The 61,015-nt window shown below is 43.3% G+C and overlaps 2 protein-coding genes and 1 pseudogene across 17 annotated transcripts; 2 read left to right on the forward strand and 1 right to left on the reverse strand.

The window, feature by feature from the left end:
- The first annotated feature begins 9,761 nt into the window (after window positions 1-9,761).
- Window positions 9,762-18,584, forward strand: LOC102917434 (triggering receptor expressed on myeloid cells 1-like). Its single transcript, XM_076557601.1, has 4 exons — window positions 9,762-10,082; window positions 10,333-10,659; window positions 17,343-17,523; window positions 18,177-18,584. The coding sequence occupies exons 1-4, from the start codon at window positions 10,025-10,027 to the stop codon at window positions 18,277-18,279; spliced, it is 669 nt and encodes a 222-aa protein (XP_076413716.1). The 5' UTR covers window positions 9,762-10,024; the 3' UTR covers window positions 18,280-18,584.
- A 10,731-nt stretch (window positions 18,585-29,315) lies between these two features.
- On the reverse strand, window positions 29,316-58,373 carry LOC107400474 (sperm motility kinase Z-like). Of its 16 annotated transcripts, XM_076557622.1 has the most exons (13): window positions 56,918-57,005; window positions 44,504-45,045; window positions 39,107-40,690; window positions 38,295-38,696; window positions 37,488-37,555; window positions 36,446-36,574; window positions 35,255-35,369; window positions 34,994-35,125; window positions 33,503-33,645; window positions 33,007-33,078; window positions 31,899-31,968; window positions 31,267-31,560; window positions 29,316-31,176 (listed from the first exon to the last, which is right to left on the reverse strand). In XM_076557622.1, the coding sequence occupies exons 3-4, from the start codon at window positions 40,060-40,062 to the stop codon at window positions 38,672-38,674; spliced, it is 981 nt and encodes a 326-aa protein (XP_076413737.1). In that variant the 5' UTR covers window positions 40,063-40,690; window positions 44,504-45,045; window positions 56,918-57,005; the 3' UTR covers window positions 29,316-31,176; window positions 31,267-31,560; window positions 31,899-31,968; window positions 33,007-33,078; window positions 33,503-33,645; window positions 34,994-35,125; window positions 35,255-35,369; window positions 36,446-36,574; window positions 37,488-37,555; window positions 38,295-38,671. The 16 variants fall into 16 exon arrangements, 12 of the variants coding, with proteins under 12 accessions (XP_076413737.1, XP_076413735.1, XP_076413745.1 ...); XM_076557620.1 differs by lacking the exons at window positions 44,504-45,045; window positions 56,918-57,005 and adding an exon at window positions 58,241-58,349; XM_076557630.1 differs by lacking the exons at window positions 44,504-45,045; window positions 56,918-57,005 and adding an exon at window positions 58,241-58,349 and having other exon boundaries at window positions 31,263-31,560.
- On the forward strand, window positions 44,233-44,743 carry LOC143269940 (peptidyl-prolyl cis-trans isomerase-like 1 pseudogene; annotated as a pseudogene).
- Window positions 58,374-61,015: the final 2,642 nt, after the last annotated feature.

Below are 61,015 nucleotides of genomic sequence, written 5' to 3' on the forward strand. Positions count from 1 at the left end.
AAGCTTTAGCCAGCTACACTTTCTCTCTCTCTCTCTCTCTCTCTCTCTCTCTCTCTCTCTCTCTCTCTCTCTCTGGATTCACACCTAGGACACTAGGTGGCTGTTTTGAAATTTCCTCAGATTTCTACTGTTCTACACAGATTTGGTAAGTCACAACATATTAGATATTTTAAAGGAAACTATTTAAAAGAGAAATTTTTTTCCACATTAAAAAAATGGGTTTTATGTGTACATTGGAAGAAAATTGGGTTTTGTTTGAAATTTTAGGCAGTCTGACAATGGAACAACTATATGAGAAGATTAGTATTATTAGAATTATGCAGTTTATCACTATGCTTATCCTCATTTTACTACTTAAAAAGATAGTTGATTTAAGTGCCAGGATGACAGCTTTAGAAAAACTTGTTAAACCTGTAAAAATTCAGACAGAAGAACTTAACAGTGAAGTTGTTTCAAGTTTGGATCATAAGGTTACAGAAAGAAAGTTTGTTTTCATACAGTCACCCTTAATTTATCCTACAACCGTATAACAGTTGCCTGATCAAATGACTACACAAAATATTTGGGCTCCAGTTGAAATGTTGGATTTAAAAAGATTTAAGGAGGCAATAGTATCTTATAGCATGCCTTCCCCATATGTAAAGCAAATGTTAAACTCTTGGTCAACATATAATAGGATTGTACCACAGGACTGGTGGGAGCTGGCACAAGCTGTTCTTGAACCCAGCCAGAGGCTTCAATTTTTAACTCGGTTTAAGGATGAAGCTAAAAACATAGAAAAACAATGGAGGGATAAAGGAATACAAGTTTGCCAGGATTGGTTTATTGGAGAAGGCCAATATGCTTCAGTACAAACACAATGTTTATATGATGTCCAAACCCTAATTTTATGTCGAATGGAAGCCTTGAATGCATGGGACAGAGTTGAGGAACCAGAAAAAAAAAACCTGAGTCATTTACAAAGGTTATGCAAGGGCCAAAAGAATCTTTCACAGAATTTTTACAAAGACTGGCTTCAGCAGTAAAGAGAATGGTCTCAGATTCAGAAGCTGGTAAGATAATAATTGAATCTTTGGCCTTTGAGAATGTGAATGCAGCATGCAAAAGAATAATCAGGCCATTAAAGGCAAGATCTGCACCTTTGGAAGATTGGATTAGAGACACAGTTAATGTTGAGGCTCATGAGCATGATGATATGTGGGTAGGAGAAGCAATTTCAAAAGGTTTAAGGAATTTTAAATGTTTTGGATGTGGAAAGCAAGGACATTTGAAAAGGGACTGTAAACAGGTCATTCCTGGAAACAATGTTTCTTCAAGGAACAATGGCAACAGAATGCCCCTTCCTTCTGAAGTATGCAGAAGGTGTGGTAAGGGAAAACACTGAACCAACAAATGTAGATGAACAAAGGACAGACAGGGTAATCCTTTGCCTCAATTTTCGGGAAACTCCCAGAGGGTCCTCATGCAGGCCCCCATAGCAAATCCAGTTCAAACCTTTCCTGCAGCTGTAGAGGAAACCCCTGCTCAGAGTGATTAAATAACCAAATGCCTATTGGAATAAATCATGCTGGTCAGGATGATGAAACAGAGAAAATAGAAAATTCAGGAGAAAACAAAGACAATTTTTTGGCAAAATTCTATTTATGAACAAAGACCAAAATTATCGATAAAAATAAATGGTGTTTTGTTGTCTGGTCTGGTAGACACAGGTGCGGACATTACCATAATTGCACCAGAATTTTGGCATCCAACTTGGCCTCCTAAGGAGGTAAACATTCAACTGTTAGGAATTGGGACATTATCTCAGGTGAAACAGAGTGCAAGATGGCTGGAATGTATAGGTCCAGAGGGACAGAGAGGAAAATTAAAACCGTATGTGGCTAACATAGCTATGAACCTGTGGGGTCGAGACTTGTTGCAACAATGGAATACTCAGATTAACATCCCTCCAATCTCAGAAACAAATCATAAACTAGCACATGTTTCTGAGAGAAATATTAGAAGGCATTATTTTGAGTGGTCACCAGCCACCCATATTATACAAGAACAGGGCACAACAACTGATGATCTTCCAAAGACACCAACAGCTCTACCTTTAAAATGGTTAACAGACAAGCCTGTATGGGTCCAGCAATGGCCTTTAACAACTGAGAAACTCCAGGCTTTAGAAGAGCTGGTAGAAGAACAGTTAAATGCTCAGCATATTGAAGAATCAACCAGCCCTTGGAATTCTCCTGTATTTGTTATTAAAAAGAAATCTGGTAAATGGAGAATGGTAACAGACCTTAGAGCAATTAACAAAGTAATTCAGCCAATGGGCTCTCTACAATCTGGGATGCCTTTGCCTACTCTGTTACCAAAAGGATGGCCTCGCATAGTTATTGATTTAAAAGACTGTTTCTTTTCAATACCCTTACAAGAAAAAGACAGAGAAAGATTTGCTTTCACAGTGCCTACTTACAATAATTCTCAACCGATTAAAAGATTTCAATGGAGGGTCCTCCCACAGGGAATGTTGAATAGCCCAACTCTGTGCCAATATTTTATACAACAGCCATTGGAGGTGATATGTAAAAAATTTCCTAAATCTATAATTTATCATTATATGGATGATATTTTACTAGCTGACTCAAATGCAGATACTTTAGAAAGAATGTTTGAAGAAGTAAGGAAAATTTTGCCTTGCTGGGGATTACGAATTGCTCCTGAAAAGATAAAAAGAGGAGATTCTATTAATTATTTAGGATATAAAACCGAGCTACAAAAAATTAGACCCCAAAAGGTGCAAATTAGGAGAGATAGACTACAGACTCTTAATGACTTTCAAAGATTATTTGGAGATATTTCTCATCTACAAACTATTGTTGGGGTAAAAAATGATGAACTGACTAATTTGTTCAAAACCTTAGAAGGTGACAAGGACTTAAATAGTCCAAGAGAATTATCACCTGAAGCTGAGAAAGAATTGGCCTTGGTAGAAAAGAAAGTACATGAAGTTCACGTGGATCATATTAATCCAAAGCTGGATTGCATTTTGGTTATTTTACCTTCTAGGCATTCTCCTACTGGAATATTAATGTAGAGGGAAGATATTATATTGGAATGGATATTTTTACCAAATAAAAAATTAACTTACGGGGAAAAAAATCTCTGACTTGATTTGGAAAGGAAGATTGAGACTTCGTCAATTAGCAGGAATAGAGCCAGCAGAAATTGTCGTACCTTTAACTAAGGAGGACATTGAAAAATTATGGATAGAAAGTGAACCTTGGAGCTTGCAGTAATTTTTTTGGAGAAATTAACAGCAAATATCCCAAAAGTGATAGAATTGATCATATAAAAAGAGCTGATTAGATCTTGCCTCGAATTGTATGGGAAAAACCCATATCTGGAGTTCATACATTATATACAGATGCCAACAAGCAAGGGAAGGCAGGTTACAAATCAGAAAATTTAAGTAAAGTGGTTCAACGTCCTTATAATTCAGTTCAAAAATCAGAATTGTATGCTATTCTGTTGGTATTAATGGATTTTTCAGAACCTCTCAACATAGTAACTGACTCTCAGTATGCTGAAAAAGTGGTATTACATATTGAGACTGCAGAATTTATCCCTGATGCTTCAGAATTAACTTCACTATTTATTCAATTACAAGATACAATCAGGAAAAGGAGTCATCCTTTATATATAACTCACATTCGATCCCATACTGGTCTGCCAGGCCCTCTAGCACAAGGCAATGATGAGACTGATAAATTATTGATAGGAAATGTGCTGGAGGCCTCAAAATTTCATAAAAAACATCATGTCAATAGTAAAGGTTTAAAAAGGATTTTTCCATAACCTGGCAACAAGCCAAAGAAATAGTAAAGAAATGTCCTACTTGTTCCTTCTACAATCAAACGCCATTACCAGCAGGATGTAACCCAAAGGGTACTCAGAGGAATGAAATCTGGCAGATGGACGTGTTTCACTTTGCAGAATTTGGAAAATTGAAATATGTACACTACACCATCGATACTTATTCAGGATTTCAATGGGCAACTGCTTTGAGTTCTGAAAAAGCTGATTCTGTAATCATTCATTTGCTAGAAGTTATGGCCATCATGGGTATACCTGCACAAATCAAAACTGACAATGCTCCACCATATGTCTCTGTTAAAATGAAACAGTTTTTTGCTTATTACAATATAAAGCATAATACAGGTATACCATATAATCCTATAGGTCAAGCAGTTATAGAAAGATCAAACAGGGCCAGGCGGTGGTGGCACACACCTTTAATCCCAGCACTCAGGAGGCAGAGCCAGGCAGATCTCTGTGAGTTCGAGACCAGCCTGGGCTACCAAGTGAGCTCCAGGAAAGGCGCAAAGCTATGCAGAGAAACCCTGTCTCGAAAAACCAAAAAAAAAAAAAAAAAAAAAAGAAAGATCAAACAGAACTCTAAAGGATATGCTAAATATACAGAAAGGGGTAACAAAAAACCCCAGAAATAGACTGCATAATGCTCTATTAACTTTGAATTTTCTCAATGCCAATGAGAAAGGAACCACAGCTGCAGAGAGACATTTGATAATAGAAAAAACTACAGAAATAAATCAGCCTATATACTTTAAGGATGTGCTGACCTCAGAATGGAAACCAGGTTATGTATTACGTTGGGGACGAGGTTTTGCTTTTGTTTCTACAGGAGAAGATAAGCTGTGGGTACCATCAAAATTGATAAAGGTTCGATTTGAACAAGAGAAACCTCTTAATTAGAGGAGGTGATAGTTCATCAACCAGCATGAACATCCAATTTAAACTAACTTGTACCAGTAACACATACCTTTTCATTTATTCAGATAATAACTTGCCAAAAAGGAACATCCCCATAATTAGTCTTGGGGAAAGGTTTTTGTTTTTGTCTTTTAGAAGAATGAAAGTTAAGGAATCTGAAGAACACAAGACAAATGAGACAACTGAAGAAAAGGGACAAATCATCTATCTCAGGAAACAGAGTGAAACGGCGTATTGGTATATATTATTTAAAAAATTTTATGTATTCCTAAATGTTTTTTTCTACTTTTCTCTAAAGATTTAACACGATTGGTCTTCTAATAGTCCCAGTTCAATTAAAATTTAAAGCTGACTTTGGAGTTGGAGAATGGCTCTCTCCTTCTTTAAACTCAAGCATGTTGTTAAAAGGAAAATGCAAACTCCCTGTATCATGCCAGAATAAAAGAGCCATCTTCTGCTATGGGACAGGACAAAAGCCAAATTAATTAAGGGACTATTCTATTACTAATCTCAACTCTTTGATTCTATTCTGATTCTTTAAACTTTTCTTAAAGTATAAATTTTATATCAAAATTTACATGATTAATATATATATATATATACATTTTAAACTTTGTTAAGATATGAATGGTCATATAGAGTACTAAATAATTCTAGAAAAAAGGCTTCAATTAGCTGCATATATATGTCTGTGTTTTTGAGTCTCTTATCAGTTTTCTGCAGGAAATCACAGCCAGGCCTAACATCAACTGAAGTCTCCAGGAAGAAGATGGGGCCCCACAACAACAACAATTCCATGTGGACAATAATAATATCACTAAGCTGACAAACATCATCTACAGATCAACTTTGAACTACAAGATTCTCAGAGCAATTTTGAGATGACTAGCTGAGATGATCCAGTCTCAAAGACTACTTGAATAACGACTTGAGATAAACCATGAACTTGGACATTATACACAGACTGGATAATGAAGGATATAGTTACCTTTCCTAGAATTTGACAATTAACCTAAAATTTTTCTTTCAGGATAAAGATAACTTTGCCTATACCCAGCAGGAAGCAAGTTTAAGAATACGACGCCCACATTCCCAAAGAGGTGGTGTGGGGCGGGTGGTTTTTTGGTCTTTTTAATGGGTTTTGGGTCTGGGATAATTTTCATTGTTTAGGGGGGTTGGTTACAAGTTGTTGTCAAGGGTTAGGAAAAAGGCTAAGCAAAGGAGATTAGATTTAAGGTTCTTGTTTTAAAAAAAAGGAAAGAAAAGAAAAAGACAATTACTAGTTTTAAATACTTTACATTGGATTGGATTGTTTTATATTGAATACAAATTTGAAATTGATATTGTTAGAAAATGCTATATGTATATTTCTAATTGTATTTATACCATTCATTTAACAATGTAATGCAATTTTCTGATCCTTGAATGTTATTATTACCAACTATTAAGATATAAAGAAATGAAAGTTAGTAGTTAGACATTACAATAGAACTTGTAGTCATATTAGATATGTTTTAAAAATTGAGCAGATATATTTTAGACAGGTCATCTTCAAACCCTTCAGAGATCTACAGAATATGGCATTTAAAATGTTTTAATAACTTAGAAATTTTCCTTTTTTGAAACATGTCGGCTCCTGGCAGTACCAATCTACTTCAGAGAAAATATGGGCATTGAAGAAACTGCATATGGAGTTAACTTTCATTATGGCAAAAGTTAGCCACTGGATAACAAAGTATCCCTGAATCAACAGGACAAAATGGACAGACAGAACACGAAACAAAGGACTACTGATTCTTGCCAAAACAAGTGTGGTTATGGCTTTATCAAGAGGCATCTTCTGAGGCCAGGACAATATGGCCCCATCCCTGAAGTGGCCTTTGCAATCCGGAAAAGGTACAGTGCCCTTTTCTTCGAAGGCAGCTTAACAGGCAGTGGGCCGATGGCTTCTATTGTGCAATGGAACAGCAGCTGAAAGCTCACACCTCTCGATAGTAGACTGGCATTTAATAGAGGTATGTGGAGAAGAAGGGGATGCTGAGATGAAGCCATATATACACAGCCAAGAAGAATGGACAGCTGAATTAAAAAACCGTCAACAATTTCCAGAATTTAAAATCCCGAGTCATGACATGACACTAGTGGAATTCAGGTGTTTCTGGTACATGGACTGCTCTCACCCAATATGAGGTTGAACTGTTGACCTTGTGTACGTCCTACTTCACAAATGAGTGTCAGATACACTAAACCTATAGGCTGAATGAAGATGATGCCCCAACACTGCGGAGAAACCTCAGGTGACTGTCCAGGCAGCTGGCTGTTTCTGTCAACTCACAAATTTTTTGGAAGTTGCTTGCATGCACTTCCTGTTTTTATTTTTGTTAGCTAATATTATTTCCTTCTTTGGTCTCTGAGGGAGTTGAAGATTAGTTAGTTATAGTTGAAGGTTAGTTAGTTATAATTGAAGATTAATTAGGATAGAAAGTGAATTAGATATATTTTGGACTTACCAAAAGAGGATAGATAAGGGAATTATTTTCTCTGATTTGTCAAACACAAATGGACTAGACATCGTTTAGGTATTTGTTACTTGTATATATTGTATATAGTTATTGTACTTTTGTATATGGTTTTTCTTTTGTTAGTTATAACCTTTTGCCTTTTTTCTTTTTATTAAAATAGAAAAGGGGAAATATGGTGGTATTTTGTTTGTACTGAAATGTGATTTTCATTGTATGTTAATAAATAAAGTTGCCCGGGGGTCAGAGCTATTAGAACTACAGCAAGAGTGTGGTGGTGGTGGTGGCACACGCCTTTAATCCCAGCACTTGGTAGACAGAGCTAGGTAGATCTCTTTGTGTTCAGGGATGCAGCCAGCATTGGAGACATACGCCTTTAAGACCTGGAGGGCAGTACTTACAGGCATTGATGAGGCAGTCATGTATTTGGGTTTACAACCAATGAGAAGGCAGAACAGAAAGACTATTTAAAGACAGACACACAGGAAGTAGCTCTCTTTCAGGGAGGTAGCAGCACTGAAGGAGGTAAGATTTTAGCTCTGAGCTCTGACCTCTCGGCTTTCTCTTTTACATTGGTTCTGTGTTTTTTATTTTAATAAGACGGTTGGTTACATCTACACTGTTAACTCCCCTTTTATGTCACCTAAGGTCTATCCTATGGAGCTATGCAGACTGTTCATTACCTCAGCCGTGTGACAATAATTGTCCAACTCCAATCCACATCGAGGATCAGGTTCTTCTCTTTCCTCCAGCCAGCACCCTTCACCCCTTTCCCCTAAGTGGCAGGGACCCTTCAAGGTAATTCTTGTGACTCCTACAGCTGCTAAACTTGAGGGCTTTCCTCACTGGGTCCACCTGTCTCATCTAAAACCTTTTATCTCACCTCTATCCCAGAAAAATCTCTCTTCATATACAGTAAAACAAACAGGGCCTTGTACTCTCAAGCTCCAGAGGACATCAGGATCCACTGCCTTGTCAACAATTCCAGAGGAATAAGGTATCACCCCTTCCTTTCCAAACTAGGGCCACACAGAGCCAGAGGCAAAAAGGACCATCAGAAATATCTAGGCGGTAAGGAAAAATGTAATACAATAGTCTATCATTGTTCAATACTTAGCAGTTGATCACCTGTGTTTCCTAAATGCTAAACTAATGAAGGAAACAGGTGCCTTAAGTAAACTACCTCTAATAAGGCTTGTCTCAGATAAAAATTAAGCAGAGTACTAAGGCCAGATCTACCTCAGATAAATGTCACATGTCTCCATCTGGGCAGGCCAGATCTACCTCAGATAAATGCCAACTCCAAAAATAAAATAATAGTGATTCTTTTTTCTCTAAGCTTTTTCTATCTCACCAGTATCTTGTCAGACAAAAGGTTCCCAGCCACACCATGAAGGATGGACAGCTGCAGAACAAGGGGACGGCAGAACTTCATTCAAGGACCCCCACCATCATCCCAGGACTTCACAAGCTACCCTCCCCATTTCCCCCCAAGAGCCAACCGACGCCCACTATTCAGCCAGAAGCAGTCTTTGAGAGAAATGTCACCCTATACCCACTCAACCACAATTTTTTCTTTTTTAAAAAACAAGAGTCAGGGATGATAGATTCACAACACACTCCCAATGTTTGGGCATGGTTGCACATGTCCGGCAGACCTAGACACTTCTGCCTAGCCATTACCGGGTCAAAATAGCCATTTCCGGGTCAAAATGTCTCATGTGACCAGGACCTCATGGCTTTGCATGGTTGCGTAAAGTGCGCAATGCAACCATGTAATCTACGCACACGCGTGGAGTAGCCACATGAACCTGTGTATGCGTGTGCGACCCAGCCTTCATAAGCCAGCGCCGTGTTCCCGGCTTCCTTTTTTATTCATGTGGCCTTTCAACAGGCCTGAGCACACCTGTCTGTCTCTCTTATCTTAATAAAACTCTTGTTAGTGGATTCTGTCACGTTTCTTGACATTTCCAAGCAGGGTAAGAGTGCTGCCAGATGACTAACAGTGATTATGTCATGTTGGGAAGCTGGGCATATGAGGATAACATGGGGGGTCTAGGGCTCCCCTTTCTCTTCCCTCCATCTGAGCTCTCTTCCTCCATACCCAACTTTATTGTCTCCCAAACTTATCAGAACCCCCCTTGCTCTTCCATTCCTCAGACTGAATGTCCATCCCCTTCTTCTGATTCCCTTTAGTCCACATGGAAGTTTTCGGTTCCCAGGTAGGCCAGTCAGCAAGGTTCTGACCCCTGAGGGCAAGCTGGCCTTAGAGTTCTAGCCAGATCTCCAAAGGGCCTCTGGTTCTGACACCTGCATTTAGTGAAGCCAGACTTGGGTGGAGAACAGAAACCTGGGGCTAAAGAGGAAGTGGGGAATTGTGGGTGTTGCTGGGGAGAAACAGGCACACTCTTACTTCACTGTGGTTTCCTCCTGGGCTTTCTCAGCTTTCCTTACCCTGTCTTATGAGGCAGGAGACTACAGTTTCTCTGTAAGCCTTTATCTAGTGCAGTTCAGGAGCCTAACTACAAAGCCTGTGGCTGGAGGGTCCACAGGGCCACACGAGCCTTGCTCAGCTTCCCTCTTGTCCACGGAGGCCTCTGCTTCCTCGGCAATTCATCCCACACTGGCTGTGGTGGCTGCCTGGATCCTGCCCTGCCCTGATCTCTTCTCCTCAGAGCATCCTTAGTCCTTCCCTTCCTGCCCCATCCCAGCTGAGAAGAGGACCTATGGCCTGGGAGGCCACATGCCTGCTGTCCCCCATCCTGCTGGTGCTCCTGGCCTCAGGTAAGGACAGAGGGACAAGGACAGAGGGAAGGAACCGGGGAGAGGAAAGGGCAGGGGTTGGGAGGTGAGCACAGATGGGCTCTGTGCTTGGGAATGCAGAATACATGGAGTGCTGTGGCCAGCGGCTGGCTCTAAGCTACGTCCCGAGTGTCCTGAGCATAAACACACAGGGTTACTCCCTGAGAAATGAACCCATCTCCTAGCCCTGCTGTAGAGGCTGGGGGGCTCTGACTGAAGGGTGTTTTCTCAGGCTCCTGGGCACATGACACAGTGTTACATCATACAGTGGAAGGCAAGACCGTTTTTGTGAGATGCCACTATGATCCCAGCCAACGCTTCAAGGAGAAGGTGTGGTGTCAGGAAACACCAGGAAAAACTTGTAAAATCTTAGTGTCCACAAACACCACAGATGCTCAGCAGTCAAAATTCTTCCTCCAGGACTATCCTGATTATCAATTCTTCACTGTCACCATTACTGCACTCACGGTGAGAGACTCGGGTCCTTATTTCTGTGGGATCGCTGAAAATCTCACAACGATCTCTGTTCTCAGAAACATCTACCTGAAGTTGTCAAAAGGTGAGCTCCCCCACTCTATATGGCTCTCGCAGCCTTCCTGAATCACAAGGCTCCAGAGCTGGAGAGGGCTCTAGAAACTGCTTCCCCAATCACCTGGAAACTGGAGCACAGGGGAGAAAGGCCCCCTCCCCCAAGGCCACCTTCTGGTTCAGGGCAGAGCCAGCCCTAGAACCAGGCTTGCTGGCCTCTGGGCAGTTCTCACCAGTTACTCTTAACACTTCTGCTGCTGCTGCTGCTTCTGCCGCTGCCGCTGCTGCCACTGCTAATAGAACTCAGTTTGTTGAGGATCTTATGGCTCCCCTGAGCTGTCACAGTTGTTTTTTCCTGAACATCCCTTGACTGTAATCCCATCATAAACCTTCTCTCTAGGGGTGGTGGGCTCCATCACATGAGAGAGACCTCAGAGCAAATGGACAGGGCACTGAGAGATGTGGACAGAGAGGAGACAGCTAGACCGAGGGGCACACAGGAGGCTTAGTGGGTAAGCCTGGCAGATGGAGGTCCTCATTCAGGATCTGCCCTTGACAGCTGAGAACCTCAGAGCTCTGAGATGTGGACAGAGAGGAGACAGCTAGACCGAGGGGCACACAGGAGGCTTAGTGGGTAAGCCTGGCAGATGGAGGTCCTCATTCAGGATCTGCCCTTGACAGCTGAGAACCTCAGAGCTCTGAGAAGGTGGCCCAGTAACAGGATTTTCCTAAGGGCCTGCCCCGAGAAAGTTCCTCCCAGAGTCTTGGAGAAGATGCTGCATCCAGCGTGGTGTTATCTCGGAGTAAAGGATCTACGTAAACTATGGCCTATGTCTGTTTGCTTTATTTCTCTAGGACAAAATTCTATCTATACAAGTTCTGTCCTGACTCTCAGTTCCTCTCTGTACCTACTTTTCCTGTCCCCTCATAGCCCTAGTAATAACTGAGCCCTTATGCTTTTGACCTCTCTTTATCCTCTGTTCCTTCATCCTCCACCTTTCTTTCCTTGCTCCTTACTCCTGGCTCTGAGAAAACTCTACAAGAGATCTGCCTTACCATCTACAGAACCTCCGCCTTTCTCTCTTCTCTCGGGTATGCAGCTCTGTCCACCATCTACAGAAAAACTGCCTTGTTCTTCCTCTCCTCACCACGTGACTCTCTGCCACCAGGAATTCTGCCTCACTCTTCACTCCACCTGAATATGCAAAAGCCTCCTTTGTTCTGAGTCAGTTGCTCTGGAATGCCATTTTCCTGTCTGGGGAAGGGAGGTCTGAGCTTCATTTGCACAAGAAGCAAAGCTATGCATCTACAGCCCACCAGTCTCCTAGGCCCAGTAGGGATGTTAGTTACCTAGTGGATCAGCAGTAGGTCTGAGAAACTTAGCTGTTTGCCAAAATGGCCTAATAGTATATGGACACACAAGAATTTCATAGCAGAAGACAGCTGAAATATTAAAAACTGAATAAACCAAATATTCCTTGATAAATGTCTTCCTCTAAAAAATGCCTTGAAATTTCTAGGTATAGCTTTAATATACAGCTGAATCTCTGTAACATATTCTTGCAGCTCACAAGAGCCCAGCAGCTGCTCCTGATGACTTGGGTCTCCTGTGTGTCTCATGCTGAAGACTGCAGTGGCGGGGAGCTTTCTGAGTTAGTCTCTCGTGTCCATAAGTTCACAGGGTGAACAGCTCCTCCCAGAGCTTTCCCTGCTGCATAGTGTGTCCAGCCCTTCGGTTCCATGGGTGCCTGGAGGTTATGTTTATGAAAGCTTTGCCCTGGCACACTCCATGTTGGGGAGGCATTAGTTGTGACCTTCCTATGTTCAAGCATAGTGGACCCAGGATGGGGAGACACTCAGCCAATAAAGTGCTTACTAAGTGTGGTGGTTTTAGTTGCCAATGTGGCAGAACCCAGAATCACCCGGGAGACAAGCCTCTGGCCACACCTGTGAGGGATTATCTTGGCTTGAGGTGGGAAGACCCATTCTAAAAGTGGTGGCTCCATTCCCTAAGCTTGGGGTATAAAAGTATAAAAGGGAAAGTGGCCTGAGGACATTCATTGCTCTCTACTCCCTGACTGGATGCACTGCAACCAGCTGCTTCCGGTTCCTGTTGTCCTGACTTCCTGCTGTGATGGACTATCCTGTGAACTGTTCCTGTTGTCCTGAGTTCCTGCTGTGATGGACTGCACTCTGAACTGTTCCTATTGTCCTGACTTCCTGCTGTGATGGACTGTCCTGTTAACTGTTCCTGTTGTCCTGACTTCCTGTTGTGATGGACTGTCCTGTTAACTGTTCCTGTTGTCCTGTCCTGTGAACTGTTCCTGTTGTCTTGACCTCCTGCTGTGATGGACCGTACTCTAAACTGTTCCTGTTGTCCTGACTTCCTGCTGTGATGGACTATCCTGTGAACTGTTCCTGTTGTCCTGACCTCCTGCTGTGATGGACTGCACTCTAAACTGTTCCTGTTGTCCTGACTTCCTCCTGTGATGGGCTGCACTCTGAACTGTTCCTGTTGTCCTGACTTCCTGCTGTGATGGACTGTCCTGTGAACTGTTCCTGTTGTCCCGACTTCCTGTTGTGATGGACTGCACTCTGAACTGTTCCTGTTGTCTTGAGTTCCTGCTGTGATGGACTGCACTCTGAACTATATGCTACAACAGACTCTTTTGGATTAGGAAAGCAGCTGAACACTTTAAAGCAGACTTAATGAGCCATACTATTAGGAATGTTGAAGACAGTGGTGCTGTGTGTAGGCCTGGCTGTTAGCTAATATTATTTCCTTCTTGGGTCTCTGAGGGAGTTGAAGATTAGTTAGTTATGGTTGAAGATTAGTTACTTATAGTTGAAAATTAATTACGATAGAAAGTGCATTAGATACATCTTGGATTTACCAAAATAGGATAGATAATGGAATTATTTTCTCTAATTTGTCCAATACCTGTTTAGGTATTTATTATTTGTATATATTGTATATAGTTATTGTACTTTTGTATATAGTTTTTCTTTTGTTAGTCATAACCTTTTGCTTTTTTTTTCTTTTTATTAAAATAGAAAAGGGGAAATGTGGTGGTAATCTAATTATACTGAAATGTGATTTTGATTGTATGTTAATAAATAAAGTTGCCCGGGGGTCAGAGCTATTAGAGCCATTGCAAGAGTGTGGCAGTGGTGGCACACGCCTTTAATCCCAGAAAGCCAGCCTTTAATCCCAGGGAGTGGTGGTAGAAAGCAAAAAGATATATAAGGCGTGAGGACCAGAAACTAGAAGCATTTGGCTGGTTAAGCTTTCAGGCTTTGGAGCAACACAGTTCAGCTGAGAGCTATTGGGATGAGGACACAGAAGCTTCCAGTCTGAGGAAACAGGACCAGCTGAGGAACTGGTGAGGTGAGATAGCTGTGGCTTTTTCTGTCTCTTTCAATAGACGAACAGACAGGAAATAGAGCGCTCATTCGGGAAGCTGGGACACCGCAGGCGGAAGGGTGAGATTTTGGCTCTGAGCTCTGACCTCTCGGCTTTCTCTTTTGCATTATTTCTGTGTTTCTTATTTAATAAAACGGTTGGTTACATCAATACCTGGCTCAGGAGGTTAAAGAGGAGAATTTAATATGTGACCTAGAGGTCATTTTTTGTAATATTTTGGTGAAGAATGTGGCTATTTTCTTTCCTTGTCTAAAAATCTGCCTGAGGTTAAAATGAAGAGTTATGGATTAATGACTTTGACAGAGGGGATTTCCAGACAGCCTAGTATTGACTGTGTTGCTTGGTTATCAGTGGCCAATGCTTATGCAGATCAATAATGAAAAAGAGCAAGGAAAAATACAAAATATACAGTTTGAGGAGAAAAGGAGCCTCTAGGAAATGTAAACAGATTAAAGAAAAGCCTGCTACTAAGTGGAATAAAGGGAGTGGTGACCTCATAGAAAGACCCCACCTAGCTAAGTGAAAAGGAATTAAAGAAAAATGAACACGCCTTTAATCCCTGCACTCAGGAGGCAGAGGCAGGCAAGCCTCTGAGTTCAAGGCCAGCCTGGTCTAAGAGTAAGTTTCTGGACAGCTAGACTTAAGCAATGAAGAAAATCATAAAGCTAGTAATATATATGTGTGTGTGTGTGTATGTATGTGTGTATATATATACACACACACACATTTGAACAAGTGGGCAATGTTCCAGCCCCAGAAAACAGCAGAACTTGGCAGCTTTAGCCATGTGGTTCTGGCTTTAGAGTCAAGCATACAAGAAAATGGTTCTGGAATCTCCCTCTGCAACTAAGGAAAGCCACTGCGGCCAATGTGTCAGGGATGTCCCTGCATGGAGGCCTGGGGAGGCCATTACATAAAGCTGTGAAAGTAAAGCCTAGATTTTGTTGAATACTCCAAGATGTTTGAGATACCAGAGTCATGGGATACCTGCCAAGGAAAGCTGCTAACAGGGAGTGGAACCAGCCCAAGGGAAAGAAGTGTGCTGCAGTCAACAAAGCTGGAAGGAGTTGGAGATCTGAAGGGAGCTTGGACATAGTGATGCAGATTTTGGAGTTTGCCCAGATAGTTTTTGGTGTATCTTTGGTCCAGTATTTTCTCACTATGCTCCCTTTTCTCTCTTTTGGACCAGTAATGTATGTTCTATATCATTGTATGTTAGAAATATATGATATGCTTTTTTATTTTTATTTTACAAGGGTTACAGTTAAGAGATTGTCATAAGTCTCTGAAGAAATTTTGGGCTTTGGACTTTTAAACAGATAAAAGATAAGTTGAGACTGATAGGCTATGGGACTTTTGAAATTGGACTGAATGCATTTCTGCATCATGATATGGTTACGAGCCACTGGGGGCCAGGAAGTGGAACGTGGTGGTTTGAAAGAAAATGGCCACCATAGGATCATAGAAAGTGGCACTATTAGGGAGTGTGGCCTTGCTGGAGGAAGTGTGTCACTGAATTGAGGTTTTAAATGCTTAAGCAAGGCTTGTATGGCTCCCTCCCGACCCCATCTCTTTCTTTCTTCCTACTGCCTGTGGATCCAGATGTAGAAGTCTCAGCTACCTCTCCAGCACCATGTCTGCCTGCATAAACCCATGCTTCCCCAATAACAATAATATACTAAACCTCTGAACTGTAAGCCAGCCCCAGTTAAATGTTTTCCTTTATAAGAGTTGTCGGGGTCATGGTGTCTCTTCACAGCAATGAAAATCCTAAGACAGATGTCAAAAGTGTGTGACACATTCAAATGCAGGACATGTAGGGCTGGGGAGATGGCTGAGCGGTACAGTGCTTGACATGCATGCATGAGTTCTATCCTGAGTTCTGTTCTCAGTACCCACATTTTAAAAAAAAGCCTATCATGGTGGGCTACACTAATAATGGAAGTGGAGACTGGTGGATGCCTGGGGCTCACTGGTCAGTCAGCCTAGGCAAAGCAGTGCATTTCAAATAACAAGTGAGAAACTCTGCCTCAAAAAAGTAAGTTATCCTGAAAGATGACACGTGAGGCTGTCCTCTAGTCTCCACATGCATGTAAACCCTTACACACGTGTGTATCCATATTCACATGGCGATGTCTACACACAAACACAGGATCATTTTCAAAGTTTGTCTTCCATGGACCACATGTCATGTGGCTCTTGCAGTTAAAAAAACACAAACCAAGACACAACTCATCTAAGTTTTAGGGGAACCATTTCTTACAGAGTTCAGCCATCCTTTCAGGCTTCCAGAGCTCAAGCTCTAAGAGGGTAGAGAGAGCTAGGTCAGGTGAGGATGCATTGGAGCCCAGGGTTTCTAGTAGCCTGACTTCTCTCAGAATCTTCATCTGAGGTCCATTGCAGGCCAATGGCAAGTAGGCACTCCTATACATGAATTCCCCTTGGGTAGCAGGGTTCAGTGAAAGATGAGCAGTAGGCTTGGAATATAAGTGGGTTCCATTTCCCAAATCTCTACGTAGAAGTCATGTCCTTAGGAAGCTCTTGTAATCTACTCTCCTTCTCCCAAGATGCCATTGGTAGCCACAATGGCCTTCTAAACTGTATCTCAGACTTGCTGTGGGCATGACCCACCTGAAGTCTTTATTTCAAATCAGACCCTGTGTCTCAGGAGACCTGAAGTGACACTTGCCTAGGAGGAACAAGTGTCTAGGCTCACTTCAGTGGCAACCAGTGTACTTACAAGCCCTCCTATGAATCTCTGAACTCACTGAGGAAGAGCTGGTGCCGTGCTGGGCTCTACATCCCTAGCGAGTGACAGTGGATGATCAAGGATGGCAGAGGAAAGAGAAACAGGCCTCCCTTCCTAGAACTAGGGAAGTCCATGCCAAGTCCAAGAGGAAGCTCAGATGTAATACACCAGTGAAGACAAGTTTTAGAGGACATGACTTACGGAGGCAGAGAGAACGGTGTGAGGGGGAGAACGGGGCAGCTGGAGAAGTGAACAACAGCAGACAAGAAAATTTCCGTAACTCAGACAGCCCAAGAAGATTTCTTCACGCCTCGTTCCAGCCTCCCTCCTTTCTCTGTTCATTTCTCTCTCTGATTCAGGCTGACTTTACACTATTTCTTTCAATTTTAGTAAAAGAAAACCTTGCTTTTTGAATGGCCATGTTCATTCTCCTCAGCTCCATTTCTATTCACCTCCTCATCCATCCATACATACATATATACATCCACCTGTCCATTCTATGCCCATTCATTCATGTATCTAACGCTTGTGTCTTTTGCAGATTCCTCAGGTCTGCCCACCCTAAGCATCACTCCTACTACAAGCCCAGCTAAAGCTCCCATCCTTATTACCACAAAACAGCTGCCGAGAGACAGGACTGTGATCCAACCCTTCCCCAAGTCCACAGCTGGCGTCTCTCCTGACCCTGGAGTCACCTTCCCAAATGTGACAACTGTTACCAGGTATGTTTTGGATCCTGGTTTGGACAGCCTTTATTTCCTAGTCCTCTATGTGGTCTCTGTGGGATTCCTTTCATCTAGTCCTTTTGTCCCTGTGTCCGATCATATAGAGCACTGTGTCCTCACCCACTTCCCCAGTGTTCTCTCTCTCTCTCTCTCTCTCTCTCTCTCTCTCTCTCTCTCTCTCTCTCTCTCTCTCTCTCTCTCTCTCTCTCTCTCTGTCTACCTGGAACTTGGAGAATCAAGACAAGTCTGCAGTGGGGTTTTCAGTCAGGTTGCATTCTTCTTGGTTTCTGGGCAGGGAAAATGGGGTTAAAGGTGTGGCAACTGTCCCCAGAAGCAGGTCAGAATGCTGACAACGGGGACCAGGTTCCCTAGATGTGGGCCTCACTCCATTCCACAGAGGAGGCCAAGATGCCTGGGTTAACACTTCCTCCTTTAGGCATTTCCTGGACCTGAACTCTAGACTCTCCGCCAAACATATTTCTGACTGCTTATTTTAGGAAGTGATCATCTAAACTGTATCTAAACTGTCCCCAAAGGCTGTGGGAAAGCTGCAGGGAGGACCTGAGTTGAAAAGATTGGATGGGAAGAATTTCCCAAACTCTGCAATGTGGGCAGTCATTGAATCAACCCTCCATCTCCTCTCTCAGCAGGGTCTCCATATCCAGCATCGTTGTTCCCATGGTCTGTGGACTCTTCATTAAGACCCTGGTCTTCACTGTCTTGTTTGCTGTCACACAGAGGTCATTTGGGTGACAGACCATGAAACCACACGACAGTGACCTCTGACTTTCAGCCATGTCTGTCTCACAGGACGAGCTGAGGGTGGGTACTAAGGAGGAACTGTGACATGAATTGAGCCTGTAATCATGGCTGACATCTAAGGCTCAGAATGTCCCCTGCTGGCCATGCCCTCCCTCCTCATTCCCTCCATCATCTTGGGCAACTGCTCTGCTCCCTCAGAAGAGGGGAAACAGTGTCCAGCACCCTCCGGCCATTCTGCCTGAGTAGATGAGTTGTCCTGAAATAAAGCCAGAGCCCAGTGCTTCTCTGTCACCTTCGTGGGAGTCGTGAGGTTTAGTGTCACCTCTACTATTCCTGCCCCCACATCCTTCCCTTGGTTGGTGCAATTCTAACCGCCTAGGCAGGGCCCTTGCTGGTAAAACAGCCTGCTCTCCCGGCCTCTAGGGCCTTCCTCTCTGGGAATCAGGCACTCAGATTGTCTTCATCTGTGGTCCTCTGAACACTCCCAACCATGGACCAAGAAGACAAGATCCCACCTTGAGAATTATGCAGCTGGGAGAGAGAAATCAAGCTCACCTGGATGCTGTTGTCTGGGAGACTCTTGGAGGAGGAGATGGCATCCATAAGACTGGACCAGTACCATGCATCATCACGCTGTGTGCGTTTATCATTGACTCCTCAGTGCAACCCATGAAGGCCAAGGCGTGTGTGACCAGCGTGAGGCTGCAGGAGCAGTGGCCCCACCTCCTGGCAGGAGTGAAGTCTAGGGAGTTCCCTTGCTGAAGGGCTCCAGAGGCTGAGAGATGGAGAGCAGGGCTCTGCTGCCAGCTGAAGGGCCTCTTCCTGGACTGAGGGGGTGGGGGTGGGGGAGGAGCCCATCCTGGACTGGGGAGGCTGTCCCCAGTGGGCCTTACCTCCCCCTCACCTTCTTCCACCTCTCGGGCTCCTCCCAGGTGCCCTGTGTCCCCAGTGCTATTTCTGAGACACAGGCATTTTCTTGTTTTCTATCTCTTTGGGCTCTAAAGACAAAGGGTCCCTGTGTGTGAGGAAACGATGGTACATTAGCCCATTCCACATCAGCAATGGCGAGGGCCAACATCATCCTAAGGTTCCCAAGAGCAAACACATCTCACCACATAGCATCCAGCTCACTTGATCTCAGGCAGAAGGCTGAGAAGTGGCTCTTCCACTCATCTTAGGTCAGCAAAGCACATTCCTGGCAGGGAGACTTTCCCCTACTCCCCTGAAGAGATCCCAAGTTAAGGCATGCTTCCCCCACAGAAGGACATTTCCTGTGAACAGGGCTCTCTGTATAATCCTGCCCTGGGGTGGCTTTGATGAAGCATAGGGTATTTCCAACCCCACAGTCTCTTCTGTTGGAAGAGGCCTCAGTGGAATGTAGCTAGAGTTTTTCTGGTCCTGCCTGGCCCACAGTCAGGACAACTCTCTCTAAGCTGCCAGTCCCAATGCAGCTCAGACCCAACCAAGTAAACACACAGAGACTTATATTGCTTATAGACTGTATGGCCATGGCAGGCTTCTTGCTAACTGTTCTTATATCTTATATTAATCCAGTTCTATAAAGCTATACCTTGCCACGTGGCTCATGGCATACCGGCATCTTCACATGCTGCTTGTCATGGTGGCAGCTGGCAGTGTCCCCCCCTCCCCCTGCCTTCCTGTTCTTTCTTTTCTCCCCTCTGTTAGTCCCGCCTATACTTCCTGCCTGGCCACTGGCCAATCAGTGTTTTATTTATTGACCAGTCAGAGCAATTTGACATACGGACCATCCCACAGCAGTGGAACTCACTTTATCTTGGTGCTCTGGCATGAGTCTCTGGAGGCCTGATGCAGAAGCTAATCTTCTCAGTGTGTTTGTTTTCTACCTAAAGAACCAAGCGGGAGGCCATGGTCCAGTCAAGGCCCCGTTGGTGTAGCGCTTGCCATGGAAGCTTGAGGACCTGAGTGCTATCCAGAGAAACCATGGAGACTAGCTGGTTAGGGTGCAGCAGGCTTCAATCCCTCCTCTGGAGAGGCAGAGTTGGAATCTTCCTTGGTTTTACTAGCCAGAAATCTAGAGTACTTGGCCAGGTTCAGGCTTAGGAGAGACTCTGTGACAGGACACCAAGTGGGTGGCCTGAGGAGCAATACCCAAAGTTGACCTCTGAACTCCCCATGCACTTTCACAAAAATCCCTCACATGCATTCTTTAAAACACTGAGAGAAATTGAAGAAGACACCAGAGACACCTCCTGTGCACATGGGTTGGTAAAATTTATGTGGTGAGCGTAGCCATTTACCAAAAGCATTCCACATATTGAATGAAGTCTCTGTCAAAAGTCCAATGCAATTCTTCACATAAATTTGATAAATAATCTGAAAATTCATATGGAAGCACAAATGACCCTGTGTAGCCAAAACAATCCTGATAAACAATAAAAATGCCACCAGAGGCATCGCCATTGCTGATAGCAAGTTATACTACAGAGCCATCATAGTAAAAACAGCCTGGTGCTGGCCCAAAAACAGATTCGCCACTATAGTAAAAACAGTGTGGTGCTGGCACAAAAATAGATTCACCGATCAATAGAATGGACACAAGGACATAGATGTAAGTCCATATACCTATCACAAAGATGCCAAAAACATACATTCAAGAAAAGAGAGCATCTCTAACAAATGATGCTGGGAAAACTACATGTCTAGGTATAGAAGAATAAACCTTGATTCTTCTCACTCTGCATATATGCAAATCAGCTCCAAACAGACCAAAGATCTTGATAATAAACCTAAAACTCCAAAACTTCTGTAGGAAAGCATAGGGTGAACACTACAGCACATGGGCTTGGGTAAGAAGCTTCTGGATAGGACCCTAGTCATGCAGGAAACTGTTGGAATTGTTGGACCCCAAAATTTAGGGTCTCAAGTGGGCGCCCCAAAAACCCAGACTCCAATACAGTTCATGCAACAGCACGAGGTTTTTATTTAAGCATCTGTACAGATGGGCAAACCCTTGTTCTGAGAGCAAGAGTCGCATCTTACTGCAGCCCCATGGGGGCTTTTAAAGGAAAAACCCACAAAAGCCACACAATTACAATTTTCATACAATTTCGTTTCACAAGATCATGGTCTGGGCACAGAGTGATCACAGAGGGGGTACAGTTACGTCAACAGGTATATTCTTCCTGAAACCTCAAGGGGGGGGTATCAGGACTGGAGTGGAGTTTACAAAAAGGTCACAGTGGTCCTTCCTGGAACACCTGCAACTATCCCAGTCACATTTAAGCACATCTCTTAACAGAAATCTTTTTACATTGTTACATTGTGGCAGGGGTGATTGAGTAGTGGCTGAGTCAGGTTGCCCTTGGAACTAGATTTTTAGTTTCTCATTTCCTGGTGCTTCAAGGTTCTCTTTTCCTGAGGCTTGGGGCTGTAAGCCTGAAGGGCTAGGGTCTTTCAGGGATAATCTTTTTTGTACACTGTGAAGATGACTCTCTTTTGCCTCACCTGCCTAAGGTACCTTCTGATTGGTTCAACAGAGAGCTGAACATCCCAGAGCTAGGCAAGAGAGGATAGGCAGGACTTCCAGGCAGAGATAGGAACTTGGAAGAATCTGAGGTGTGTGGGGTTTGCCAGTCAGACACAGAGGAAGCCAGACATAAGGTACTGAGGAGAGGTTAAGAGCTACTCGACAGAACGTAGATTAATATCAATGGGTTAATTTAAGTTTTAAGAGCTAGTGGGACAGGCCTAAGCTAAGGACAAGGTTTCATAACTAATGAAAGTTCTCGGGCAGACAGGCGCAGCGGCAGCCCGGCAGAGGCAGGTAGGCCCGGTGGTGGTTGGTAGAGGCAGACAGGAGCAGCGGCCCAGCAGAGGCAGCAGGTTCAGCAAGCATCTCTTTAGTGGGATGTGGCAATTTTTGGTTATATTCCCTAATTTGATTCCCATCTTCCTGAGAACCTTTCACACTGGTGTCCATAGTGGTTGAACAAATTAGCACTCCTACCAGCAATGGGTGAGTGTTCCCCTTACTCCACATTCTTTCCAGCAGGAACTGTCACTCATTTTATTGACCTAAGCCATTGTGATGATGTAAGATGAAATATCTAAACTGTTTGGATTGGCATGTCTTTGGTGGCTAAGGATGTTGAACATATCTTTTAAGTGTTTCTCAGATACTTGAGTTTCTCTATGGAAACTTCTGTTTAGACCTCTAAGCAGTTTTTCCGGTTATTTGTTTATCTGCTATCTAGTTTTTAGTTTTCATTATATGTTTTGGGTATTATCCCCCTAAAAGGTGTGTCATTGACAAAAAGAAACTTGTCCCATTCTCTAGGCTGCCACTTTGTCTTAATTATGGTGTCCTTTCCTGTGCAGAAAGAAGCCTTACAGTCTTATGAGGTCTACTATGTATGTATGTATGTATGTATGTATGTATGTATGTTTGGTTTTTGTGCTAATGGTGTTCTGTTCAGAGAGTTTTTCTGTGTCAAGGAGCTCAAGGTTATATTTTCTCATCTATCAATTTATTTGTATCTGTTTTTGTATTGGTCTCTTTGATGTATTTGGAGTTGATTTTGTGTAATGTGATAAGTGTAGATCAATATGGATTCTTCTACATGAAGGAAACAAGTTTGACCAGTACTGTATTTTGAGATAGTGTCATTTTTACACTGTGTTTTGGGCTGCTTTTTTTCCGAGGTGTGTGGATGTATGTCTGAATTTTCAATTCTATGACATTCATCACAGTGTCTCTTTTTCTGCCAATACCATGCTGTTTTAATTACTATAGCTCTGTAATACAACTTCAATTAGGGATTAATGTTTCCTCCCACAGTTCTTATATAATGAAGAAATCATATTTTTAAAGACACATGCATTATAGTGGCAGTTGCCTGGATCCTTGGAACTGGAGATGCTGGGACAATAGGATTGGAAGTTCTCACCCAGGCAGGAGTCCATATCGAGTCCCTGCTTCAAACAACAGCAAACAAAAGGACACACCAAAGTCCAGATACATATAGATTAATTTGCTATTCTGCTGCTGTGGGAAAACACTGACCAAAAGCAAGAAAGGGATCAAAGAGTTTGTTTCATCACAATTTAAAGCCTATCATGAAAAGGAAGCCCAGGCCAGAACTCTAGACACTATCCTCAGTCTTTATTCTTACTTCTCCGTGAATGGATACATGGAACCTTGTCTTAAAAAACCAAACACAAACATCTTAAAATCTCCAACAAAGAAGTGTGCTAAAAGGCAGGAAATGGTGTGTTTGTGTATGTGTGTGTGTGTGTGTGTGTGTGTGTGTTTATAGTGTGTATGTACTCAGGGAAAGTGCTGACTGTATCATTTGATGGCAGCCGCAGCTGAAAGGAAGCCCAGTTTGGCCCAAGGAAGTGAACATCAGATGGGAACACTATGGGTCACAGGATCTCATGATCTCCATTGTGGGTGGAGCAAGCTGCCTTGTGTCCATCTGCAGAACTCTTGTTGATTGTATCTGCTTGCATGGGTGACAGGTGTCCTGGTATGCTTGGACAAAGAGGTGTTCTAAGTTTGAAGAGAGAATATTTAAGACCAACATTCAAATTTGAAAATTATTTTACATTGTTATGAAATCAGAATGAGATATGTTCACTTATTGTGAATGGATGTTTCACCTCCATGTCTGTCTGTCTATCTGTGCACTACACACTTGCAGTGTCTTCAGAGGCCAGGAAGAATCCATATATTCTCATGACCTGTAGTTACAGACGTGGGTGCTAGGATTCATACTCGGGCTATTTGGAAAAGTATCTAATGCCTTTTTTTTTTTAATTTAGTTTTTTGAGACAGAGATTCTTTGTGTAGCCATGGCTATAATGGGACTCACTATATAGACCAGGCTGGCTTCACATCTGGAGGTTCCACTTGCCTCTGCCTCCTGGGACCTGGGATTACACGTGTGCACTACCACTGCCGAGTTAACACCGTGCTTCCTTATATATGTTCTTGCTGCTGGTGCAGCTAATTGTGATAGACTGAGTTGGAAGTAAGGATGCTAACAGTAACAAACTAAATGAAGTTGGATTCTAAGGAAGCCCCACCTGTTTCAGGAAAGACAGCCCAGGACAGCCCACAGACGAAGAGAGCAATAACCAAGACCACAGCTCTTAGAGAAGAAGGCAAGCTTATTTAATTTCCATGTTTGGACATCTACAAGGTCAAAGGCAGCAAAGCCTGTAGCTAAAGAATTCTGTGTTGATTAGGTTTTTGTCAACTTGACCCCAAGCTGGGTTATCTGGGAAGAGAGATTCTCCATTGAGAAAACACTTCCATGAGATTGCCTGTGGACAAGTTTGTAGGGGCATTTTCCTTCTTTTTTTTTTTAGGTTAATTTAACCTTTCATTCTTCCTTTTTCTTTTTCCTTCCTTCCTTCTCCCATCCTTTCTTTCTTCTTTCTTTCTTTCTTTCTTTCTTTCTTTCTTTCTTTCTTTCTTTCTTTCTTTGTTTCTTTCTTTCTTTCATTTTTTTCTCCTCTTTCTCTCTCCCTCTCCCTTCATTCCTTCCTGCCTTCCTTCATCTTGCTTGTTTTTTCTTTCTTTCTTTCTTTCTTTCTTTCTTTCTTTCTTTCTTTCTTTCTTTCTTTCTTTCTTTCTTTTTCTTTCTTTCTTTCTTTCTTTTTCTTTCTTTCTTTTTTCTTTCTTTTTTCTTTCTTCTTTCTTTCTTTCTTTCTTTCTTTCTTTCTTTCTTTCTTTCTTCCTTCCTTCCTTCCTTCCTTCCTTCCTTCCTTCCTTCCTTCCTTCCTTTCTTTCTTTCTTTCTTTCTTTCTTTCTTTCTTTCTTTCTTTCTTTCTCTCACTCTTTCCTCTTCCTTTTCTGAGACAAGGTCTCTCTATGTAGCCCTGGCTGTCCCATAGACAAGGCTATTGAACAAAGGTAACATTGTCATCCCACCCTTACAGCTAAAGCTACAAACACACACATGACAACTTGTCAGGTCCCACAGAGAATCCCCCACTTTTACAACATGCCACACACTCAGAGGTAGGTGACAAGTCCCAGCCCTCCCCTAAATCCATAGCTCTATTCATGGGGCTAGGGAAAAGCTCCTTGGACTCACAGCCTGAAGAGGGTTCCAACAGTCCTGCATGCATGATTGTTTGCATATGTGCATATGTGCATGCTTGTGTTTGTATGTTTGTGTGTGTGAACCTGGTGTGTTGCTGTGGGGGAGAAGGTACCTAGCAGATCCTAAAATCTAACCATGTTTGTGTATGTGTGTCTTTGGTTGTTAGGGTAGAGATAAACACCTGATCTGACACTTGTCTTATATGAATATGAGAGCTGTATCAGGGGTGTTTTTTGAAGGTGGGGGGTTCCTAGCAGGATATGACACCTAGTCCTGTGCATGGGACTTTATTGTGTAGCTTGGATCTCAGGAGCTCATGATACCTAGCTGTGTAAGAGGAATATTGGCTGTAGGAAGAATGGACCTAGCAGAAGCTGACACAGCCATGTGAGGACTTTTGCTCTAATGCAGTTGGAAATCTAACAGATCCTTCCACATAACAGCATTAGTGTGTGTGTGTGTGTGTGTGTGTGTGTGTGTGTGTGTCTATGTGTATACTTGTGGATGACGGGGTGGCTTTGCCTGTAATGGAGGCAATACTTTGAAAGACCAGTCAAATGGCATGTATTTGGGAGTCTTTGGATCTAGGCAAGTGTATAACTAAAAGGACATTAGCTTAGATGTATTTGTATAAACGTATTTGTGTGTGTGTGTCTGTGTGTCTGTGTGTCTGTGTGTGTCTGTGTTTATGAGACAACAGGGAAAGCAAGAGGGGGAGAGAGAGACAGAGAGAGAGAAGAGAGAGAGAGAGAGAGAGAGAGAGAGAGAGAGAGAGAGAGAGAGAGAGAGAGAGAGAGAGAATGGCTGTAGGTAATGGACACATAGCAGGAGAAACGCCTAGTAGGCTTTGGGCTTTGGCTCTCTGTGGGACACCTCACAGGACCTAACACCTAGAGATGTATGTGTGCTTGTTTGTTGTATATGGGATCCCTCTACCTCACAGGACTTAACACCTAGAAGTGTATGTGGATCTTCGTTGTATGGTGTCTGTCTTCGAGGATCTGACAGCTAGGTGAGAGTGCACTGAGATTGTGACGGCATTTGTAGGAGCGTGCATGCCTGAGTGTGTTTCTGAGTGTGTGACTGTGTACCTGGCATTTGATTATAGGGGAGGGGGTGCATACTGGTAACCTAGCTGTATAAGAGTATTTGAATACAGGAAAAGGGATATGTATCAGGACCTGACACCTAGAACTGAGTAGACAGCTTTGTCTGTTATGGAGTGGGAACAGCAGGACCTGACCTCGGACTATGTATGTCTGTCTGTCTCTGTCTCTCTCTGTCTGTCTCTCTGTCTGTCTCTGTGTATGTGTTTGGCTGTAGGGAATGGACAACTAGAAGGGCAGCACATAGATGGTTGTGTGTAATTAGGAATTTGGCTGAATGGGGGAGATATTGAAGGACATGACACTGGATGAGTGTTCATGAGAACAGCATGTGTACCTGAGTGTGTTAGTGAGTGTGTAACTGTGCACCAGGCATTTGACAATAGGATAGGGGTACCAGTACTAGAAAACTAGCAGTGTAACTGTATGGAACTTTGGGTGTAGGGGAAGAGGTACATAGCAGGATCTGACACCTAGCTCTGGGTGTGTGGCACTGCTGTAGCTGAGGAGATTGCTATCAGGAATGTGACCTAACCATGTATGTATATGTGGTGTATGTAAGGGAAGAGATAAACACTAGACCCTGACACTTGTGTTATAGGTATATGGGGGCTGTGTATGGCCTCTGTGGCTGTAGGTGAGGGGATACTAAGAAAGACCAGATACCCAGTCCTGTACATGGGGCTTTAGCCATTGCTTTGTTGATCTCTTGAGGACATGCTACCCAACTGTAGAGGAGCATTTTCTTGAATGGAGAGTTGACCTAGCAGGACCTGACACCTAGGCATGTGTGTTTGGCTCTGGCTGTAGAGGACAGGAATCCTAGTAGCACCTGACACCTAGCAATTTGGGTGTGGGTTCAATTTAAGTGTATGGACACCTTACAGATGATGATACCTAGTCTTCCTGACAAAGAAAAAGCTTGGCTTCTCGATACATTAAAAATTAAGTCAAATTATTCCCCCAGACCTATATTTGTCAAGTTCCATATATCTTGTTTTATACCCTTATTCTACAAAATCCTTCAAGTCCATATCTTGAAAATACATTCTGATCAACTTCATTAACACCATACTGACCCTGGAGTTCTATCTACCTAGTCACTGACTGCTCTCTCCAGACAATGCAGCACACTTTCTGAACAATCACCACAAGTAGAAGTACACACACACACACACACACACACACACACACACACACACACACACACACAAATTTTCCTCATAACATCATCAACTTTATCACAGCTCCATGCACACTACTATTGAACATGACTGGCTGGAAACCAACAGGTATCCTACATAGCCGGCTAGATGTCATATCCTAAGGAATCTAGACACCTCCCAACAGATGTCAGCTAGCATACACTGTTGTGCTCATAAGACACACTGCAGGGCATCCCCCTGCTTCTCCCACAAAGACTCATTCCCCTATCAGGAACTACCCCGTGACAGGCCTTACTATCTACTGCCCCCCAGACCTGCTTCCAACCCACCCATGTACCACTAGTTACCAGGCCCTGCTGGACACTCCTACCCCTGCCACACAGCCTGAAACACACTGCTTGGTTTCAGACCTTGCTGGACACCTGCCTGAGGCCTGGGTGCCCTACTCTGTATCTCATCCTCAGGAATCCCCAGGACCGACCAAGTATTGTGCATGATAACAGGCCTCATCTAGTGAGTTTCTCTTCCTGCACCCAACCTGCTGCCGCAAAAGCCCTGCTAGTTTTCAGCCCTTTTACACCCAGCCACTGTCTAGTAGTGTGTGGTGTCAACAGAATAGTGCTATCTTGGGTAAGGCTTGGAGCCAGTTATTGTATATGCATACAATATACTTCAATACACATGACTGAAATATGCAGAGTGTTGTGTCTTTCATATGTCATTGATGGAGGTGCCTAGCAGAGCCTTTAAAATTGCAGTGTTCATTGGGTCAGTAGTATATATGGAGGGTTAGGATGGGTGTCAACCTTCTCTGATACCTAGCATGTCATATGTGATGGAACCTGGTGTTAAAGTGAACATGACACACAGCACTCTATTTGCACTGTGGTGTGGACAGGGGTTAATGTCCAGTATGGCCCAGTAACTAGCAGTACAGCCTGAGACACAGCACATTGTACAGCATAAGAAGGAGTCCAGTAGAAGCTGATGCCTAGCAGTGTGGGTGTGTCTTCCACAGAAGGATGTCCAGCAATGGAATTTCTAGGTATCATGCAAGACCTACAGGGGGAGAAGTTCCCAGCCTGGTCTGGTGGCTGTCGATTAATGTGGCGTATGAGGTCAAACTGCAACTGATGTTTGGATGTGTAGTCAGAGGGGTGGTGGTTTGATAACACTGTATGTCAGAGAGAGCAGTGGAATTACAGGGTGTAAGCTCTGCACAATCCCTACGTTGTATGTGTTAGCTTGTAACTGAGCTGGTGTCTGACAAGGTCTGGTCATTCGTTTTGAAGTAGATTGGCAGTGTGCTATGTGATGTCCAAGTGTGCCTGACACTTAAGAGTGTGTGTGAGGGTGTTAGGGTCTCAGAAGAGCCTGACACCTAGCAGAGCATGTGGGGTAGTTGCAGGGTGACGTGTGCATTCCATGACTTTTGGCTAGCCTCTTAAGAGTTGCCATGGAGTGTTGCAAGGCCCAGCAGGTCTGATATCCAACAGAAATATATGAGTTGATGGACTGTAGTGTCCAGGGGACCTGATACTAATATTGTAGATTATTGTGGTGGGCGTGATATTCAAGAGGGCCTGAACTCTAGCAGCATATGTAGAATTTCATTGGTATTAGGGTGTCATGTAGAGTCCAATACTATATTGTATTTGGGTGCAGTGCCAAGAGAGTGTTCTTTATGGCCTGATAAATAGCTGTCAATAAAAGATTATGTGGATGACATTTGGAATCCAGACCTAGGAATACATGTGAGGTGTGTGTGGGTGTTTGTTCAGGAAGGCCTGATACCTAGCAGTCAATGTGTGATTTGGTTGGAAGTCATGCATGGCCCACACTTAGAAATAAGTGTCTTAGAGGCTGTGTGTGTGTATATGTGTGTGTGTGTGTGTGTGTGTGTGTGTGTGTGTGTGTGTGTGTAATGTAGGTGTTGTTTATCTGGTCTGACAGCTGGTAGTAAAAGTGAGGTGGCATGGCTGTAGTGTCCCACGTTGCATTATACCTAGTGTTGTGTGTCTGTCCAGAAAGATTCCATGAGTATTTGAACCAAGCAGTAACTGTGTATCCTTGTCAGGAGGTCAAGTGTCCAACATTTCCCCATGTCTTAGTACAGTGTGGTTGGAGGCATGTCTAGCATGGTCTAGAATCTAGCATTGTGTGGGGGACAGCAGAAGGGAGTTGAATATCTAGTCCTAATACCTAGAGAACTATGTGGTGAGAGTGGGTAAGGGGTGTCATTCATGTCCTTACACTGACACTGTATGTACGTTGTTAACAAGGGGAGGGACATGGGTAGCACATGTGAGTATCTAGGTGTCAGCACTGCTGGTTTCCCAGCTGACTGGGGCATCCATACAGTGCTGTTATCAGATCCGCTGGACAGCTCATCTCCATCCCACACAATGGCACAGGTTTCAGCACTAGTCCACCACACAGCACACACAACGCCTCCACCTCCTCACAGACACAGAGCTTTCACTGGCAGAGATTTGTTGTCCTCTGGCGTGTGTCAGGGCCAAGCTCTCTCTAGAGGTCCTGGGGAGTGTCCTTCTCCAGCCATGCTCCTGCCTCTGTATATTCATGGCTGTCGGCAGCAGGGCTCCTGAGTCCGCAGTTCATCTGTGTTATTCTCCTTCCTCCTTCCTATAAGGCAGGCACTTACGTTGTCCTCTTCTATAAGTTTATGTGAACATTATAGTGTTTGTATTTGGGGTTAATTGAAATGGTGACTGTGTTCATGTTTCTTGTTTTTCTTTTTGGTTGTGAGCCTGGCCTTTAACGGATGAGCCATCTCTCCAGCCCATGTTTCTTGTTTTTAAAAGGGTTCCTTATTCTTGTTTTTAAATCTTTTTCTACAATCAATTGTGGACAAGCCACTCTCTCTGCCTTGATTTCCTTGGTTGACTATCAGAACATCAGCTGGCAGGATTTCACTGGGTGTTACCTAACTTTCTGTTCTGTTCCATGTGTCTGGTTTCCATTACTTCCCTGTAGCATTTGTGGGTCTTTGAGACTCGGTGGGAAGTCCTGGAAGAGGAAGATGATGGTCTGCAAGAATCTCTCTTGTCCTCTGCCCTCTCTTCTAGGTTCAGGTCCAGTTGGTTTTTACATCTTGTGTTTGAGCATCAGACTGGATTTTGCTGAGAGTATAGATGAAGTGCAAACCTCTGTTACCTTTAGAATAACAGCTGGTAGAACCTGAGAGCTCATATAGCTTCAGATTTCTCTCCTCCAGGGGTCAAACATTCTGAATGCCAATTTATACAAATTATGTTTTGATTCTAATTAAGTGAATCAGTATTTGTTTGAAAATTGTCTCTGTCTAATACCAGTGAAAGATGGGCCGAGGGTATGACCTCAAGTTCTCCTTCTTCATGTGAGTGGAGACCTGGGACAGGTGTTCCATGGATACTGCCCTTCTCATGTATCCATTCAAGAGTTCAGGAAGGGAAACACATTTAATTCCCAAGGTTCCTCTGAGATATTTGTTTACATGGTCAGGCAGGTTTTCTGGATTATCTGCAAAGACACAGAGGCATATGTGAATTTCCAAACTGTCAAAATGCATAGGGGTCCAAGTTGGGCAAGGCTTCAACAGAAAGTACCCACTGGGAGGCTGTCACAAGGGACCACTCCTGTAGATTCCACAGTTCTTGTTGTTAACTTGGAGTCCTTGTCTGTAGTTGGATGGTGGAAGAGAAACCATGTCATTGTCCTCCACAGCACATCCTCCTGTTGCTGTGTGGAATCTCTGAGTTCCTCTGGAGCTCCGACAATGCCATGCTAGTCTGCAAAGCAGGGGAGGTGAGAGGTGCTCTTCTCCCTCCATGTCACTCATGGTAAGTGTGCACATACTCAGGTCAGGAATTCTTGGGTTCCAAGACTAGGGATATGTCCAGGCACCTATGAGAAAATGCTTCTGTTAGATCAAAGATGAGGCTGGCAGAAAACTCCTTTCCCACACTAGATCTGTGGCCTTTCAGAAAATAGCTGGTTTATTTCTGGTGGAGTTCAGGACATAATGAGGCAACAGTAATGTCCCTTTTCTTCCTATGTGACCTTCCTGAGGGAGAACTCAGTGGGGTCTCCTTGGAAAGCCCTGATTTCAGAGACTGGTTTGTTCTAGCTGCTCTGCTACTGTCCCATAAACAGGCCCTAGGACCAAGAAGGAAAAGCAGTTTCCACCAACATGTCTGTTTCTAGGTGCTGTGCTTCCTGCACCCAGATCACTGAACACTTGCCTAGATGACACAGGATGCACATATGGTGAAGATGAGGTTTGTCTGAACATATCCACCAGAACCTGCAGAACTGAGGAGAAAAGGTTGGTCAATGAGAGTTCTGGAGTTGACCTCTGAGACAACAGAGACCCAGGCTGTCACCACCCTAGCCATCCTATCTGTGTCAGTGTTCTGAGAGGAATCTAAACAGTTCCAACCAGTCAGGCTCTGTGCAAAACAGCAACCTACCCAGCATCACTAGGACTCACTTTTCTCAACTGGGAGGTGAGCATCAATGAGGGACTTTGGGGCAGTGAGTGGAAAGATATTGGAACAAAATCTGTACCTATTCCTGCTGCCTCCATGAGGAAGTAAGTGGGGCAAGGAGAGTATTAAGTGTTTGAACCTCATCATAAGATGACTTCTCTCACATAACCATCTAGAAGCCACCATTTCCTCCCTGCAGTGGCCACTGATATAAAAAGTTCACATTAAACTCATCTTGAAAAGCTACAATGGTAAACCCTGTCTCATTCAAAGATGTTCACCATCTTTGATTCAAACTGTTTCTCCTCATTTTGTTAGGAACAGAGAGGGAAGATTGCCACCACACCAAGTTTTCTCAATATCCCTCTGTAGCCATGCCTCACCTATGACTTTCTCTCTCTCTCTATGGTCCTCTGTAACACAAGCTCAATGACTACCTACCCTTGGGATTGAGGCAGACCTGCCTGGGCATCCTGATTCTTCCTAACCTCTAAGCCAGAACAAGTTTAGACCAGAAACCAAAAAATTAGCATCTACTACAGACTGTTATGTAGTGATCTCAGTGATGCTTTCGGCCATGTGTTCCACATAGATGAGCCTTGACATTCATCCCCATCAGAGTGGCATCCTTCACTGCATGGAGACATAGACGTTGTCTGCCTGTCATGTGCACCTGACAACCCTTTAGACAATTATCCCACCAGGACAAGCAAGCAGAAACCCTATCGCCAAGACATAGCTGTAAGGTCAATAAGGCTGGCAAGGTTTGACCACTGTACCCAGTGGTACGTGGGTACAAAGTTTTAAAAGTGCTGACCCAAACTCTGACCACTGTGTCCTAGGCTAGGTAAGGCCCACTTACTTCAAAAGTGGAGCAAATTCTCTGCATTCCATCGATGTGGTACACATTTTCCTCCAGCTTGCTGTCACTTTCCTGTTAGGAGACAAATATAGTTCTGATAAAAACTCCCTGCAGTGAAGCCCCTTCACAAACACATAAACTAGACCAGCATGTAGTGGAACTGTGTCTTTTCTGATGGGCTGGACACAGGGATACTTGAAGGCTGCAAATACAACAGCAGGGAAGAGGGGAGAGGAAGGAGAGGAAGGAGCTCCCTTTCCTTCATGTGGGGAAACATTTCACTAGGACCACACACCCTAAGGGTAGACAGATTAATGAGGACTGCTAGTTATTCCCCCTGCAGACTGGTCCACAGGGTGTGCACAGTCATGGGTAGCTTGTACCTGGTTCTGGCTCATGACCCCCTCAGACAAGGATGCTGTGAAACACCAGCCCTGAACCATATTTCCCTGATAATGAAGGTTTCCTGGAGAGAATCCTGTGGTAGTTGGCTTACCTCCTCCTGTGCTGGACAGAGACCCTCTATGCTGGGGAAGTGGGCACACTGCCATCTGGACTTCCTGCAGAGCTCCTACTTCTGCTGTCTCAGGCCACACCTCAGATCGCCACCCAGTGTCTCCTGATGTATAGAGCTCATCACTTTAAAGAGAAAGGACATGTGAAAGGGACTCTATGGGAACTGGAAATATGCAGCACTTAAGCTAGACCTACTGTGCATCCCTCTCCTCATGGCTCCCCTGCTCTCTCTTATCCTATCCAAATTCCTCCCTTAATCAATTCTTCCTGCTGACTCTGCCATCTCTGGGTTTCATCTTCTGCTCTCCATCTCCAGATCAACACTGTCTCTTTGTTTAGAAGCAGGTTTGTACTGTGGCTCTGGTGATTTTGAAGTCAGGGTTTTAAATTTGTATAAACACACAGTGAAACAAGTTAATGTGCCAATTGCAAAGGACAGACGACAGTATCAAATACAAAATTAGTGTAGTAGAAACACGAGGTCTATCAAATACAAAACTAGTGGAGTAGAAACACGAGGTCTATCAAATACAAAACTAGTGTAGCAGAAACCCAGGGCCTGGAAGCAGACCAGTGACTGTGCAATGAGCACTAACAGGTGAAGATCTGTGGACAGAGGTCACAGTGTGACTCTCTCTGTCACACTTGGTCACTGCAACTTCCATCAGGTGATCTTTATGTCTCCTCCTTTTAATATAATCTTACTTTTTTCTTTTTTGTCTTAAATTTTGTTTTATTGGTGCAGGTTTATTAATGGAGGGAGGATGTGAAGTACTGGGGACATGAATGTGATCAAGATATGGGATATAAAAGACATAGAATGAATCCATAAATGAATAATGAGTAAATAAATAGAGAAATAATAAGTAATAGAGGAAGAGCATACAGGGCAAGAGCACATACACACCCTCAACAATGAAATTTAGATATTTTTCAGAAAACAGATACAACTGAGGATGACTGTGTTATGTATGACAGGTGTGTCCCAAAGGACAAATATCACTGTCTTCTTTCATATACAACATCTGGAGGATCGTAGGGGCCGTAAGATAAACAACAAAACACTGGGACAGTGGTCTTCTTGGCATGGTCCACAGTGTTCTTGGGAGGGCTGATCACTTCTCCCATCACAGAATGTCCAGAGTGGGTGCACAGAATCCTAGTTAGATCTGAATTAAGAAACCTGCAGCCCTGGGCTCTCAATTACCTGGGAGTATGAACAAGGTTGATTGGCATAAAACACAGTTCAAAGTGGTTTTGACAAGTAACGAAAGCTCTCTGGGACCCATGGAGAAGACTAACCATGGAAGTCAGCAGCCAAGCAGACAGAATCTGGGGGCCAGATGAGTAGAACTGGAAGCTCCTATGCAGACTATGTGTCTTCGTGCCCTGCTTCTGCCATTGGTGTCCTTAAAGTGAAAGCCCTGCATTCAACATCCCAAGACAGGTACCAGCTGTCTCAGTGACCCACCTTGAGTCCTCAGCTGTGATCTCATGGCTCAAATGGAAAGAACTCAATCCATCAGACCAGGTACCCAATCTGGACTCTCCTGATTGGACAGGTTGAAGTCACGGGATTTGTGCCTGGACGGCAGTGGGAATCCTGAGATAAAGGATTAGAAAGTAGCCGCCGCATGTTCTGTGCCTTGTTTCCAAGGATGTATCACTAGTGCATACCTCCCCCAGCGCACTGACCAGGGTCCCCAGAAGAATTCATGATAGCAATTCTCACCTGCAGGTACCTGTTCACTGGTGGACATGGACTTCTATTCTGAGGGTTAGAATTGGAATTTGCTGTTGTTTGTAGTCCATCCAGGATAACAGAACCTTCAGTTCAATCCCTGACCCTGTCAGGATGAAAGAAGCACAGAATTGTCTTCTTCTGCCTCAAATGTTTGCAGGAGTTTACCACTGATGCTATCCAGCACTTGAAGACAGGCATGGGATTCCACATCTGTAAAAGATGATCTCAGGAAGTAGAGAAGGGGTCCATCACTGTGAGTTTGAGAACTGCATGTTCTACACAGAGTCTCTCAGGATAGCCAGGGCTATAGAGTGAGACACAATCTCAAAAAAAAAAAAAACCAAATAACTATAAAATGAGGATTCAAGAAATTTCCTTATCTCATTTCCAGAATTCAACAAACTCCTCAACCATGTCTAAAACTCTGCCTTCACTGATGTGCCACAGAGACACAGCCTGACACCAGGTGATCCCCACAAACTGAAAATTTCTCTCTCTGATCAAACTGACTGGGTCTTGTTGTGTGCACATGGGACTCACCAGACGATCAGGGATCTAGAAGTAAGTGACAGTACAAGATGGCTCTCATCCTGCTGGGAAGATCTGGTCAAAGCCTGTAATATACATCAGTGTTTGTTAACAGGCCAGGATCAGATGGTCAGAATGGAGCTGGAGGCCAACTACAGCAGAGAAGCTGGTTCCTCCCTTGTCACACCTCTGCAGTCTCTCAGTCTCCCATTGCTCTTCAGTTGAGCAAATCAATGATAACTTTCCTGTGTGTCATGGATCCTGGCACAGGGCACTTCATGGGATCGTTTTCAGCACATCAAGACCAGGCTTCAGAGACTCATCTTCTACCACAAACAGATACTTACTGTACTCAATCTTACCTTCAGGTGCAGGATTCACACAGATTAGTACCGTGGAGTCCCGGTTTAGTTCATTTTCTCTTGCCAAATCAGTGATTTGCTCCCTATTGAAAGGTATCCTGGAAACCAGTCTAGACACTACACTGACCATTGCTTCACACTGCATCAGTGACTGTCATCAAGAGATCCATGATGATCAAGGTTTCCTTGTAAGTCTGACCCCAGAGGTGGGACTTGGTCATAGAGATGTCCCGTGGCTCTGGCTTTGTAAAGGCAGTACTCAGTATCAGGCCTGACAATGTCAACTTACCATGCCACGCTGGAGCAGAACAATGTTAATGTAAGGTCAAATATCAGGTATAAATCCTTCCATGACATGGGAAAATGATGCAAGATTCTTAGGAGGAGGGAGGTAACATGGGAAGCCCGGGAAAAAAGGCTGTGGAGACAATGACAATGATGTCACCTGATATGCCAAAGGCCATGTCAGACAAGACCAGAAGAGGACCCCACTGAATGATGAAGCCACCCTAACCACACCCTTCATCAGAAAACCAGAATGGGAATCCCTTTCCAAAGCAGCCTCATAGTTCTCTACCTTGACATATGCTAAGAAGGATCAGAACAGAGCCTTCACTCCTCATGCCTGAATAGAAGCCAAGGATGAAAGCACAGTCTCACTCTGCTCTGCTTGAGACGTTTGTTCCTGGTCTCACTGCCTCAGGACCCCTACCCAGGACAACATCCTTTTCTAATGACTGATTTCAGGTAATCTCCTCTAGACACATTCTGCCGCTCTCCACAGGTCCTCTCATTTCCTCTTCATGCTCCCCACCTCCTTTCCCCTGTTCCTCCCCTTATCTCCATTCTCCCATCTCCCAGTGGATTTACAGTTGCTGTAGTTCTTCTAAAAGACAGTCAGAAAGCAGTTTGGAGGTGATGAATAGATCAAGGATGAGGGAAGCCTGAGACCTGTGTGCAAGTCTGTCCTGTTGACAGAAGCAGCCCTTTTAGATGCCTTGGAACCCTGGCCCACAGGAACCATGAGGGATGTAGACATTCACTTTGTCGATGCTACACCTGACTCTCAGGGATGTTCAAAAACAGTGCAGGGGCAACAGTGAGGTGAAGGATGGGGAGATGGCAGCAGAGATCCTAACCTGGAGGATGGATACTGGAACCTGGAGCCCTAACTTATCATCACACAGGACACAGATTTCCAGCCTGGATCCCTCCTGTTGCATGTAACCACACCAAGACTGTTGTTCAAATAGGCCATTTCACTTTCTCAAATAAAACCCGAAAGAATAAGGAAAGTTCCTCTCTTAGTGACTTTAACCGACAGGACTTACTCAGCACTGAGGAGGACGGGACTCCACTGACCAATAGTCATGCTTCATTCTCCTGCTGCACCCCGGATCTGTAGGAAAGAACAGGATGTTATTTCCAAGACAGCATCCTACTTGTGTGCCTTGTTACATGCCAGGAACCATGGGAGCAGGCCCTCTCCTCCTCATTGCGGGCTATTCCCAGCTCCCTCCCACTCTGCACTTCAGAGGAGGTTTCTTCCTGCTCTAGTTTGTCCATGGCCCCTGTCACAGGGAAACACACACATCTTCACGTTCCTTTCTTGACAGGAAGTTCCTCAAGGCAGACTCTATTCCTTAATCTACACCACCTCTCATTTTCCCTGTAGCTGTCTCCATCCTGTTTCCCAATTAGTCCCCTGCTGTGGGATTGTCTGTATGCCAAATTACTCTGATTGGTCAATACATAAAACACTGATTGGCCAATGGCCAGGCAGGAAGTATAGGCAGGACTACCAGAGGGGAGAATTAAGGGGACAGGAAGGAAAGGGGGTCTCTCCCAGCCACCGACATGACAAACAGCATGTGAAAATGCCGGTAAGCCACGAGCCATGTGGCAAGGTATAGATTTATAAAAATTGATTAATTGAAGATGTAAGAACAGTTAGCAGGAAGCCTGCCATGGGCCATACAGTTTGTAAGCAATATAAGTCTCTGTGTTTACTTGGTTGGGTCTGAGCGGCTGTGGGACTGGTGGGTAACAAAGAATTATCCTGAGTGTGGGCAAAGCAGAAAAACTCTAGCTACAGTTCCCTTTATCTCCTTCACCCATGTCCACTCTCCAGGACTTACACAGGTCTTTCTGTTCTTTCCAAAAGGCAGCCAGAGAAGTAGTTGGAGGGGTTAAAGTGACCAAGAGGATGAGCAGCCGAGATTGATGTGAAGTCATTTCCTGGTTGTAAAGGCTGCTGTTGTCCATGCAGTGTGAGTGGTCCTACAAGCACAACCAAAGCTAGGAAGGTAGAGTCACTGGGTACATTGCCTTCCGACCACCTCTTCATCCAACAATAGTGCTGGAGCTAAAGTGAGCTGGAGGAGTTATAAAGTGGCAGCTGAGACCCAATAGCTGGGGGATCGATGCAGGAGCCTGTTGCCGTGTGTTGAAGGGAGCTGGCGCTCTGGCGCTCTGTCTTGGATCCTTTCTGTGGCTCCTCACCAGGGCTGGAATTCTACTGGGCCATTTCAGTTTCCACACTTCAAAGCAGAGAGAAATATGAAAGCACCTCTGTTAGTGACTTTGCTAGATAAAAGTTCTGTGCCATATTTCTCATCCTGATTCCTTCATTCTGAACCTTTAACCCCTTAGACAAACTCTCCTGCCTTCCTTCCCACCCTGTGGTCCCCATGCTATGCTATCTGCTTTTGCCTCAACCTTCCAGAACTTTACATGAACAGGATGCTGTGCAAATTGCCATCTAATGTACCACATATCTGAATTGCTGTGCCCTCTGAGTGGGTACAGCTTTTCATTTAAAAAAGATATTGAAATAGCATATTTAAAAAATGTAGGAATTGATCTGTGAGGCCCAACCTACTGTTCTCCATGTAGGTCTCCCCTGTCCCTCTTTTCATTGCAGCTCCTGATGCAAGGGTTCAGGGCTCACCTTGAGGTGGGCAGGCAGCAACAGCAGCAACAGCAGCAGCACAGTGCTCTCAGTGTATGGGAAATTTGCTTCCTCACCAGTTTCCAGACCCTGAATGGCCTGGATCCAGATTTCGTTTGTGCCACCTGGGGCTGGTCACTGGGAATGTCTGGCTCCTGGGATGCATCTTCTTCAGAGAAGCCCAGGTTCAGACTTCCTGTGGGTGTTGTATCCAAGACTGATTCAGGGGAGGAGACATTCCCCGGCAGGGCGTCAGCAGAATTCCTGTTGACTGCAGTGTCCTCTGCAGCAGTGTTGATGACGTCATCCACAAGATCATCTCTTTCTGGGACTGTGTTGTCTGAAGAGGGCAGCGCCTCCAGGAAGGAGAGTCTCTGAGGCATGGTGTAGCTTCTGCATGTTTTGTCTTTTTCTTCCACACCCTCCAACTTAGAGTGACTCTTCCCAGCTTGTGGACTGGTAGTAAACGCTGGTTCACTGGCTCTCTTCAAGGGGAGAGGGAGGCGAACAGGACCAGCAGGGCTGCGAGTTAGCCAGGGCATCTGGTCTGGAAGATGGCTGTCCCCACAACTCAGGTGGTGTTTGAGAATGTTGCATGTGGCCATTACATGATTATCTTCTCGCCTGTGAGTTAGGGATGACACAATCTCCTCACAGGTATAGCCAATGGTGCACATAGCCTCCACGACCTTGGGCAGGATTTCTTTGGTGGCAGGGGGAACATATTGTTGAATGGGGCCCAGCCATGGTCGTTCCACAAGCTGAGAGATTGTGAATCGGTACCAGGTGGTGACCATGAGTAGTCGGGCAATGATGAAGTGACAGGGTTTGGACAGATGGTGTGGAATGGGACACATTGTGGTGATGATGACCCTGTGCATACTTTCAAGGGTTTCTTCCATGTATGGAAAGTGCCCTGTGACCAGGACATATAGGAGGATACCCAAGCTCCACATATCACCTGCCAGTCCATCATAGGGCTTTCTTGCCAAGATCTCTGGAGCCCAATAGAGCAAGGAGCCACAAGGCTCCTCCAACTTCTGCCCCTCTGTGATTTCAATTGCCAAACCAAAGTCACAAAGCTTTGCATTTCCTGCTGCATCGACTAGGATGTTTTCTAATTTGATATCACGGTGTGCGATGTGTCTCTGGTGGAGGAAGTAAACAGCTGACACCACCTGCCGGAATATCCCTCTAGCCTCCTTCTCCTGTAGACAGCCCAGTGCCCTGAGGCAGCTCTCCAGATCTTCTCATGCCACATACTCCATAATCACGTAAGTGGTTGACAGTGTGTCGATCATGTGAAAAAATCGAACGATGTTCCTATGTTCCAGAGACTGAAGGATGTTCACTTCAGTACTGATGTCAGCCACACTGTTGGTATTTTTCTCAAGGACCTTGACAGCCACTCGTGTATGTGTGGGAAGGTGGCAGGCCAGCTTCACCTCCCCGAAGGAACCACAGCCTAGAGATATCAGCATCCTGAAATCCTTTTCAAGAATGTCCTCTTCCATGTGGCTGCCCATGGTGTTCTGCTCAGTTTCAACCACTTTATCCTGTGGGAAATTTCAGACCCACAAAATGCTAAAAGAAAAACATGAATGCAGTTTAAGGAGGGAAGGCTGGAGATTGGAATTCTCTGTTATGAAATCTGAGACATCCCAAACAATGTAATGATGTTCTTCTAGGATATAAAAATTCTAGAAGAACCCAAACTCAAAGCAGTGGATGAGGAATCCAAGGAAAGGTTTGAGTTGGTATAAGTAAAGTTGGCATGTGAGGAAATTCTAGAGATCCCTGAGAGAATGAGCTGCTTCTCTTCTAGGACGTGCCACAATGCAAACCCATCAACCAAGCTGATAGAGAGAGATGAGATACAAATTCCACTATAGAAAAACTGATGTTGTAACTGATACATCTACAGACCAGAGGGTCTTCCATGGATGTTACAGTTTTTATACCCCATGAAACTAGAGACCATGAAAGGAATTCTGAGATATGGGTGAATATTGAATTAAGATAAAACAAAAACCCTTGAACACGTAAGTCACTAGGACTTGCAGCAGAAAAGCTCCAAACAAGGCGGAGCCCAGATCTCATGGACCCCTGAATCATTCAAAGCTTTCCAGAAGAATGAAGAGCAGGGTTATACAAAATACTTCCCAAAAGAGAAGGCAAAGGCAGGCATTCAAACTCATCCCTGTGCCAGTGTTAGCCTGATCCCACCACCAAGTAAGCTCAAGGAATGGAGCATGTGTGAGCTCCTCTCCTTGATGAACACAGATGTGAAGATCATGAACCAGAGTCTTGATCCTTCATCTCCATCTCAGCAGCACACTAAAGAGCCCTTAGTTCATGGTCAGAATGGCAGAAGTAACATTTGTAACAAATGGGACAACAGCATAGCACATAAGGAGACTGGGGGAAGAATCCATGCTCAGTGCAGAGACCAGAGAACTGTTGTGGTCTAAGGAAAGTAGCTTAACTAGATAGAGTTCTACAGGAGACAAAGCAGCTCCACAAACAGAACCAGGATCTACCCTGTCTCTCCTGGTCATGTGGAAGTGGACTAGGCTTGTGTGAAAGTCACAGTATCAGTCACAAAGTCATGGTCGGGAACTGATGTAGTGCAGGGGAATATGATCAAGTACAGTATAAGCATGTATGGAAATGTATTGTGCAAACCCTTATGGGAATGTGTGTATAGTGTAATGTATTATACTTACTGTAGAGTTGTGATTATTAAATTATGATTATGCTATATAGTATAATATATTCTAAGCCTTAACTAGTGGGATTATACATTATAATAGGCATATATTATAATATACACAATTATAAATATTGTAATGTGTTATATATGTATATATAATATGTATAAATACATATTACTACACATAATATATATAATATGTATATATATACATATTACTACACATAATATATATTATATGTTTTAAACCTGTATTTAGGACAGAGCCAGCCAGCACCCCATTGGACTAATAAAGTGCAGGAGGGCCAATTGAACCAAGATCTGCTCCCTGAGACAAAGAGTCCATCAGCACCGACTAGACCAAGAGCTCCCACTGGACCAAGAGTATCGATCAAACCAAGAGAGGCTCCCTCAGACACAGACACCACTTGCACCAAGTGGAGAAAGAGATGGGAAGACGCCAGTGCAAAAATACAGTCAACAACATAAAAACCAATATGGCTCCATCAGAACCTACACCAGCAAGACCTGAACATCCCAGCACAGAAGAAACACAAGATATCTACCATAAAAGTGACTTTAAGAAGATATTCGAGATCTTAAAAGAGGAAATGAAAATTTCCCTTAAAGAAGTCGAGGAAAAGTCAAACTAAACAATGGGAGACATCAGTAAATCCCTTAAAGAAAGCCAAGAGAGAGCAATTAAGCAAGTGAGGGAAACAGTTCAAGATTTGAAAACTGAAGACAACAAAGAAGACACAAACCTAAGGACTGCTGGAAGTGGAAAATCTGAGTAAATGAATAGGAACTACAGATGCAAGCATAACCAACAGATTGCAAGATACAGAAGAGCGGATCTCTGGCGTTGAAGATACGATAGAGAAAAGCCAGAAGGTCCTGGACAGACGTTATGCAGACACTAAGAGACCATGGATGCCAACCCAGATTATTATACCCAGCAAAATGCTCAATCAACATAGACGGAGTAAACAAAATATTCCATGATAATTCCCCTAGTTCCACATCCTCTCCAGCATAAAGTGTCTTCCACTGCTGGTGGGAATGCAAGCTTGTACAACCACTTTGGAAATCAATATGGCGCTTTCTTAGAAAATTGGGAATCAATCTCCCCCAAGATCCAGCTATACCACTCTTGGGCATATACCCAAGAAATGCTCAATCATACCACAAGAGCACTTGCTCAGCTATGTTCATATCAGCATTGTTTGTAATAGCCAAAACCTGGAAACAACCTAGATGCCCTTCAACTGAAGAATGGATAAATAAATTGTGGCACATATACACAATGGAATACTACTCAACAGAGAAAAACAATGACATCATGCAGTTTGCAGGCAAATGGATGGATCTAGAAAAAATCATCCTGAGTGAGGTAACCTAGACTCAGAAAGACAAATATGGTATGTACTCACTCATAGGAAAATGCTAGATGTGGAACAAGGATGACTGGACTGCTACTCACATCACCAGTGAGACTACCTGGAAAACGGGACCCCCAAAAAAGACACGGAGAAATGGACGAGATCTACATGAACAGCCTGGTCATGAGTGGGAACAATGAAGGGCGACGGTCGAGGGAAAGAGAGTGGGAGATCCCAGCTGGATCAAGAAAAGAGAGGGAGAACAAGGAATAGGAGACCATGGTAAAGGAAGACCACATGAGAAGGGGAGGAAGCAGAGAGCTAGGGAGGCCCACAGAGATCCACAAAGATACCCTCACAAAAGACTGCTGGCAATGGTCGAGAGACGTCAGGAACTGACCTACTCTGGTGATGGGATGACCAGACACCCTGATAGTTGTGCCATAAACCCCATCCAAGGTCTGAGGAATCTGGATGCAGACATCCATGGCTGGGCCCCTGGTGGAGCACTGGGAGTCTAATTAGTGAGAAAGAAGAGTGTTTATATGAGCGAGAATTGTTGAAGCCAAGGTTGGATAAAGCACAGGGACAAATAACCAAATGAATGGAAGCACAGGATCTATGAACCAAAGTCTGAGGGGCCCCCAACTGGATCAGGCCCCCTGAATGGGTGAGACAGTCATTTGGCTTGATCTGTTTGGGAGGCAGCTGTGCGTTGGTGCCGGGTCCTGGGCTCATTGCATGAGTTGGCTGTTTGAATCCTGGGACTTATGCAGGGACACTTGGCTCGGTCTGGGAGAGGGGGGAAATGGACCTGCCTGGACTGAGTCTACCAGGTCGATCCCGGTCCTCGGGGGAGACCTTGATCTGGAGGAGGTGGGAATGGGGGATGGGCTGGGGGGAGAGGGAGGGGGCGAGAAGGGGAGAACAGAGGAATCTGTGGCTATTATGTTGAACTGAATGGTGTTGTAAAACAAACAAACAAAAAGAATGGAAAAAAAAATTCCATGATAAAACCAGATTTAGGCTACTTTCGCTCAGCATGGCGGCGATCCCCCCTGACACCTGGCAGCCGCCCAACGTCTACCTGGAGACTAGCACGGGGGTCATTGTGTTGGAGCTGTACTGGAAGCATGCGCCGAAGACCTGCAAGAACTTTGCAGAGCTGGCTCACTGGGGCTACTACAACGACACCAAATTCCACAGGATCATCAAGGACTTCATGATCCAGGGCGGTGACCCGACAGGGACAGGTCGAGGCGGCGCATCTATCTATGGCAAACAGTTTGAGGAGGAACTCACCCAGACCTGAAGTTCACTGGGGCTGGGATCCTTGCGATGGCCAATGCAGGACCAGACACCAATGGCAGCCAGTTCTTCGTGACCCTCGCTCCCACCCAGTGCCTGGACGGCAAACACACCATCTTTGGCCGCGTGTGCCAGGGCATAGGGATGGTGAATCGAGTGGGCATGGTGGAGACAAACTCCCAGGACCTTCCCGTGGATGACGTGAAGATCCTTAAGGCATACCCTTCTGGGTAGAGGGATGCTGTCTCGGGCACACCCAGGTCTTCGAAGATGGTCCCAGGGAGCCATCTTCCGATGCCATAGTGTGCCTTGTGTCGGTGTCATGCATACCTACTCCAACACCCCGGAACATGATGCAGAGGGTCGTCCTTGGGGGCTTTTGTATTCCGGCCAATGTCACAGACTTGAGAAGCAGGCGGTGTTGATGAGGCGGTAACTGCACAGCCCTTTCAGCCTCCAACCTGTGCTCTTCCAGGAATACACATGCTCTCTATTTTCCCCGCAGAGCCTGAGCATCAACACCGCCGCTTCTGACACTAAAAATCCCACGCAAAGCCATATTGAATTTTTGCCAAATGAAAAATATATCTAGCAATCAAGTTGCTAAGGAGGTGTCAAGTGGGGAATGCTAATGTGTAATGATTTTTGGTGAGAAATGGATCTCGAAGAGGAAGAAGGAGCGCTGACCATTTGCCCCCGGGAAGGACTGGCAGTCCTGAGCACAAGGCCAGTCCTTCCAGAGTCTCACTCACACGCAGGGACACTCTTCAGGGCTTTAGGTAAGAAGATTTCATACAGGACATCTTTTTTTTAATCTTTCTGGATGTGCAGGGGGTGTGGGGCTGAGAGGAAGGATGTTAATACCTATGTAATACATAGAAATTTCCAGAATAAAGTACCATTGGTGGTCGAAAAAAAATCAGATTTAAACAATATCTATCCACAAATCCAGCCCTATACAGCGCAAATGAAGGAAAAATCCAACCGAAGGTAGTTAGATACAGCCATGAAAATTCAGGCAATAGATAGTGCCACACCAACAAATACCAAAGAAAAGAAACATACAACACTACCACCAAAAACTAACAGGATTAGCAATAACTGGTCATTAATATCTATTAATAATCAATGGTCTCAATTCACCTATAAAAAGACACAGGCAAACAGAATGGATACGAAAACAATATCCATCCATTTGCTGCAAAATGAAACACACCTCAACTTCAAAGACAGACACTACCTCAGAATAAAAGGCTGGGAAAAGACTTTCCAATCAAATGAACTTAAGAAGCAACCTGGTGTAGCTACCCTAATATCTAATAAAATAGACTTCAAACTAAAATCAATTGAAAGAGATCAAGAAGAATATTACATATTTATCACAGGCAAAATCCAACAAGATGAAGTCTCAAATCTGAATATTTATACCCCAAATACAAGGGCACCTACATTCATAAAAGAAACATTACTAAAGCTTAAATCGCACATCAAACCCCATACACTAGTAGTGTGAGACTTCAACACCACACTCTCACCAATGGACAGGTCTGCCAGACAGAAACTTATCAGAGAAATAAGGGAACTAACAGACATTTTGACTCAAATGGACTTAAGAGATAGAGACAGAATATTCCACCCTCACAAAAAAGAATATAGCTTCTTTTCAGCACCCCATGGAACCTTCTCCAAAATCGACCACATGCTTGGTCACAAAGAAAAGCTCAACAGATACAAAAAAATTTGAAATAGCCTCCTGCATCTTATCAGACCACCATGGCTTAAAGTTAGATTTCAACAACAACAAAAATTACAGAAAGCCTACAATTTCATGGAAACTGAATAATGCCCAATTGAATCACCAATGGATCAAGGAAGAAATAAAGATAGAAATTAAAGTGTTCCGAGAATTCAATGAAAACAAATGTATAACATTCCCAAACTTATGAGACACTATGAAAGCAGTGCTAAGAGGAAAATTCATAGCAATAAAGAATACAGCCCATATAAAGAAGTTGGAGAAATCTCATACTAGTGATTTTACAGCACACCTGAAAGCTCTAGAACAAGAAAAAGCAAATTCACCCAGGAGAAACAGACATCAGGAAATAATCAAATTGAGGGCTGAAATCAACAAAAATAGAAGCAAACAGAACAATACAAAGAATCAATGAAACAAAGAGTTGGTTCCTTGAGAAAAACAACAAGATAGACATGCCCTTACCCAAATTAACCAAAAAGCTTGGAGACAGACATTCCAAATTAACAAAATCAGAAATAAAAAGGGAGACAAAACAACAGACAAGGAGGAAATTCAGAGAATCAGCAGATCATACTTCAAAAACCTGTACTCCACAAAAATGGAAAATCTGAAATAAATGGATGATTTTCTGGATAGATACCCCATACCAAAGTTAAATCAAGACCAGATAAACTATTTAAATAGACCAATAACCCCTAAGGAAATAGAAATGGTCATTAAAAGTCTCCCAACCAAAAAAAAGCCCAGACCAGATGGCTTCAGCACAGAATTCTACCAGACTTTCAAAGAAGAGATAATACCAATACTCTTCCAATTATTCCACACAATAGAAACAGAAGGAACATTACCAAATTCTTTATACTTGGCTACCGTTACCCTGATACCCGAACCAAACAAAGATGCAACAAAGAAAGAGATTTACAGGCCAATCTCCCTCATGAACATTGATGCAAAAATACTCAACAAAATACTGGCTAACCGAATCCAGGAACACATCAAAAAAATTATCCACCATGACCAACTAGGCTTCATCCCAGGGATGCAAGGATATTTTAACATATGAAAATCTGTCAAGGTAATACACCATATAAACAAATTGAAAGAAAAAACCACATGATCATATCATTGGATGCTGAAAAAGCCTTTGACAAAATGCAACACCCCTTCATGATAAAGGTTCTAGAGAGATCAGGAATATAAAGAACATACGTAAACATGATAAAGGCAATTTACAGCAAGCCAATAGCCAACATCAAGTTAAATGGAGAGAAACCTCAAAGCAATTCCACTAAAATCAGGAACAAGACAAGGCTGTCCACTCTCCCCACACTTATTCAACATAGTATTTGAAGTTCTAGCTAGAGCAATAAGAAAACAAAAGGAGGTCAAGGGGATACAAATTGGAAAGGAATAAGTCAGACTTTTACTACTTGAAGACTATATTATAGTATACATAAGTGACCCCAAAAATTCTACCAGGGAACTCCTACAGCTGATAAACTGCTTCAGTAAGGGGGCAGGATACAAGATTAACTCAAAAAAAATTGGTAGCCCTCCCCTATACAAATGATAAATCGGCTGAGAAAGAATTCAGAGAAACATCACCTTTTACAATAGCCACAAATGATATAAAATACCTTGGGCTACCTCTAACTAAGCAAGTGAAAGCTCTGTAATGTTAAAAAATTTAAGTCTCGACTTCCTGAGACTTAGAGACCGGCCCCCAGCTCCCAGCCTGCCCCTGACGACTTCCCTTCTGGACCAGAGGTGAGTGCCTGGGTCCAGCCAGGACCCCATCCCTGGCCACCAGCCACTCCTGAGAGGCCTGCCCAACTTGGCACCAGTTTCTGGCCACCGGGCAGCTCCCCTTCTAGCCCCACCGGGAGGGATCCCCATTTCCAAGCCCCAGGCAGCCCCTGCAGTCTCCGCGCCCTGCCCCCAAGCCCATCTGCCCAAGACCCCACCCACTTCCTGAGACTTAGAGACCGGCCCCCAGCTCCCAGCCTGTCCCCGACTGCCATTCTGGACCAGAGCTTGCCCCTGACTTCCCTTCTGGACCAAAGAGTTGGACAAGAGAACTCCCTTTTGGACAAGAGAGAGAGTCTTCCTGAGTCTGTCAGATCTTTGTGAAACAAGTCCACTGATAAGACCAAGAAGGAATCACAAGGAGATGGGCAGACGTCAAAGCAGAAGTACATACAGCAAAATGAAGAGCAATACAGCATCACCAGAACCTAGCTCGCCTCCAACATCTAGACCTGAACACCAAAAATTGGAAGAAGCAGAAGAAAGTAGCCTTATGAGTAACTTCATGAAGAAGGTAGAGGCTTGTGTAGAGGAAAAGACAAGAAAATTGGAAGAACGCTGTAAACAACTAGAGGAAAGGGCAAACAAATTAGAAGAAAACAATAAAGCCCTCCAAGAAAACAATAAAGTCCTGGAAGAAAACATTAAAATCCTGGAAGAAAACAATAAAGCACTGAAAGAAAATCATGAAAAAGCAATGAAACAAACAAAGGAAACAGTCCAAGATCTGAAAAGGGAAATTGAAAAAATGAAAAAGACACAAACAGAGGGAATGCTGGAAATAGAAAACCTGAGTAAAAGATCAGGAACTTCGGATGCAAGTATAACCAACAGAATGCAAGAGATGGAAGAGAGGATTTCTGGCATTGAAGATACAGTAGAAGAAATAGTTCCATCAGTCGAAGGAAACACTAAAGCCAACAAAGTCATGAACCAAAATGTCCAAGAAATCTGGGACACCATAAAAAGACCAAACTTACGAATTATAGGGATAGAAGAAGGTGAAGAATACCAACTCAAAGGCACAGAAAATATATTCAACAAAATTATAGAAGAAAACTTTCCCAACTTAAAGAAGGAAATGCCTATGAAGATACAAGAAGCCTATAGAACACCAAACAGACTAGACCCCCCAAAAAAGTCCCCTCGACACATAATAATTAAACAACTAAATGTACAGAATAAAGAAAGAATATTAAGAGCAGCCAAGGAAAAAGGCCAAGTGACCTATAAAGGTAAACCCATCAGAATAACACCCGATTTCTCAATGGAGACTTTGAAAGCCAGAAGGACCTGGACAGATGTAATGCAGACACTAAGAGACCATGGATGTCAGCCCAGACTAATATACCCAGCAAAACTTTCAATCATCATAGACGGAAGGAACAAGACATTCGAAGACAAAGCCAGATTTAAACAATACCTATCCACAAACCCAGCCCTACAGAAAGCACTAGAAGGAAAATTCCAACCGAGGGAAGTCAGATACACACTTGAAAACACAGGCAATAGATAAAGCCACAACAGTAAACCCCAAAGAAGAGAAGTACACACACACTACCACCAAAAATAACAGAGATGAAGAATCACTGGTCATTAATATCCCTTAATATCAACGGACTTAATTCACCTATAAAAAGACATAGACTTACAGAATGGATACGAAAGCAGGACCCATCCTTCTGCTGCATACAAGAAACACATCTCAAATTCAAAGATAGACACTACCTAAGAATAAAAGGCTGGGAAAAGACTTTTCAATCAAATGGTCTTAAGAAACAAGCAGGGGTAGCCATCCTGATATCCAACAAAATAGACTTCAAACTAAAATCAATCAAAAGAGATCAAGAAGGACATTACATCCTCGTCACAGGAAAGATCGACCAAGATGAAGTTTCAATTCTGAACATATATGCCCCAAACATAAGGGCACCCACATATGTAAAAGAAACATTACTAAAGCTTAAACCACATATAAAACCCCACACATTAATAGTGGGAGATCTCAACACCCCACTTTCACCACTGGACAGATCTCCCAAATCGAAACTTAACAGAGAAATAAAGGACTTAACCGATGTCATGACCCAATTGGACCTAATAGATATCTACAGAACATTCCATCCTAACAAGAAAGAATATACTTTCTTCTCAGCACCCCATGGAACTTTCTCTAAAATCGACCACATACTTGGCCACAAAGCAAATCTCAACAGATACAAAACAATCAGAATAACCTCCTGTGTTCTATCAGATCACCATGGTTTAAAGCTAGATTTCAACAACAACAAAAACTACAGAAAACCTACAACCTCATGGAAACTGAATAATGCTCAACTGAATCACCAATGGGTTAAGGAAGAAATAAAGAAAGAAATTAAAGACTTCCTAGAGATCAATGAAAATGAAGACACCACATACCCAAACTTATGGGACACTATGAAAGCAGTGCTAAGAGGGAAATTCATAGCACTAAATGCCCACATAAAGAAGTTGGAGAAATCGCACACTAGTGAATTAACAGCACATCTGAGAGCTCTAGAACAAGAAGAAGCAAAGTCTCCCAGGAAGAATAGACGCCAGGAAATTATCAAAGTGAGAGTTGAAATTAATAAATTAGAAACTAAGAGAATAATACAAAAAATTAATGAAACAAAGAGTTGGTTCTTTGAGAAAATCAACAAGATAGACAAGCCCTTATCCAAACTAACCAAAAGACAGAGAGAGAGAATCCAAATCAACAAAATCAGAAATGAAAAGGGGGACATAACAACAGACACTGAGGAAATCCAGAGAATTATAAGGTCATATTTCAAAAACCTCTACTCCACAAAACTGGAAAACCTAAAAGAAATGGACATTTTTCTGGATAGATACCACATACCTAAGTTCAATCAAGACCAGATAAACTATTTAAATAGTCCAATAACCCCTAAGGAAATAGAAACAGTCATTAAAGGTCTCCCAACCAAAAAAAGCCCAGGACCAGATGGTTTCAGTGCAGAATTCTACCAGATCTTCAAAGAAGAGTTAATACCAATACTCTCTAAATTGTTCCACATAATAGAAACAGAAGGAACATTACCAAACTCCTTCTATGAGGCTACAATTACCCTGATTCCTAAACCAAACAAGGATGCAACAAAGAAAGAGAACTACAGACCGATCTCCCTCATGAACATTGATGCAAAAATACTCAATAAAATACTGGCAAACAGACTCCAAGAACACATCAGAACAATTATCCACCATGATCAAGTAGGCTTCATCCCAGGGATGCAAGGGTGGTTCAACATACGAAAGTCCATTAATGTAATACACCATATAAACAAACTCAAAGAAAAAAACCACATGATCATCTCACTAGATGCAGAAAAGGCATTTGACAAAATCCAACACCCCTTCATGATAAAAGTCTTGGAGCGATCAGGAATACAGGGAACATACCTAAACATAATAAAGGCAATATATAGCAAACCAACAGCCAACATCAAATTAAATGGAGAGAAACTCAAAGCAATTCCACTAAAATCAGGAACGAGACAAGGCTGTCCACTCTCCCCATACTTATTCAATATAGTACTTGAAGTTCTAGCCAGAGCAATAAGACAACATAAGGAGATTAAGGGGATTCAAATTGGAAAGGAAGAAGTCAAGCTTTCCCTATTTGCAGACGACATGATAGTATACTTGAGTGACCCCAAAGATTCCACCCAGGAATTGATAAAGCTTATAAACACCTTCAGCAACATAGCAGGATACAAAATCAACTCAAAAAAATCAGTAGCCCTCCTATATACAATGGACAAAGAAGCTGAGAAGGCAATTAGAGATACATCACCCTTTACAATAGCCAAAAATGACATAAAATACCTTGGGGTAACACTAACCAAGCAAGTGAAGGACCTATATGACAAGAACTTTAAGTCCCTGAAAAAAGAAATTGAAGAAGATCTCAGAAAATGGAAAGATCTTCCATGCTCATGGATAGGCAGGGTTAACATAGTAAAAATGGCAATCTTACCAAAAGCAATTTACAGATTCAATGCAATCCCCATCAAAATACCAACACAATTCTTCACAGATCTGGAAAGAACAATACTCAACTTCATATGGAAAAACAAAAAACCCAGGATAGCTAAAAGAAACCTGTACAATAAAACAACTTCTGAAGGCATCACAATCCCCGACTTCAAGCTCTACTATAGAGCTACAGTAATAAAAACAGCCTGGTATTGGCATAAAAACCGACATGTGGACCAATGGAATCGAATTGAAGACCCTGACATTAACCCACACACCTATGGACATATAATTTTTGACAAAGAAGCCAAAAGTGTACAATGGAAAAAAGAAAGCATCTTCAACAAATGGTGCTGGCATAACTGGATATCAGCGTGTAGAAGGCTGCAAATAGATCCATATCTGTCACCGTGCACAAAACTTAAGTCCAAGTGGATCAAAGACCTCAACATAAATCCAGCTACTCTGAACCTGCTAGAAGAAAAAGTAGGAAATAGTCTTGAACGCCTTGGCATAGGAGATCACTTCCTAAATATAACACCAGTAGCGCAGACACTGAGACAAACAATCAATCAATGGGACCTCTTGAAACTGAGAAGCTTTTGTAGAGCAAAGGATACGGTCAACAAGGCAAAGCGACAGCCTACAGAATGGGAAAAGATCTTCACCAACCCCACATCTGACAGAGGACTGATATCCAGAATATATAAGGAACTCAAGAAATTAGACATCAAAAGGACCAACAGTCCAATTGAGAAATGGGCTTTAGAACTAAACAGAGAATTCTCAACAGAGGAATCCCAAATGGCTGAAAGACATTTAAGGAATTGCTCAACTTCCCTAATCATCAGGGAAATGCAAATCAAGACAACTCTGAGATACCACCTTACGCCTGTCAGAGTGGCTAAGATCAAAAACACTGAAGACACTTTATGCTGGAGAGGATGTGGAACTAGGGGAACTCTCCTCCACTGCTGGTGGGAATGCAAGCTTGTACAACCACTTTGGAAATCAATATGGCGCTTTCTTAGAAAATTGGGAATCAATCTCCCCCAAGATCCAGCTATACCACTCCTGGGCATATACCCAAGGAATGCTCAATCATACCACAAGAGCACTTGCTCAGCTATGTTCATATCAGCATTGTTTGTAATAGCCAAAACCTGGAAACAACCTAGATGCCCTTCAACTGAAGAATGGATAAATAAATTGTGGCACATATACACAATGGAATACTACTCAGCAGAGAAAAACAACGACATCACACGGTTTGCAGGCAAATGGATGGATCTAGAAAAAATCATCCTGAGTGAGGTAACCCAGACTCAGAAAGACAAATATGGTATGTACTCACTCATAGGAAAATGCTAGATGTGGAACAAGGATGACTAGACTGCTACTCACATCACCAGTGAGGCTACCTGGAAAACGGGACCCCAAAAAAAGACACGGAGAAATGGACAAGATCTACATGAATAGCCTGGTCATGAGTGGGAACAATGAAGGGCGACAGTCGAGGGAAAGAGTGGGAGATCCTAGCTGGATCAAGAAAAGAGAGGGAGAACAAGGAATAGGAGACCATGGTAAATGAAGACCACATGAGAAGGTGAGAAGGGGAGGAAGCAGAGAGCTAGGGAGGCCCACGGAGATCCACAAAGATACCCCCTCAAAAGACTGCTGGCAATGGTCGCGAGACGGCAGGAACTGACCTACTCTGGTGATGGGATGGCCAGACACCCAAATAGTGGTGCCATAAACCCCATCCAAGGACTGAGGAATCTGAAGGCAGACATCCACGGCTGGGCCCCTGGTGGAGCACTGGGAGTCTAATTAGTGAGTAAGAAGAGGATTTATATGAGCGAGAATTGTTGAAGCCAAGGTTGGATAAAGCACAGGGACAAATAGCCAAATGAATGGAAGCACAGGATCTATGAACCAAAGGCTGAGGGGCCCCCAACTGGATCAGGCCACCTGAACGGGTGAGACAGTCAGTTGGCTTGATCTGTTTGGGAGGCAGCTGTGCATTGGTGCCAGGTCCTGGGCTCGTTGCATGAGTTGGCTGTTTGAATCCTGGGACTTATGCAGGGACACTTGGCTTGGTCTGGGAGGGGGGAATGGACCTGCCTGGACTGAGTCTACCAGGTCAACCCCGGTCCTCGGGGGAGACCTTGATCTGGAGGAGGTGGGAATGGGGGGTGGGCTGGGGGGAGGGGTGGGCGAGAGGGGGAGAACAGGGGATTCTGTGGCTATTAGGTTGAACTGAATGGTGTTGTAAAATAATAATAATAATAATAATAATAAAAAAATTAAGTCTCTGAAGAAAGAAATCGAAGAAGATATCAGAAAATGCAAAGATCTCCCATGCTCATGGATAAGTAGAATTAACAAAGTAAAAATGGCAATCTTACCAAAAGCAAGCTACAGATTCCATGCATTCGCCATCAAAATCCTAACACAATTCTTCACAGACGTGGAAATAACAAAACTTAACTTTACATGGAAAAACAAAAAGCCTAGGATACTCAGCAGAGAAAAACAATGACATCATAAGTCTGCAGACAAATGGGTTGAACTAGAAAATATCATCCTGAGTGAGGTACCCAGACTTAGAAGGATAAACATAGTATATACTCACTCCTAAGTAGATACTAGATGTGAGGGAAGGGATGGCCAGACTGCAACCCACAGCTCCAGAGAGGCTATCTAACAAGAACAGACCCTTAGTGGGAGACATGGATGACACAGCGAAGGAGCAGTGGATGAGATCTATATGAGAGGACTGGGTGTTGGTGGGGGGGAGGGGTTGGTGGTGGTAGAGGGCAAAGTGTCCAGGATGAGAACATAGGGAAATGGGAGGGTCAAGCCGCAACAGGGACAGAGTGGGAGGCCAGGGAGGGAGATACCATGATAGATGAGGACATCATGGGAATAGGAAGAGGGGGGGCTCTCAGGAATCCATAAGGATACCCCACCTTGGACTGTTGGCAGTGGTCCAGAGGTGCCTGGACTGGTCTACTCTGGTGACTGGTCTAGCTGTAATCATAGATCCTCTGTCCAGTGACAGTTGGAGGTAGATGCTGAGATCCTCAGCAAGGCACCAGGCTGAGCTCCGGGAATCCAATCGATGAGAGAGAGGAGGGATTCTGCAGTCGGGGGACATCCACATCATGATGGAAAGACATGCAGAGATGACTGGTCACAAGTAGAGGAAGCACATGATCTGTATACTATTGGCTTTGGAGCTCCCATGGGACTGGACTAGGCCCTCTGGATATGGAAAATGGTAGGTTGGTTCAAACTGTTTGGGAGGCACCCAGGCAGGGGGATCAGCATCCATCCCTGGCGAATGGGCAGGCCATTGGGAATCTGGTGCCTGTGGTGTGACGCCTTGAGCAGCCTTGGTGCAGTTGGAAGGGGCTTGGACCTGCCTAGGCTCAGTGTGCCGGGCTCTGCTAATTCCCCATGGGAGACCTTGATTTGGGGGATGTGGAGATGTGTGGTGGCTTGTGAGAAAGGGGAAGGGGGTGGGAAGAGGTAAGAGGTGGGATCTGTGGATAGTATGTAGAGTGAGTAGAAAATTTGTTAATAAAGAAAAATGAAAAAAAAATTCAAATTTAGTCCAGTAATTTTGAAAATGTTTTCTATACTTGAGAGAAAAAACATATGGAAATAAAAGATTGAATTTTCAAAAATGAAAATTGGGTAGCATTTAACGAGGGAACTAATAGTTTAAGCACAAATTGTTTCTAGAACAAAAACAAATATTTTAATATAATATTACATCTTGTCTTTCTGTAGTCAGTTGCTATCCCTTGGAGCCTGCCCTTTTCTAAAGGGACACAGAGCACAGTGGATCTGGTGCAGAGAGGAGGTGAGGGGCAACTGGGAGCAGTGGAGAGAGGTGAGGATGCAGTCAGGATATACTGTATGAAGAAAAATAAATATAAAGAAAAACTGTAAGAACAGAAATATAAATATGAAACAGCAAGTCTAAATCCCAGGAGCCAAAACCAGCAAACTGAAAATCAACTTGTCCAATCTCAACAACTAGCAGCACTGATCCACAAGTATTTCAGTAGACCATATAACTGAGGGAAGGCACACTTTTTTCAAGCACATTTCTTAAAAGAATTATTACCCTAATTGCCGAACCATTTAAGACATTTAAAAAAGATCCTAGTATCAGGCAATATCCTTGAGTGACAGATTGGAAAATCCTGAATGAGAGTAATTAATGGCTTACATCAAATTCAATACCACATTCATAAGACCAGACTTCATGATCAAGACGTCTTTAAGCAGAAACACTCAAGGTTCATCAACAACAAAAGAACACAGCATACACAACACACTGAGGTAAGTCCTAAATCAGACATCAGTGGAATGGAATGCCTAATTCAGGAGGAAACCTGGAATTAGTGAAAGCGTTACTACAAACAGCAAGTTCCACAAACACAAGTGTCACATTTTGTTCACTACAGGTCATGAGCAGGCAGGGGGATAGCCTGTGTATATGGTCCCAATTCAATGGGTTGGGAAGTGAAATATAGCAGATAAATATGACCAAAGTACTGTACAGACAAATATCAAAATAATGATCAAATTCCTCATCCTATGCATTTAATATATAACACTAAATTTGTAAAATACACAAGAACACAGCCAAAAACGACAAAGACATTGATAAAAGGAAAATAGCTTGAAATGAAGAAAGAGGAATTACAGGGAAAAATTAGTACCCAAACCAATAATGTACATAAAGAAATAAATAAATGCCAATTGCCAAAAGCCCAAACTGAGAACTTGGGAATTAAACTCACTATTCCAGATCCAACAGGTCAGAGAAAAAGTCAAGTGTATGAGAAACAACTGAGTCCAACTGCTCTCCCAACAACCAACTGCTTCTCTGAAGTACAGACAAACACAGTCTCAGGCAGTGCCTTTTGATTGGCTAGGATCTAGCATACCTCACAAGGAATACGTGTGATGTCACATGCAATGGACCAATCAAGCCTCAGCAAAAACCAAAGTGAATTTTTAAATTATTTGTCCGTTAAATTATTACATTAATTATTAAATCGGTTTTTTTTCTGTTCACATTCTTGCCCCTAAGGACAAATGCCCTTAGCAGAGAGGGCTGCTATCCCTCCCCACCCCACTCCTGTTATTTTTCCAGAAGAGGCAAACATACATTGCTGTCACAAAGTCATACATTGACCATATCTCTCCCACCCACACCATGAATACAATCAATGAGTTTCTCAAGTAGCCTAAATTCAAGACCCATGCTCTGTCATGAAGCATAGTTCTCATGATAACCAAGCCTGCTTCTTGCTATTGAAGCAATTCCTTTCCCCTCAGAAACCAGGAAGTTCATGGAGACATACTTTGTCTGGTGGGAATAAAACCCCTTCAGACACCCAGTGAGTGTCTAGTCCATCGTTACTAATGAACTTTTGTCTGAAAGGAAGATCTGTCCTAGCATCACTGTCCTTCTGTAAGCTCTGGCAATTCCATCCCTCCTCTCATGAAATGTAGAAAATACAGCTAGGTGGTGGTGGCACATGCCTTTAATCCCACCACTTGGCAGGCAGAACAAGGGGGATTCGTCCACACATACAAATTGACACAAAGCAGAGAACACACACAACATTGAGGTAAGTCCTATAATCAGACATCAAAAAAAAATGAAATGCCTTTTTCAGGAACACATTTGCAACAAGTCAAAGTGTTACTTGAAATATTCCAGTTCCACAAACACAAGTGTCACATTTTGTTTCCTAGGGGTCCTAAACATGCAGAGTAAAGAACCTTAGATCATTAAGAAGTACTTGTTACAATCGATGTGTGGGTAAATGAAATAGATCATGTAAATACGATCAGCATATGCAACATAGTCAGATTGGGAAGTCTTGATCAAATTCCTCATGCCATAGAGATGATATATACCACTCTGTGTGTAAATTACACAAGAACAAAGGCAAAAATGACAAAGAAAAGAAGTTGATAAAAGGAAAATGAGGTGAAATGAGGAAAAAGAACTTACAGGCAAAAATCAAAACCCAAAACAATGATGTCAATAAAGCTATGAACAGATACTAATATATAAAAACAAAAACTGAAAACTTGGGAAATGTACTCACTAACTTGAGAATCCTACAGGTTTTGAAAAGTCCAAATCTAGCAGATACAACTGAATCCAACTGCTCTTCAGAGAACCAACTGCTTCTCTGAAGTACAAACACAAAGCCCAGCCCTAGGTGGCGCCCTTTTATTGGCTGATATCTAGCTTACATCACTTGGATTCCATGTGATGTCACATGCAATGATCCAATCAAGGCTTGGCAAAATACATAGTGATTTTAATTTTTTTCTCTCAAGTTCTTGTAGCCAGCTACACTACTACTAATTTTTCTCATGTGTGGTCTAATAGTTGGCAAAGATCTACTTACAGGAGGCAGGGTTTATTTAACTTCAGATTTATAGAAACCCAAGTCTAGTTCCATCCTTTGCCTGCAAATTTCATGCTTTCATTGTTTTTTATCCTGAGTGAGGTAACCCAAACCCAGAAAGACAGTCATGGTATGTACTCACTCATAAGTGGATTCTAGATATAAAATAAAGAACAATCAGACCACAACCCATAGAACCATGAAGGCTATATATATAGCATGGAGGTCCCTAGGACGACTGTGGCTTATAATAAATTTTGGTTTTACTCAATTATTGAAAAAAAATAGCCAAATGAATGGAAACACATGAACTATGAACCAAAGGCTAAGGGGCCCCCAGCTGGATCGGGCCCTCTGAATAGGTGTGATAGCTGTTTGGCTTGATCAGTTTGGGAGGCAACAAGGCAGTGTGACCAAGTCCTGTACTGAATGCATGAGTTGGCTGTTTGAAACCTGGAGCTTATGCAGGGTCACTTGGCTTAGGCTGGGAGGAAGGAACTGGACCTACCTGGACTGAGTCTACCAGGTTGATCACAGTCCACGGGGGAGGATTTGCCCTGGAGGAGGTGGGAATGGGGGGTGGGTTGGGGATAAGGGGAGGGGGTGGGAGGGGGAGAATAGGGGAACCCGTGGCTGATATGTAGAACTGAATGGTATTGTAAAATAAAATAAATAAATTAAAAAAAAAGAAAGAAACACAAGTCAAATAAGGGGAGGAAATAAAGGTGTGGACATCAGCAGAGTTGTCCAGTCGGTCATATGGCATTTGCAATCTTGATATTCTTCTCTAGGTCCTTCACCTCTCCAAGTAGCATTAGTGTGATCTTAAGCATGTGTCTCTAGTCAAGCAGTGTCAAGTTACATTTTAGTGCCATGACTGATACAGTCAATCAGTGGTTCTTTCTCTCCCATAGTCCCCTCTCATTTAACACTAAAAAGCATGAGATACATGACCTTGAACTTTTAAAAGTGTCATATAATCCCTCAATGAGCATCTTCCAGAATTGACTCATATCTCAAAATACGTAGATGCCCCTGCATAAAATCCACATAGTTTCTACGTTCCAGAAAGACACTGTCTTCCACTCAATGCCCAGGCTCTCCTTACCTGCTGCAATTAGGAAAACTTCTCCTGCCTTTGTGTCTCATCTCTGCTTACTTTGGCTCTGTAGTCACCATCATGAGAGCCCTTGGTGTTCCAACATGGTGCCTCTAACCTCTCAGTGCAGCCACCCAGCAGGCATCAGGGATTCTCTTCCCTACTTTGTCCAGGAAGGTCCTGTGATGTTAGACTCTCTCTAACCTATTTGTGTGTCTTTCAGGGCAAAGAAAGTAAGACATCCACAGAGGATGAAGAAGACACAGTCTACCTGGATAAACATGGTTCAGCAAGCATCTCTTTAGTGTGATGTGACAATTTGTGGGTATATTCCCAAGATTGGTATAGCTGGATCTTGAGTTAATTAGATTCCTCAATACATCTTCTTGAGAACCTTCCATACTGGAGTCCATAGTGGCTGGACAAATTTACATTCTTCCCAGCAATGGAGGATATTCCCCTTGCTCCACATCCTTGCCAGCAGGAGCTGTCACTTGTTTTATTGACCTAAGTCATTATGATGATATAAGATGAAATCTGTAAATTGTTTGGATTGGCATGTTCTTGATGGCTAAGGAGGTTGAATAGTTTTTTAGTGTTTCTCAGCGACTTGAGTTTCTCTGTGGAAATTTCTATTGAGACCTCCAACCAATTTTTCAAGAAGGGTATTTATTTATCTGATATCTAGTTTTTAGTTTTTCTTACATGTTTTGGATATTATCCCCGTAACATGTGTGTAGTTGATAAAAAGAAACTTGTCTCATTCTATAGGCTGTTACTTTGTCTTAATGATGTTGTCCCTTTGCTGTGCAGAAGCCTTACAGTTTTATGAGGTCCAATATTTTTATTTATTTGTTTATTTATTTATTTATTTATTTATTTTTTTATTTATTTACCCATAGAGTGTGTGCTAATGTTTTTCTGTTCAGAGAGTTTTTCTGCATCACACAGCTCAAGGTTATATTTCCTCATCTATCAGGGTTTTTGTATTTTTTTATATTGACCTCTTTGATGCATTTGAGGTGACTTTTGTGCCATGTGATAAGCGTGGATCAGTTTGGATTGTTCTACATGCATGAAAAAAAGTTTGACCAGCACAGTTTGTTGAAGATACTGTCATTTTTACACTATGTGTTTTGGGCTGCTTGTAGGAGTTCATAGGTGTGTGGATTTATGTATGAGTGTTCAATTCCATGCCATTCATCACAGTCTCTCTTTTTCTGCCATTTCTGCTGTTTTTGTAACTATAGCTCAGTAGTACAACTTCAAATACTAATCAATTGAAACATCTCACAGTGCTTATATTGTGAACAAATCATATTTTTAGAGACACATGCATTATAGTTGCAGTTGCCTGGAACCTTGGA

The sequence above is a fragment of the Peromyscus maniculatus genome, chromosome 21, assembly GCF_049852395.1.
Source record: "Peromyscus maniculatus bairdii isolate BWxNUB_F1_BW_parent chromosome 21, HU_Pman_BW_mat_3.1, whole genome shotgun sequence".
In the NCBI taxonomy this organism is placed as follows: domain Eukaryota; kingdom Metazoa; phylum Chordata; class Mammalia; order Rodentia; family Cricetidae; genus Peromyscus; species Peromyscus maniculatus.

Coding starts and splice junctions, on each gene's coding strand:
- LOC102917434 (XM_076557601.1), top strand. CDS start 10,025: ATGGCCTGGGAGGCCACATGCCTGCTGTCCCCCATCCTGCTGGTGCTC. Junction 10,660..17,342: donor CTACCTGAAGTTGTCAAAAG/GTGAGCTCCCCC, acceptor TGTCTTTTGCAG/ATTCCTCAGGTCTGCCCACC. Junction 17,524..18,176: donor AATGTGACAACTGTTACCAG/GTATGTTTTGGA, acceptor CTCTCTCAGCAG/GGTCTCCATATCCAGCATCG.
- LOC107400474 (XM_076557628.1), bottom strand. CDS start 40,062: ATGTGGAGCTTGGGTATCCTCCTATATGTCCTGGTCACAGGGCACTTT. Junction 38,697..39,106: donor TGCTGCCTGCCCACCTCAAG/GTGAGCCCTGAA, acceptor TCTGCTTTGAAG/TGTGGAAACTGAAATGGCCC.